Genomic DNA, 57755 nt, shown 5'->3' with positions numbered 1-57755 from the left:
TGAAAGAACACTGCTAAATCAGATTTGTTGTGGCATCTGACACGGCCCACTGGCAGCTATTCTGGAAATGTCGTCCCTCTCTGGAGAGTCGCTCATGTTTTACGACGCCATACGCCTCCGTAGAGATCAGCCCGGTTTACACATCAGCGTCGTGCGCCACTTACCCAAACCGCGATCGGCTCTGCTCTGTCCGAATACCCAGAGGTCTCTCTGCATGCGTGGCTCCAACAGCCATCGCGGCATCCGTCCACCCTCTCAGAGCGAGTCGTCCCAGTTCCGACCGAGTGCCCGGCCAGCCGCGTGTCACGTAAAGCGAATGGTGTGTACCTGCCTGCGGGGAGGCGCGGCCCTCCCGCGGGGCGCTGCTGCTGGATAAAACCACCGGGGCCGGCGGCTTACGATGGCACTCTCTGTGCAGCGGTGTGCGGCACTGGGAATGACCAACAGCCCCAGGTGAACGGCAGCACAGGTCACGCCCGCCAGGTCAGCACAGGTCACGCCTGCCAGGTCAGCACAGGTCACGCCGCCAGGTCAGCACAGGTCAAACTTGTGGGTTCAAATGACCGCTCTGAGCAGCTTTGTCTGGCTTATTTCATGGGATAATTAGGCATATGACTACACCTAGTACCGATATTTGTCAATGCCTGTATCATGTTGATCGCATAGGGTTGTCCTTCCCCCTGCTCCCCTCCAAGACACCGGGACTATGCTTCGAAGCTTCTGGTTAGTTTTGAAACGATGTCTCTCCTACTCTTAGCATACGAACTTCACATGAAGTTATGAGCCATAAAGTATGCTTAATGTCCGTTATTCCTCACAGGGGTCTGTGTGTGTAGATTCCGTTAAATCGTTTTACGGGGCTAACATGTGTGGTTCTAGATAACCACGTTACCAGCAAAGGATATGTCCCATGCCACACGATACGAAGCGAACCATCGCACGCATAACGACCCGGAATCGTTCCGATGTTTCTTTGGGTACTCTGAAGGCAGCAATGTCCTGCAGCTTCCGGCAATGGCGTTGAGCGTCCAGCGTTTCAAAAAATTTAATTGAGGCTCCTTAGCTCCCTCGGAGCATTTCTGTTCTCGAACAACATCATCAAGGATCGCAACTGCGACCCAAACGCGTCCGACAAAGCAGCCGGGCACGACTTACTGTATCGATCCCGCGCCAGCACGGCGATACCCGCAGTTCGGCCCGGAGCGAGACCATCCGATTGCCCGACGGTACCGGCCGCTGCAGGGGCGTTGCCAGGGCGGGGTAGCCGCGCTTCCGCGTTGCCAGGTGCCCGGCCCTCACGGCCGACGTGAGACCCTGCTGACGCGTTGAGCCGGGCGCCGTCGCTGGCTGCGGATCGCTGTGGCTTGCACAGGCTGGTGAGCAGGGATGTTTTGGGTGCCGGGTGTTCATTGTGAACAGGTCCATCACGTGTGCCTGAAGCTGGGCTCACTCCGGTGCACTGGGTGCATCGGAGGGCACTGACGCTCATTAGAGCGACGATGCACCGCTGCGGCCGGTCTGGCCGCAACGGAAGAGGCGCCGGGTTTCGCCTGAGGGATCCATGTCACCTTGTTGTTGGTGGGGGTGCTACGCAGACGGCCGCAGCTCCCCCACGACGGGTATCGCGAGATGGGCCGGTTTAGCGGCGCCAGGACTTTCCGTGAGGTGGGGCCGCTCTGACGGCGCCGCTGCCCACGTCGGTGAGCGCGCACGACGCCGGCCAGCTCGGCCGCCAGTGCAGTGACCGGCGGGACCGGCGCCGGCGGCAGCGATGCGGCGGACATGGCCAGGTACGGTCCCGGCGCGGTCCGCCTCGCGCCGGAGCGGGCCCGCCCGGCCACCGCGTGTGAGGAGGCGACGCCGGGCGGTGCGCCGTGGGTCGGCATTGCCCCGCCGTGAGTCGTGCAGTGAGCGAGTCGCGCCCGTCGCCGGCCTGAGCTCCCCACGGCGGCTGACTCCCCCCGCCGTGAGTCGCGCCCGTCGCCGGCCTGAGCTCCTCGCGGCGGCTGACTCCCCCCCCCCCCGTGCACCGCAGATCTACTGACCATGACCTGGGGTCTGGTACTGCTGACCGGCCTGGCGGCGCTGGCGACGCGGCTGACGCCCAGCGGCGCCGACGAGTGCAAACTCACGCCCGTGGTGCACGTGCTGCAATACCCCGGCTGCGTGGCCAAGCCGATTCCGTCGTACGCTTGCGTCGGCCACTGCACCAGCTATGTGCAGGTAGGATTGTCGGGGAAGGCTCCGGTTAGAGATTACCGGACTGTCGGAGGACTGAACACGGCGGCCTCACAACCTGAGGACTGATCCCAGCGGTCTGACAGCCCGAAGAATGAACGCAGTTGTCCGCTAAGTATGCTTGTTTTACAGGTTCCCCTACGATGACTTGAAGTAATGGGTGCCTAATTGGGTTAGTTTCTGGCACTTGCGACAGGTAAGGCCATTTCCGTGGAAATTCATGCGGCGGTGGTAGATTTCATTCCACAGAAAACTGTTGTAGCTGAAATAATAATTCCAAGGATTTTGCCAAGGATTGGTCGCAAACTTTCCCAACAGCTCCGGAACTTGCGGCCGGCGGAGTCGCCTGTGGCGTGTCATGGACATCGAGGGCTTGTAATCCTGAGACTAGCCAGCACCACCGCGGAGCTCGAGGGACTCGCGGGCATCGGACAGTAAACTGACATATTGTGTTGTTTTGTCCTCGAGTGTCCCGCTGTAGCCTGAGACGGATGGTACGTGCTGTCCCTTTCCTCAAGTGTCGGACAGTACAGACTACAGATGACTGCTACAGATGAAGTTTGATGCCACTGGCTTTGGCGTTGGACAGTAAACTCTGACAGGGTTGTTAACATGCTGAAGGGACCGTGCCACCCTTGTTAACACACGCCCGGGTGGCCGGCTAGATACCCTTCGCTCGGGTGGGGGTCAATTTGACCCCCCCGAAATCTCAAGAACTAAAAAAGTTAGAACACCAAATCTACAGGTTGTGTTGACCGGTACGTGAACTCACTTAGGTCAAAGTTTCAGGTTCCTAGGTCATGACCTTTGGGTCAAAAAAAGTCAAATGATGTCAAGTTCCAGGTAGGTCTTCAAAGTGCCCCCAGAACCTGGATAACTGTTTCTAAGCAAAGGCTCACATTCTCACTCAATGTCAGTGACCTTGTTTGACCTTTGAAGGTCAAAGTGACCAAAATCATACAAGATTGCTTTGAATTTTGCATTTGACTAAGCGACAAAGGTTACGCTAGACAGTATGTTCCTAAAACAATATGTTGACCTGGGTTATTTTAGGTCAATGGCCCATTCTGACCTCTAAGAAGTCCATGGAAGATGTATGATGCGGTTCCTGCTATCAATAAACTCGAAATGAGCACCAGAAACTATCCCATACAGCAAGTCCTAGAGTAACAAAGCAGGTCAATTTTGACCTTGGTGTAACCTTCATACGTGGCCTTAGGTCAATCTTATTTGCTCATTCAACTGTTTTGTTGCCTAAGAAAGCATCCCAGAGATGTATGGCTTTGTTTAACACTCCGTTGTTGGATCAGATTGAAGCATTCCCTAAAAATTGCCTTCGCTGAAACCATGGCCCGACTTTGACCCGCCGTAGGTCAGTGACCTTAGCAGGTACACCTAAATTATTTATGTAAGACGGTCCGCCGTTCAATTTTCTACAGCTACATAAAATTTAGCGCGGCTACGCCACGCCGTTCAGAAACCATTGTGGAAAAGCCTTCGGGAGGGGGGGAGGTCAATTTGACCCCACCCGAGCGCGTGTTAACAGGCGTCGGGCAATAAGCTGTATCCGGGGACCGTGTTGTCCCTGTCATCTGACGTCGGGCAGTGAGCTGCGCTGAAAGAACCGTGACATCCTCGTCAACAGGTGTCGGGCAGTAAGCTTTGGCAGACAGAGCGCTCCTGCATGTGCTGTCAGGAGAGTGGACAGCGCGAGGCGTCCGTCTCGCTGTTCTGTCCGCAAGCCAAACATGGCGACCCCAAGTTCCGCAAGGTGAGAGCCCGCTTGCTGGGCCGGGTGATGGCCACGTTCGGAGGCGACCTGCGCCGCAGTCTTACCTTCTCCGCAGTGTGGCAGATGTACGGGTCGCGTGCCTGTCTGATGCTCAAATGCTCAATATTTCTACTTAATCTCCTGATGGAGTATTTGTGGTACGCTACTGCGAATATTTTTGGGGGGTATGTCGCTAGCACGCAATGTAAACAACACACAGCAGTGGTCCACGTCACTGTATGCAGGCCTGAAATGACGGCATTCAAACAACGAGCACTTGACCAAGGATGCCTCCCAAGAGTGCGGAACGTGGACAACTGCTGTGTGTTGTTTACAGGGTGTGCTAGCGACATACCCAAAAGTAATACGCCATCAGGACATCGAGCCGAAATATTGAGCATTAAAATTAATGCCGTCGTTTTAGGCCTGCAGACTTTGAGCCTGCCTCGATTCTTCGGGCTAGATGGTCAGAAAACTATCGTAATGGAAAGGACGAAACTACGGTCTCAGGATGGATCACCTGACCGAAGGGTTCATTTCAGGGCGGATCATCCCGGTAAACCTTCCGTCGCGAGCGCTGGCTGGCAAAGCGTTGACCTCGTCGATCACCCCCTGTTAATTGGTTAATTCCAGGGCCGTAGGTGCAGGTGCTGACGCGTTATGTGGAGCATGGCTTTGGGGGCTCGGGCCCCTCCCCTTCCCCCAACCTCTGGGATAACTCAGCCGTAAGCTTATGACGTTACATGGAGGGAGCGACTCGACGTGCCTTTGGGCCATCAACCGGTCATCAAGGTCGTGTCCTCTTGCACCCCTCCTCCCGTCCCCTCACCCCTGACCTCTAACACAATCCCCAAATTATGACCTCCCACTAGCCACACCACGCCTGTGGCATCGCCCACAAACTTGACCTTCCATGCGGACCAGGCCCTTCGACCCTGCCTTTCGCCCCGAATCGTGAGCTTCTATACTGACCGGACCGCCCGCCTCAGTGACACCGTCCCCATGTCGTGATCATCCCCGCTGACTAGACCACTGACCCTAATGGCACCGTCCCAGATCGTGACCTCGATGACAGCGTCCCCACATCGTGACCTCTATGAAACCGTCCCCAGATCGTGACCTCTACTGCGCCGTCCCCAGATCGTGACCTCTACGGCGCCGTCCCCAGATCGTGACCTCCATGACGCCGTCCCCAAATCGTGACCTCTGTGACCCCATCCCCAGATCGTGACCTCTGTAGCGCCGTCCCCAGATCGTGACGAGAGCGCCGATCGAGTGCATGTGCCGGCCGTGCAGCCAGCAGGAGGACTCGCAGGCCATCCCGCAGGAGGTGGCCGGCTTCGTGTCCGGCGGCGTGCCGCTCGAGTCCATGCCCTTCGTGTGATGACGTCACTCCCGGACGCCGGGTGACGTCACGCGACCGGAACCGACCCGGGCGGCCGTGTCAGCGATGGCGGGCGACTGTCGGACGGCGGTGTGGGAGAGACGAAGCAGAGTAGCACAGCCGCAGATCGACATGTCGGCACGATCTCCAGCAGCGTGACAGAAAACCACGGGGGTTCTACTTAGGCCAGTGACGAGGCGACCAGTCATTAAACCTTCATCTTAAGACATCGCCGCAGTTGCCGCCTCATTGTGAATGCCATTGAAAAAGCTATATCAAGGCATACAGTTCTTCCCAGAGTCTTGCCTCAAGCAATCTCGCCATCGCTGAAATGGACGCCCAAACTTGCCCGAACTGAAACGCGAGATGGATTTCGCCAATCTGTGAACGCAGCGTGTATATATAATGCATTAGTTATGTTGAGCTGGAAGAGACAAAATGAACGCATATTCGTCCGAAGAAGACACAATAAAGGTCCCTACACCAACATACCCTGCATTTGGCAACGTGGAGCGTCTCCGAAATCATGGCGACAGGTTTCCGGATGCTTAACAACATTCGCCGGCCTCAAGTCGAAGTTAATGAATGAGTGCGACTCGAGTGCTCACAGACAACGGCGAGAGCATACGATGCTGAAAAATACGCATTTGAAACCTTGCGCAATAGTGAGCATAAAATGCCATAATTTCCTCTTTCCGATCTCATGACTTATGTTCGCTTTTAGTTCCGTGCAATCGGCTACTTCCATGCAGTGCTTCGTGGCTCATCATCGGCTCCAAGCCCGACTTAACATGAAACCGAATTCGCCACGAGCTTTTTCAGTCCATCTGATCGACGGACGTGCAGAGTCGCCCAATGTGCTGCGACGGACGTCGTCGTCGACGGACGACGGAATATTGCTCTTGGTGTCAGCACGGAGACCTGCAACATTACTTTGAACGCACGTCCGACTTGTCGGGCAAGAGTTGGCGCAAATGTGCTCTGGTTCGATCGTCCAGCCAGCATACTAACCCGATGCCCGCCAAGCTCATAATCCGTGAGGAGTTTCCACCGCGCTCCACGCGGTGTGCGGTGGAACCGAGTCCTGTGAGTGCACAAGTGCACTGTGGAACGGGGTCCTGTGAGTGCACAAGTACACTGGAACCGAGTCCAGTCCCACATGGAACTGAGAGCAGGCCGCTGATGCCTGGCAGAGTCAAGGCAGCGGCACACCCAGTCGCCGGTCGTCAGGTCAAAAGGCGTGAGAGCTCCGGCAACAGAGCGTCAGCTGACCACATCATTCAGCCCGCTTCTCCACATGAGCACAGGCCCCAGTTCACCCAACATTCGCTTTATTTCAAAATAGATATCACGAACGACGCACTTCGGCAGCGACAATCACGCTCGCGGCCCGGCTGTTTCTATGAAAACAAGCCGAAGTTCGGTGCTTGAGACGAACCCCACATCAAGCCGAACACACCAAGAACGCAACGTTTCGGGATCTCGCACTTCGTAAGCCGGCGCACAGCGATGACAATCTCGATGATTTTGCGTTGAAATTACGTCCAACGGGTCGCTGCCCACAAAACAAACGCACGCTCACCAAAGGTGTAGACCGGGGTCTGGGCAAAGCCAGGGCGTCATCACCCTCAAATAATGAGACGATGTAACCGTGGCTACGCAGACAGAGCTTCAACACCAGCCAGACACGCGGAGCCCACAGATGCGGGATATTGCTAACACGGCTGCAGTCAAGCGCATTCAGGGAGCCAACCGCAGCGGTGACCAACAAATTCGGAAGTCGGGCGCTCATGGATACCGCGCAGAAGGCGGGGTGGAACACCGTGCATAAAACTGGAGAAAAGGAGCAGCACAGTGCGGACGGCGCTTCCTAGGGACGGAGTGTTCGGAGTGCCACCGCCAGAATCATAACAAAGGAATCGCAAAAACTTATTTAGTCGTTTAACACGTATTCACCGTGCCAAGCACCATCGGATTGCCGCAGATAATTTGCATACCAGTCAACCACCAGAGTATGGACACCAGACAGGTCATCACGGCCGATACATCCCCATCCCTCACAGCTTACCCACGTAAGTCACGGCACCACCGTTCGTAACCGGCAACAGGTGCTCATCACGCCATGTGCGTTGGCAGTGCGGCACCCGGCTATACCCACACACGAGCAGGCGCCAACAGAACACCGTCCGTGCCGCAAAACCCCGCGCAACACCGCAACCCGCACGTTCCCAGCGCCGGCCGCAAGCGCGGCGACTGACCAGCGCCTCGATGACGCCAGACCCGGCACTTGAGTCCGCACGGCCGCCGTCCTCGGCCGCGCCGGCCCCGCACGCCGGTCCGCACCACAGCCGGCGTCGCGCCGGTCCGCCGGCCGGTTCGCGCACGCGCGGCAGCGGCGCGCGCGCGGCCGGCTCCAGCGACCGTCCGCGCGGCGCCGGCCTGTCCCTGACGTCACCGGCCTGCTGGCGGCCGGTGACGTCACGCAAGGGCCGCTCCGTGACGGCTGGCGCCGGCGGTGGACGTGTCCGCCGGGCATGCGTCAGCCGGTGAAGTCGAAGTAGTCGATCACCTCGGCGGCGGCCGCCTCCGGCTGCGCTGGCTTGGTGCTGGAATGGAGCCCCGTGTCAGGTCACAGCCACACTGGTGTCACTCGAGGCGAACCGTCTCTGCACGGCACTGCACGACCACGCGATGTCAACGGGGGTGGCAGACCCCACATCGGACGCTATGCGCTTCTCCTATCATACAAGGCTTAACCTGTCGTCAAACCAATCCCGCCTGCACGTTAAACACCCTCCCGCCGACTTCTACATCCGTCACCCCCACCCCTCCTACACACAACCGAGTCCACCCACATCGCCCTCCTCCCGCCGACTCACGGAGCAGCGGCAGCGGCGGTGGCGGTGGCGGCGGTGGCGGCGGCGGCGGTGGCAGGGTCGCGCCGGGCGGCCAGGCGGGGCGCCGGCGCGATCTTGCGCGGTCCCGCCTCGCGCTCCACCACCTGCAGCACGCTGAGCGTCGGCAGCCAGCAGCGGTCGCGGTGCGCCGTGGCCACCACGTTCCGCTTCGGCTCCTCGTCGTAGCTCTCCGACTGGCAGCCGAAGTGCTCGCAGTACTCGTGGATGAACTGGCGACGCTCGCGGTTCATCGGCGCGAACGCCACGCTGCGGCTCTTCTGCTTCGACTGCCGGCGGCGGCGACGCGTCACGCGTCGGGAAGCCGAGCGAGGAGCACGCGCGCACGAAACCAAACACTGCTGGCCGCGCGACAACAGTGCTCAAAGGCAAAATCGTCCATCGGCACAACACTACGGAACCACATCACGCGTAACGTCAGGAGAGCGCGCGCCACGTTCGGGCCCACGACCTCTGCGACGGCCCCGCCACCATCGGTCCCGTCTCTGACACAGAGCCCTGTGTACAGTCTCTAACATGGCACACCACAAGCTGCGCCCGTCCGAGCACCCCAGCCGCCGACGACACGGAAGTCATTCTCTCTTCTATGCTCTCTCCTAACTCGCCATGCCTTTCCGCCGGCTCACCTGCTGCGCCAGCTGGACCAGGTCGGTCAGCTGCTGGTGCACCTCCTCGGCCAGGCCCTTGGCGCGGCGCGCCATGTCCAGCATGGAGGGCGGGTAGGTGGGCGGGCCGGCCTTGCTCGACAGCTCCGGGTTGCGAATCTGCAGCGCCAGCGCCAGCCGCCGGTTCCGCTCCAGCACCGCGCATTCCGCGTTACACTGCAGACTGCTGGCGGCGGGAGCCGGCCGGGGGACGGGCGTCACGCGGCGCGAGGACGGCATCGCAGACACCCAGCGGTGGTTGCCAGGGGACGGCCGCGGGATAACAGACACTTAGCGGTGGTTACCAAGGGACAGCGGCGGGATAACAGACACTTAACGGTGGTTACCAAGGGACGGCGGCGGGATAACAGACACTTAACAGAGGTTGCCGGGGCACAGCAGCGGGACAAGAGACACTCGCCGGTGGTTACCAAGGGACCGCGGCGGGATAGCAGACACTTAGCAGAGGTTGCCGGGGCACAGCAGCGGGATAAGAGACACTCGCCGGTGGTTACCAAGGGACAGCCGCGAGATAACAGGCACTCGCCGGCGGTTACCACAGGATGGTGATGGGATAATAGGCACTTGCCGGTGGTTACCAAGGGACCGTGGCGGGATAACAGACACTTAGCAGAGGTTGCCGGGGCACAGCAGCGGGATAAGACACTCGCCGGTGGTTGCCAAGGGACCGCGGCGGGATAACAGACACTTAGCAGAGGTTGCCGGGGGACAGTGGCGGGATAAGAGACACTCGCCGATGGTTACCAAGGGACAGCCACGGGATAACAGGCACTCGCCGGTGGTTACCAAAGGACGGCGATGGGATAACAGACACTCGGCGGTGGTTCACGAAGAACAGTGACGGAATAACAGACGCTCGCCGATGGTTACCGCGGGACAGTAACGGCATAGCATAAGCTCGGCGCCACACTGCGGACTGACGAACAACGGCAGCACGCACGAGACGTCGGGAGGGGGGAGGGGGGGGGGGGGGTCGCCCGCTGCACAAACAGCAGACCGGCGCCGATCACACTGTCGCGGTGCGATCAGGTCACATCGTCCACGTCATCGTCATCGCTCCGGAGCCGGCGGAGGGCGTGACCTGTGACCGGCCCGGTGCGGGTCACAGCCGTGCTTTGTTTAGTGTCACCACATGTACCACCGAAGTACGCCTCCCTACAGCTGCGGCGCGCCGGCAGGTACGGCGGCGATCGCGCCCGCGTCCCGCCGGCCGGGCGCGGTCCACTCACGCCTTGGCCCTGGAGTTCTTGCCGGGCGCGGAGCCCGACATCAGCTCCGACACGTCGACGGTGGCGCCGCCCGCCTGGATGGCCGCCAGCTTGTACGCGATCAGCGACGTGTTGAGCGAGCGGTAGGCGCCCGTGTCGCTGCAGGCCAGCGTACGCGAGCGGTGGCCACACTCACAGCTGACCGGCACCTGCCGGGTCACGCGGTCACGGTCAGCGGCGACGGTCGGGGCGGCCGGCAGCCGGCGACTACCATCGACGCCGGCGGAGCGGAGCGCGAATGACCGCGGACGATGACGACAAAGACAGGCCCCGCAGCGTGGGGAGGCCGTCCAGACCCGCACCGGCCGGGCCGGCTGACAACGCACCATCAGCAGGGACGCCGGTCCGGCCGCGGGACCGGCCCGCGCTGGCACCGGCCGGGGACCGGGGCGGCAAGCGTGGCCGCCCAGGCTCCCAAGGCCGCAAACACGCAATATAATCACAAGGTGGAACGTAAAACAAAAACCCGTTCATCTATGAATTACGCTGTCAGATGGATCGGACCGGCCAGCCGGCACATCCCAAACAAAGCACCTCACTCTCACCAACTCCATTTGGTTTGGCGCCGGGCCCTCACCTTGGTCTTGCAGGGCGTCTTCGGACAGTCCCCGTCGTGGCAGGGCGCGGCGCAGGGGTGGCGACACTCGGGCCGCGGCGCGTCGCACGGCTGCCGGCAGCCGGACTCCACCTCCTGACAGGCGCCCGGGTGACACGGCTCCTGACCGGGGCGGCGGGGGCGGCGTCAGCACGCGGAGCACTCGGGTCGGGGGCCGCGATCAGCCGGGGGACAGTGCGGCGCCTGCCGGGCGCCACCAGATCTGGCAGGTTCGCTGATGCTCACTCCGATCGGCGGCAGCTGCGGGGCCGGGCTCGAAAACCGACGGGGGCGTTGTTGACCTCGTTACAGCGTGGGTGTGAATAACAAAGCACCGTCAGAGACAAACAGCGTCCCAGCCGGTTTGCTGCTTCCAATTGCTCAGACAAACGGCCGGAAGCCAAGCGACGGGGCTGACCTCTGGGAGCGGGGACACTCTCTGGCGCGGAGAGCTCGTGCCGTGAAAGCTTATGTGCGTAACTAGGCACGGATTCGATGTCCGGAAATGTGCCCATTGGTCCCCTGCTTAGTGCCATCGCCACAAAATTGGAGCCGAGGGCGGAGCCGCGCCGCCCAAACGAAGGTCAGCTTCAGAAGGACGTCGGCTACTCAGGGCCGAGAGGAGCATAACAAGCCAGCTTCCGCGGGGGTCCCGCTACCCAGTTCGCTCCCAAAGACCACACCCCCTGGGGACTGCGAACAGCAGCTGTGGCTCGCCGCGGCCCACAGGTGAACAGATCCGCGCGAGATAGATCACAACCGCTGGTGCCGCTTGGGGCGAGCAACTTCGGCGCCTCGCCCACGCCACATTCTGAGAACACGCCTCAGTTTATCTACGGCGAGCACAAATCGTCTGGCCTGCGCCATTTATGCCTCCTACGCTTTCACAACAAACGAAACAAGGTTAAGCTCAGTCGCGAAGCGATGTCCCGAGGCATTTGATAGCGTCTCGGGGGCTACGCACGAAACCCGCTGACGGAATTGCGCCTGCCGCCGGGGAAGGGCACGGGTCTGGTCGCCAGCACTCACCTTACACTTATGTCGGCCACAGGGCAGAGGGGCACCGCAGGGCCGGCCGCAGGAGACGGCCGTCTGGTGACACGGCACGCTGCCCCGCTCCTGCGACACGGACCGCCGGTTGTCAGGTGTCGGTGAGAGGACGGACAGTCGCTGATCAACACGGCGCCCTGGTGACCCGCGGCCGATCTGCGACGCCAGGGCGCCGAAAACGTCATCCAAACCGCGCCTCGAGCCGCCTCCAAGCCACTAGGTCCGGCCGACACATCCGAGTACCGGCGTCAGCCAAGGCACAGCACGTCAACGCGGCCCGGTCCGGTCGGGTGGCGACGTCGGACGTCCGACCTCCGCCCCACCTCGTGGCCGCAGTAGCACTTCTTCTTCATGAGCTGCGTGCAGGGCGGGCACTCTGGCTGGCTGTGGCAGTTGTGGTGGACCGGGTGGCCGCACGGGTGGTGCCGGGAGCACGGCTGGCTGCAGGGCGGCGGCGGCGTGCCGCACTGCACCGGCGGATACAGCATGCTGGCGCCGCACTCGCAGTACAGTTCCTCGAAACCTGGCCGACGCGCGGGGAGATGGGTCACCCGCCGTAGAGCCGAACGAACGCCGCGCCAACGGCTGCGGTGAAACAGCGAGCGACGAAACACACCGACACTTAGAGGTTAACACCAGGACGCAACTACTTCAGACACCTTAATCCCTGCTGCACGCGTACATCACCCACATGCTACTAAACCAACAGCAGCTGCATGAAACGTCACACGTTCAAACAAGCAGAGCCAGTTCACAACGGCAACTAACAACCAAGCCGCCCCACGCTCCGTCGGTCAACGCCTCCTCAGCGGCTGTCGGCCGCCTGCCGCGCGACCCTCGCCCCCGCGGCGTGCGTGCCTGCCCGCCGGCTGCGCTGGCGCGGTACTGACTGGCTCTCAGGCATGGCCGACACTGGCCCACGTGGCATGGCTCCTCGCAGGTGTGGTGGCCGCAGCTCAGCTTCCGGCCGCACACCAGCGGGCACGGATGGTCCAGCTGGATGCAGCACTCCTGGCCGCATCTGTGGCGGCCGCAGCTCCGCTTCTGCCGACGGTGCGCGCGCCACGCGCCGTCAGACGCTGCACCCGGCGCCGCACGCGGTGCACAACGCGGGTGTGATCGCCAGCAGAGCCCGCGGTGCGCGGAGTCGTGATATACTACTGTGATGTGCCAGAGGGTGTTTCCACGAGACGCGCCATACAGCGTCCACAAACAAAACGAGGACCACATTCCCGCGGACAAAGCCGCTGCTCCGCGGCACGTAACCCGAGCCTGCATACCCCGCCGGCCCGCGCCGCTCACCTTGGTGCAGCGCTTCTGGCAGCGGGCGTCGTCGGCGCGCGTGGTGAGCTCGGCGCAGGCCAGCTCGCGGTCCATGAAGCCGCAGCGGCAGCGGACGGGCGTCTGGCGCGGGCAGGGCGGGCAGGCGCCGGCGTGGCAGGCGGCGCGGCAGCGGTGCGGCTCGCCCGGCCGGCCGCAGCTCAGCTGGCGGCCGCACACGCCGCCGCACGTCGGCACCGGGTCCGTGCAGACGGCGCGCGCCGGAGCCGCCAGCTCCGACAGGGGCCGCGCGCCGCACGGACACCGCTCCACCTGCGGCCAGGGCGCGCCGGCTCAGGCCGGGCACGGCGGGGACCGGCCTGCACGGCCGCAGGCCGGTCGGATCGCGCGAAGCACGACCTAACCCGCCAATACCGTGCGGTCGCCATCTGACGGTAACCCAGCTCGATGCCTTGCACGTGGTTGAAGCGCCACTGGCCAATTTAAGAGACATTGCGACGCAACGTTTGGAGCAAGGTTCTTTGAGACAAGAAGTGGAACGTTACGAACGATGCACACTACGCAAACTGAGTAGGTACAGTGAAAGACTTCTACCTACAGGGAAGGTGTCTCAGGGAAGAACAGTCATCATCACAGCATTAGAACATCCCCATCACAAACAGCCCGGCATCGGAGGGAGGTGGCCCGCCCGCATCAGATCATTTTAACACCCGCGGCCAACTCGGCCCCACTGGCACGGTCGCCCCCGACGCAACTCTCGCCGCCCGCCAGTGCGCCGCCCACACAGAGCTCGAGCCAGGCCGTCCGGCGGCGGCACCGGCCGCGGCGGGCCGCCGTCCTCACCAGCGCCGGGCTCAGCAGACACGGGCCGCAGTCGCCCTCGTGGCACAGCTTGTCGCAGGGGTGGCGGCCGCAGGCGAGCTGGCGGCCGCACACCCCGCCGCAGCAGAACGGGCCGGCGGCGGCCGTGTCAGCCGAGCACACCTCCTCGCGTCGCACCTTCCCGCAGAAGCACACTGGCGGCAGGGCGGGCGAGGCTGTGACAGGCCCAGGCGGCGCGACGCGGCGGGGCGGAACGCACACATCGCGACGCGGAATGAGCGGACCGGTTGATGCAGAGCAACAGCGGGTGCAGCACAGACTTGTGTCGTAGAGTGTCCCCGCCAGGGGATGTCCATACCGACGAGCGCATTGCAGCGCCAACGAATCGGTAATGGAGATATGATGAATGATGAAACAAAAGAGACAAAGTTCATGACATGCTAAACACGCACATCCCAAATGTTGGACTCGCAGGGCGCAGAGCAACTCAAGACTTGGGTCACACATCTACACGCTGTTTAAACTATTGACGTGGGCAAGACTTGTGGGCTTCCCGCCTATCAATTTACCAGCTTGCTTCATGAGCCGCATCAAACTATTACGCCACATACAACATGCACGGCTCGACAGGATAGTAAGCCGTCCGAAAGTAAACCATTGAGCGGAAACGCCCTGCACGCCATCGCGGGCACCCCCCCCCCCCCCCGCCGCCCCCCCCCCCCTCAAGGCCGGGGCGGGAGGCACTCACCAAGCTCCAGCTGCACGTCACAGGCGTCGCAGTCGCCCACGTGGCACGGCCGCTCGCACGTGTGCACGCCGCAGTTGCGCAGCCGGCCGCACGTGTCCTCGCAGGTCAGGGCGGCGGCCAGCTCGCACCGGATGTCCACCGTCTTCTTGCCGCACGGACACGACCTGACGCGGCGCACGGACGTGAGCTCGCCGCACGGACAGGCCGGCGCGCAGCGGTCGGTGTCCAGCGGCCGCGAGCATGTCAGTGGCGCCGACCCGTTCCGATTGGCGTGCATGTTGTCAGACCGTCTGCACGGGCGCCTCTGAGCTCAAGATGCATGCAAAGCAGAGGCGATCATCGCACCGTATGTCAGTTGCACACCGAATTTTATATTCCACAAGTGATTACATCTCCAACCCGTGGGCCACACCGCTCCAGCGAGGAACTTTCTTACGCATCCTGAGTCGTCGCGTCGTATCCTCCTCCGTCGCAGCAGCGTCCTGACGTCCCGGCCCGACAGACAGTCTGCACCCCACCCGTCCCGACCCACCACGCTGAGCACAGCGGCCTCCCCGAGCCGGCGGCCGGACCGTCGGCTCCGGACCGGCCTCCTCACCGTTTGACGGAGGCGGCGCAGGGCGGGCAGGGGCCCGGGTGACAGAGCAGAGTGCAGCGGTGCGTGCAACCCGCGTCAGCCCGGCTGCGGCCGCACACCTGGAGCAGGGGGTGCCCTCACGTCAGGCACAGACCGGGCAGACGCGAATAAGGGTCCGACAGGCCGAAAAGACGCGAGGCAGGCCCGACACGCCGGGCAGACGTGGGGACGGACCCAACAAGTCGGGCACGCCCCGAGCAGACGTGGGGCGTTTGGGCGCGCAGACGCAGCACGGGGCACAAGCGGGGTGTGCATGAAAGGCGTGCCTGACATGGAAACATGGCTACAGTAAACCGTGCCTCACCGCATGACTACCGCAAGAACGGCTGTCGTGGCTAGGATGTGCCTGGAGCCACGAACCGGACATGGTTTGACCACGGCAACGGTTGGGATACACTCAAGCCGCACTCCAGGCATAACTGACACGTATAATACTGACAGGTAGGCGTGTGATGCCGCTGGTGGAAGCGAGGCGCGACACATACCACGTCACACGCGTGGAGGGAGCGATCGGCGGACATGTGCGCAGATCAGCTGGTCGGGTGTCACTGACCTCTCCGCAGGAGTGAGGCGTGTCCCGTCGGTTCCAGGGCGGGTCGCGCACCTTGCCGCAGAAGCACTTGTAGGCAGTGGGTGGCGCGGCTGTCACGTTCTGGCAGGCCGGGCACCGCCAGCCGCCCGACTCTGCCCACAGAGACGCCACCGGTCACCTCACTACATGAGGAGTTTCGGGCACTGATAACATGAGATTTGGGCCGCGTATACGGGCAGCATCGGTGGTATTGTGCCATCTCCACAAGGTGAAAACTACCATGCAGATCATGACCATCACAACAGGTGGACAACAACCAGCAGCAGCCACACTTGAGTGTGCAGAGCATAGTGTCATCTACATCGGGTGGGGGTAGAGCAAGGATGGTGCTGACCCACGCATCCGTCGACTCCCAGGGCCTGGCACGTCACCCACCGGCCTTGGACGACTTGGCCCAGCGGCGGATGCAGCCCATGTGGAAGACGTGGAAGCAGCTCTGGCAGTTCCAGACGGGGTCGGTCTGCTTGATGGGGTCCACGCAGACCAGACACTCGTAACGGCCGTGCGACAGCTGCTCCACCATGCGCTCCCGCTGGCCGAGGTCAGCCTCCGACGGCGAGGGCGCGCGGGCCACCACCGACTCCCCTGCCGGGCACCAGGGGGCGGTCAGACACGGACATCCAGGGGGGGGTCAGACACGGACACCAGGGGGCAGACACGACACCAGGGGGTCAGACACGGACACCAGGGGGCGCCAGACACGACACCAGGGGGCGGTCAGACACGGACACAGGGGGCGGCAGACACGGACACAGGGGGCGGTCAGACACACCAGGGGGCGGCAGAACACCCAGGGGGCGGTCAGACACGGACACAGGGGGCGGTCAGACAGGACACCAGGGGGCGGTCAGACAGGACACCAGGGGGCGGTCAGACACGGACACAGGGGGCGGTCAGACACGGAACAGGGGCGGCAGACACGGACACCAGGGGGCGGTCAGACACGGACACCAGGGGGTCAGACAGGACACAGGGGGCGGTCCAGACGGACACAGGGGGCGGCAGACAGGAACACCAGGGGCGGTCAGACAGGACACAGGGGCGGTCAGACACGGACACAGGGGGCGGTCAGACACGGACACCAGGGGGCGCAGACACGACACCAGGGGCGGTCAGACACGGACACCAGGGGGCGGCCAGACACACACCGGGGCGGCCAGACAGAACACCAGGGGCGGTCAGACACGGACACCAGGGGCAGTCAGACACGGATACCAGCGGACGGTCAAAAACGGACACCAGGGGGGGGGGGAGGGGGGGCGGCCTAACTCGAACACAGGACGGCCGATCTACGCGAAGCCTCCGCTGCGACGCGCCGCGAGCCGACTCAGTCACAAGAGCCTCGCCTCGCATGCCACAACTCTCAGTCAGGCGGCCGCACGTTCGACGCCAGGCCTCTCACCAGCGCGGCAGGAAGGGCCGCACCGACGCTCACCTTGCGCTGGGGCGGCGGCCGTTGTGGTCTGCCGGCCGGCCGTCGGCCGCCGCGCTGCCGCCGCACGGGCTCCACATAGTCGGCGTACGGCCGCTGCTGCCCCTCCCAGCCGGTCTCGTACACCTGCCGGCCGCCCCTGTAGCCGCCGTACTGCCGCGGGTCGTCTCCGTACTCGTACGCCGGCTTGTTGTCCCTGTACTCGCCGAACAGTCGGTTGTCGCGGTGGCCGTAGGCCGGCCGGGGGTCCTGGTGGCCGTTGTACTGGCGGTTGTCCCGATAGTCGCCGTGGCTGGGCTCACCGGGCGGCCCGCCGACCACCCCGGTCAGCTCCAGCAGCGGCGGCGGCGGCGTGCCGTTGAAGAAGGCCACCACCGGCGCGCTGAAGACGCCGCCAGCCGGCAGCAACGGTGGCGGCGGCGGCGGCGGCGCGCCGTACCCGGCCCGGCCGCGGCCCCGGGCGCGACCGGCGGCCGGCGCCGCGCCGAGCAGCCCCTGCCGCGGCCGCCACTGCGGGCGCGGCCGGGCGCCGCCGCGCGGCACGCCCTCGGCCGGCCGCTCCTCCTCCTCTAGCGGCGGTGGCTCGCGTCGGCCGCCGCCGCGCCGCGCGCCGCCTCGTCCTCGGCCCGGCCGGCCGCCACGCGTAAATGTGCGGCTTCGCACCGGCTCTTGGCTAAACATTATGTGATCCCTGGAGTGGAGAGGTGTGTCAGTGGGGTGGGGGGTGGGGGGGAGAGAGGGTCACTGACACCAGCAAGAAATATGCCGCCTCACAATAAACAGGCTATCCTCACATTCATCAAATTTATGTGGATTAGAAGAGCCATGATAATTTAAGGTACAACATTTTGAAAGCAACAAATTCATGCATATATTGAGAACATATGCAGACAGCATGATGATCAGTGCATAAAAACACAAACAAACAAGCACATGCCAAAAAGTTTTTCTCTGTGCTGGATGCTTATGCAACACTGATACCCTGACATAGCACTTGCATGCACCAAACTAAGGTCAGACTAAATGGTGCTGCATTTACAGATAAGCTTTGCTTTAGTGGTGTTCTGAAAGTATTTCTTTTGATGAAATTAATTTTACACCTTACAATTCCTTTAGGTTGTTGGATTAGACCTTCTGGTCACTCTTCACAACAACTCAGGTCTATGGGATGAAGAAGAATAGGTATAGGTGGGGCAGAACTACCAACACCCGGGCCCACGGCCAATATGTCATGATAGACCGCACAGGGACCCCTGATGAGGCCTGTGCTTGACCCTTGGATGGCCGCACCAGGGACCACCTGGCCCACTCTGACTGACGCATAGTCTACCACTGATGAATGGGTATCATAAGAATGTAAGACAAGGCAGATCATCATAAATCCTTGAGTGGTGACTGAACAAAATTCTTGAGGGCTCAAATTTGCAGAGCACATGCACTGAAATTGTGGCTGCACTGAGGCTGCTGTGCTTGATGCCTGATCAATGTTATGCAATGGTCTTTTTTTATTCTGGAAGAAGACTGAGAACTTTTTCATCTGACACATTAACCTAGTATGCTCAGTTATCATGAATATCTCCCCTGCCAGTGTGTAGAAATATCATGAAACACAGACTGATCACTCCATCAGACCCCAAACTTGACACAAATTATAGCACAATATCGGGGGAAAGGGCACTAATTGCTTGGTACATTTATTTGTTTACACCAAAAAGCGAAGTGATAATTTTCCTCAGATATCAACTCATACTCTCATACTATCACTTTTGGATGCATCCGCACTTGACTCGTATCTAACCGCTACCCTCAACACAACATCTGCGCACTACGAGCGTTCCTTACGTACCAAGGTGATGTACACCGCAAGCACTACTTGAGCCTTGTATTTGAGCGTCACTCCGACGACCCCTCCGCGGCACCTAGCTGCCCCCCGACACTCGGGCCATCTGCTATCTGCGCCAATATCGGTACCGCATTCACAGTTCTATTGCATGTGGTTGTTCAACAGTATTTTATACAGTCACACCATGGAAATCAGGTAAAGCATCTTCTTTTTAAGCGCTCCCCGTTTTGAATCACGTAGATATCCGTATCAGTTTTTGTTGCATTTGTGTCTCCGGCCGCATGCTACCGACTTAAAACATTATGTACATCCGATGCACAAATTAAGTGTTTAAATTATACATTCCGGCATCTGACGCATGACATATGGTACATGTCGTATACCAAAACAAATGGGCGACGGATGAAACTGCATTTTCTTTACACCTTTTGACGCTGAAAGCTTGCAGGCCTGGCCACAGTTTTTACAGGAGGTAGATAAAGATGCAACCCGCATCTGATGATATGTGCATCGTTATTCATTGAAACTTGCATTCACAGGCATCATTTCATCAAAACCAGTTAAGGCAGAACCAGGGCAGAACCGAGCAGAACCATGCTACTGTATAGTTCGTCATACTTCCATCGCGCCACATTTGGCCCAATGTGACTCATCTTTGCCTTGCGCTGGCTATTCCAGGTTTACTTTTGTTGTGGTTAATCGTGGTTAGTGTGGAGCCAACAAGGGGCTGGAGATATCGTGGTTGTAATGCATGTGTTTTAACGCGAGTATGTGCCTTAGATGATTGATGTAAGGAAGCCATTTAGGAAATAATGTGTCTAGCTGTTTCTGTGTCATCAGTGCAGTTCCTTTTCCAATTTTATGTTGCTTAGTTGTATTATATCCCTGGGTGGGAGCCGTGGGCGTGCGCGCAGGAACTCAGTTGTGAGAAGGGTTGTGTCCCTCCCACTTCTTGATGATTAGTCACATGAGCCATGTGATAATGCATGGAAATACGGACACTTAAAGTTTGGTTGTCCCTATGCTTACTGCCATGCTGGAAAATATCATGCTATGGTGAACATGTCTGGCATAGCAGCAACATCTCAGGCAATGATTTCAGTTACATTGTAAATGCAGGCACTTTAGAATTAAAAACACAGTATATCCAAGCACTCAAGAGCTTGGCAGACAGTGGCCACCAATTTCAGAGTGTTGCGAGCTGATGTTTTGGGGGATTTTGATGCCTCAAAGGCAATTTCAGGTAACCATAATCCAAAAATATTTGTCATGCCAAAAGCATTTGACAACTTGGAGATGTTGGACCTGGCCAGTTTGGCACAGGAAAGCACAAGCTTCAGAGCATCATTGTCACCAATTGTCTGGCACAGTGGATGAATTCTTTGCTGACCAGCTTCCTGTGGCCTTCTTACACTTGTTGCCTGCTATGTTCATGAGTGTTAGTCTTTCAGCCTGCTAGCTTGCAATGTGACTCAGGAACCAGGTAAAGTCACAAGCAGTCTGTAAATTATGGCTATTGAGGCACAGTGATAATAATAATAATAATGATTGGCACTTTACATCTTATAGATGACATAGGCCATTTAGAGGTCAATGCCTCTTTTAGGTATCTGAGATGCAGCAGTAGCATAGGAGGAGGCTAAATCCAAGACTGACCAGTCCAGAGCTGAGTGCCCTTGCCACTTTACCACCACCGCCTCCCCAAAAGCCTTTGGGCAGTCTGGGCTGGTTTCCAAAGTGCAGTCAGACATTATATATTTGTGATACTGTAGAAGTAGTACTTTGTGGAAAAAGGTATTGTTATGGTATTGACAGGGAGAGGAGAAGTTATGGTGATGTTAATAGCATGATTTGTTGATCCACTTGTTTCATTATAAGCTTTTTGTGATTCATATTTTTGTGTGCTTATTGTGTATTCAAATCATTTTTTATACATTGCTACCATGATTTGCATTTCTTAATGTCAGCTGATGGTGGGAGCAGTTTGTGTGTTGGTGTGGGGCTGTTGGGATATTGTGGGGGCTGTTGGGATATTGATAGGGCAGGACCCCATCAACAACAGCCCCCACGTTGGAGCTGTTGCATGCACCACATGACACTGGACCAGCAGTACACAACTCAGATCTCACCTGTGTGATAATGTATTTCCTTTGTAATCATTCATGGATCCTTATTCTGCAGTTATTAGGTGGCTGAGCATAATTGGTAGCTAAACAAACATGCCAGAAATGCAGGTAATTGGATAATATCCAAAACTAAACCAGAAACCTCTGTAATCTTTCTACCATTAAATAATGCTATTTTACATAACTGAGGTGCTTGATATTGATGTCATGGGTTCATAGAAGTGTTGTCTATAATTCAGGGGATCAGGTTTGAGCCCTAGGGCAGGACACATGATGTTGCAAAACTAACAGGAAAGGTCAGTTGGCAACTGCCTAAGTTGATCTATACAGATGAGTTAGCTCTCACATGAGACCAAAGTCAACTCAGACCTGCAGTGGCTATGCTGCAGCAATTTTTGGCATGTAAATACCTCCATGGTCATGTCTGCCCAGTGAGTATCCAAATCCCTGACCACACAATTGCATCTACCAGTTGCAATTGCTTCAAAAAGAGAAGGAAGAAGTCTGTTGTCAATTCACCAGTTTTTGTTACATAGAGATCAAAGATATTTCATCAGCAAGCCTGATATGTTGATGTGAGATGTTTTCGTTGGAGGTTTGGAGCACACTCGGCTTCTGAGCTATATGGCATTGCCTGCTTGTCATCCTGGCGGGAAGGACGGGCACCACAGGGAATCCCACCATGTGCCTTATTGACATGGCATGATTAGTGGCTTGCAAACTGAGCTACCCATATGCCATTTGGTGATGGATTGCTGGAGAATGGATGGTAAAACATGCAAACTCTAACCCATTATCATATTTCTTTGCAGGGTTCAGTGAATGAAATGGATTAAAAAGACAGCAGCAGTGAACATACATTTGTATTCTCTACCAGTGATGATGAAGCAGATGGACCTCCTGATAGACATCAATGAGTGCTTGAGAGATTCTCCAAAGTTTAGGTGAGGCTCAGCCTGGTGCTTGAAATGAATGCATGAAAATGAAGAATCATGCTTCACACATTGTATGATTAAAAATATGATTGACTTGATTTAACTCAGTAGTGCTCACATGTTCACATGCCTTGTTGTGCTGAATGGATAGGTTGAGAACAAAAGAAAGGAATCCAGTGTTGATATCTGCATTGATATTGACTAACTATACCTGGGCAGACATAATTGCTCTCTTGTCACATCACTGTGTATTCCTCCTTCCTCATACATTTGATATACTTGGTATGTTTCAGGCAAAGTTTACTTGAGAATGAAAAGAACATAGAACATCTTGAGGGTCGTCTAGAAAAAGCTGTCAAGAACTGTGGAATCATGGTGGAAAGTGGTCGCCAGTTTGCCACCTCTCAAAAGTAAGTGACCTTTTGCATTCTAACTGCACATGCAAATTTGAACAGCAAAAATATGGTTAATTAAAGGGATCTTACCACACACAGCTGTGATCCCAGTGCTGCTGCACTGCTTTTTTAGCCAAAGAAGTTTCATTCATGGTGGACACATTGAGAGCCCATAGTTGTACATAGCAGGTTCCAGGGAATAATTACTGGAACAGCTGCTGCAGTTATTTTGCTGCAAATAATGCAAGTTGTAATTTAGTTCAACTGCAATAACAAACCAATATATGGTTGTGTGCATTTGTGTACTGCCACAATGCACTGTGTGCATGAGGAGCAATGACTACAATCACAGATAAAAGTTAATAAGCCATGTCAGCTGGCCAGCTGGCCAACACACTCGAGCCAACACCCATCCTGTACCCCACAGCCATCTGCTGGTCTCGCTGTGGGATGTGGCCGGCCACTTCAAGGAGCCGGCCATATCAGCTAGCTTCCACCAGCTGCTGCACGCGCTGGCCGAGTTCCAGAAGTACCAGGGCCACCTGGTGGACCAGGCTGCGCGCATCATCAGCCGCAATCTGGGCACCATGCTCAAGACGTGAGTGCACGCCCCGGTCACGCGGCCCCGACAGGTCGCGAGGCGCCTGCGAAGTCGGGCGCCATCCCAATAACGGCGGTCGACTCTCCGTTCGTCCCAAATGTCCGTTTTGGGCGACGACCACGCGCGGTTGGGGGTACTTCTGTGGCGATGTGCTCGGCGCTGGCTGGGATCGGTGTCGTGTTCCAGTGCCGCCTCGCCCGGTTTGTGCTGCCCCGCTGGTTTTGGCTGAGCGCGTGGCGTCGCTGGGCCGCGAGCTGCCTCCCCCAGTCCCCTGCGGGGTCCGTCGTCCTGTGGAGAGGGGGGGGGGGGGGGGGAGGAAGAGGTTCGACGGCCGGCCGAGCGCTCCCGCATGTCCCGGCACGTCACGCTGACTCGCCTCCGGTCCGCCGGCAGGGACATCCGCCAGCTGAAAGAGACGCGCCAGAGCTTCGAGCACATCTCAGGCGACTTGGACACGGCGCTGACGCGGTACGCCCAGGCGCCCAAAGGACGCCCGCAGGAGGTCAGTAGGGGGCCGACTCCGGGTGGGCACTGGGTCGGTTCCAGGGGGCGCCACTGGTGCGGGTTCCAGCTGGTTGTCATGGTTGTTTGCTCCTTGAGGTCGGCTGTGTCTGTTTGTGTGATTTTTCTCAGGCTGATGTTTCTGACACTGAGATTCCAGCAATGAAGTGGACACAGGTTTTGGTCTCTGCAGATGTTTTAAATTCAGGAGTTTGAAAGAACTTTGGTGTGGCAGAATTGATACATTAATCACCGGTGTTGCTACGATTTCGTGATTTTAGTCATGTTTGTAACTGCATGGCCTCTGATCTACTAGACACTACCCACATGTCATCACGCTGTTCTCAAATCCCTCAAAATCTGCATTCCTTGGATAGATGGTGACACTGAAACTTTTTTAAAAGACTTGCAGATGACAGTACTGGTTGTTTCACTTGAAGCGTTTTTTGTAGCAGGGCAAGTGAGGATGCTTGCACGCTGCCAGTGTGATCTGGGAATTAGATATACAGGCTCCCGTCCCCACGCTCAGTGGCTAAACGCGTCATTTGCAAGATACCAACAGCCTGAGCAGGCGTGGGTCATTTTGGAAACTCGAGAAGTGTGTTCGTGTCCGCGGGGGGGGGGGGGGGGCTGTGGTGGAGACGTTTTGCCAGGCAGATGGGTAGCGATGATGAAAACAAGAATGTGCCGATGTTTAAGAGTCTATGATGAAAATATGAATAAGTGTCACTTTATACAAGTCTCAACCTCTTTAGCACAAAAGTTTCAAATGAAACGCCCTGCAATACCTTTTGTAAAATTAACAGTTTAAATGGAGCACCCTGCAGTATCGGGATACCAGGATGACAAATGGCGCTGTCTGCCTGTTCAGATCGCCCTTCCTTTTTCCCCACGCACGTTCAGGCGCAGTGTTACTGTAAGGGAAGTCTTGCATCGCTGTCCCGCTGACCTGTCCGTCCCCTGCCGTGCCGCAGCTGGAGGAGACGGCCAACCTGGTGCAGGCGCACCGCACCTGCTTCCGTCACACGGCTCTCGACTATCTGCGTGCCGTCTCGCTGCTCCAGTCCCGCAAACAGCACGAGGTGCTGGACACGGTCAGTGGCGGCGCCGGCAGCGTCCCAGTGGCCCTCGCGCCGTCGCGCTGCTTCAATCCCGCAAACAGCGCGAGGTGCTGGACACGGTCAGTGGCGGCACCGGCAGCACCCCGGCCGCCCTCGCACCGATAGCAGCGCACAGGGCGCGGCCCGTAACTGGTGCCAGTGGAGAATACGCGCCTCGTGCTGTGCTGAGGTGTTATATGGGCGTGCTTTGTCTTCGGTTGCGACCTCGTTGATGAAGTGCCCGCGGCCTGTTCATTCTCCACGCGCGCCGCTCGCGCGCAAATGATGATTGGCAGAAAAAGGCTCGTAATCTGTGTGCTCTGAGGTACTTGCGCGCAATGCGCGCGGTTGGGAGCGGCCGAAGCACACGCTGAAACATCACCACACCCATATGCGTAAGACGGACGGCATCGCCGCGGCCGCAAAGCTCGTATTATTTTTGTACCAGCATCTGGAATGCCCGGTTCACACTGATGGGTTTTTCCTGTAGACCACCGTTGGTACACCGTTGGCACACTGGTCTTAAATGAAATGGCTAAACTGCAATATCCAGTGCCACATCCGGTACCGTCACTCACGGCATCTGCGGCGGGCGACCCAGTAAGCTATGTTAATCCTAGCAGACCGGTCTGCACCGTGCATTCCCGTCGCGTGCATCGAATGAGGAGGGGGGGGGGGGGGGGGGGGGCGACAACTTTGCATGCGCAACACGAGCGCAGCACATGGACAGGGTCCCGATCGCTGATCCTTTCGGACGGAACCCCGGGAAAATAACTTTGAAGGAGGAAAATGAGACGTAGTCAAGGACAGCCGCTACAAATGACATTGTTTCCTGTACATGTTCGTATGCGTGCGCTGCTAAAGGTGAGAGCGCGTTTGTTTCCGTGGGCTGCTCATTACTGCCAGTATGAGCGTGGTGCTATAACCCTTTGTGTTTAAAGTCTCACAGGAGATTGTAGCCTCGTTCTTGACGAACTAATTCTGCTCGGTACTTGAGCGGTGGCAAGATCGTATTCCACGCACTTTTTCAATATAACGTATCGTGTAACTTAGAGCAGCTCCAACTGCAGCACTTTTTCCAACCATACATCTTCCGTTTGAACTCCTCGTAAACATGAAGCATCCCCCGTAAAGCCCCCCGTAAAGCCTGAATACGCGTTTCCAGCGCGTTCGTGACTGGCCGATCACGGTCCGTGACCGTTGGGTCGATTAATTGCTGTTTCGTGACATGTGGCAATGTCCGCCACCTGCGAGGCCACACCGCCGTGCGCGGCGCGCTCGCCACGCCCTGCCGTTGAGCGGCGCCCGCCGCCGCCGCCGCCGCCACGACGGCTGACCGCCGGCGGTGCCGACAGATGCGGAGCTATCTGCAGGCCCAGGTGACGTTCTCGCACCAGTGCCACGACCTCTGCCAGGACCTGGAGCCGCAGCTGAAGGAGATCAGCAGCCAGGTAAGTCCGGGCAGTCGGCTGGACTGGCGCCGTCAGCTGATGACGTGCTGGACGTCGCCTCGCTCCCGGCTGCGAGCGTGCCGAGCCAGCGATGCCCGCCACCGTGCTTGCGTCGCCAGCGGCTTTGGTCGTGCCCGTGGCAGACCGGACCCTGGCCGGGGGCAGCGGTGTTGTACGCTCGCGGCGGTGCCGCCCGTGCCCGGGTCGGGCTGAGCGGGGGTGTGTGGCGCGGTCGGCAGATAGACGGGCTGCGCGCCGGCACGGACGTGTTGGAGCATCAGCTGGAGGGCGTGCACTCGCACGTGACGCACGAAGACGTGCTGCAGTCGCAGCGGCCCAGCCCGGCCGACACAGGCGTCTTCATGGAGGGCTACCTCTTCAAGCGCACCACCAACGCCTTCAAGACGTGGAACCGGCGCTGGTTCACGCTGGAGAACCACCAGCTCAAGTACCGGCGGCGCACAGGTGAGCAGCGACAAGACAGCGGAGGCTGAGTGTACGGGGTCAGGGCGTTCAGGACGGTTGTTCTCTGGGAAACCGGTAAGACGACGAATACAGCGGGTGATAGCAACAGCGGCGATGGCCATCGAACATAGTTCGGCTGAACATGAAGCCGGGTCGCAGCATACCTCGTTTTTTGTTTTTGTTCTGTTTTGGATGAGGAGTCGGCCCACCTGGAGAACAGTCGGAGTGAGGCGTGTGGTTTGTCGCGAGCGCGGTCCACGCGCGCTCCGCGGCTGCGTGCTGGCACTCGGGCGGGTCGTGGCTCGATGACGGGCGGCGACGGCGGCCGGCAGGCGACGAGCTGACCATGATGGAGGAGGACCTGCGGCTGTGCACGGTCAAGCCGGTGCACGAGCTCGACCGGCGACACTGCTTCGAGGTCGTCTCCCCGCTCAAGAGCCACGTGATGCAGGCCGACTCCGAGCCCAGCTACAAGCTCTGGGTGGAGGCGCTCCAGGTCAGCCCGGACGAGACACGACTGCGCTGCTGATTGGTGTAGAGGGATGGCGGATTGAGCTCCTGAACGTGAGATGCCGTCAAGAGGGCGTCCGTTCAATCGCCGTGTGGATGGCGTGGCTTCTCCACCCTCACTGATCGCTTCTCTTGATGCGTGCGGCCGATATGGCCTTCACCGCACATCAAACGACACCGCATAGCGTGCAGCGCTGCCTGTATGACCCCGCCGCGTGGCACGAGCGGCGGCGGCGGCTGCGTGCGAGCGCCGCCTGACGCTGCGCCGCCGCCGCCCGTCGCCAGGCCGGCATCGGCGCCGCGTTCGACCGGCCGACGCTGCGCTCGCCGACGCGGCTGACCGACGGCGGCCCGGCCTCGTCGCCGGCGCCGGCGCCCGTTGTGACGCGCCGCGCCAACGTGCTGGAGCAGGTGCGCCGCGTGGCCGGCAACGAGCGGTGCTGCGACTGCGGCCGGGCTGAACCGACCTGGGCCAGCATCAACCTGGGCGTCACGCTCTGCATCGGTGAGCGCCCGCGCTCGGCTTCGAGGTGTTCCGACGGGGAGCTCCCTCCTTCCTGATCACGTGGGTCGGCGCGGCGTGGCCTTGTTCTCCTGGTCTCTCCCGCTTTGGCTGGTAGATGACGACGTTTTGCGTGTTTGGTTGGACGCAAACCCAGCGCGGGCGTGAGTGGTCGTGTTTGACCGTGCTTTCATTGGCTCATTGGCGCTCGCAACGCACTTCGTATGTGCGGTGGTGACCGCAGTACCGCCCCCCCCCCCCCCCCCTGGACGAGTCCCGTTTCGTGTCAGCCGCGGGCCTCTGACGGCCGGCACCGCCGCGCAGAGTGTTCGGGCATCCACCGCAGCCTGGGCGTGCAAGTGAGCAAGATCCGCTCGCTGACGCTGGACGCCTGGGAGCCGGAGATCTTGCGCGTGATGGCGGAGCTCGGCAACGCCGTCGTCAACGGCGTGTACGAGGCGTGCCCCGACCCGGCGTGGCAGCGGCCGGACGCCGACACCGAGAGGTCAGTCCCGACGACCTTGACCTGACCGAGGTCAGCGACGTCGACGGTGGGCGGGGCCAGACGCCGGGGGTCACTGGTGCCCCGGTCCCAACCGCGGACTAGGAGCGGGCGGACTCGGGAAGCCTGATCCTCCTGCGACGTCGCGTTGGCATACAACGAAGCGCTTCTGGGAGGGTGCACCGACACCAGTCCGGGGGGCGGAGCTGCTCTGTGAGCCTGGCTGTATCTCCAGCCCTCTCCCCGTGTGTCTGACCTGACGTGCTCCCGTCTTCCGGCCGCCCCGGTGACGTCCGCACCCCGCGGCAGGAGTGCGCGCGAGGCGTGGATCCGAGCCAAGTACGCCGAGTGCCGTTTCGTGCGTCGGCTGCCGGGTGCGCCGGGCTCGGCGGCGGCGGCGGCGGCGGCGCCTGTGGCGCGCCGCTGGAGCGTGCGCCGGCTGCGGCGACGGCCACGCAGCAGCGAGCGCCGGCCGCGCACCGTCTGCGTTGGCGGCCGGCCGCCGGCCGCCGGCGACGCGCCGGCCGCCTTCAGCGCGCTCATTATTGACGGCGGCGGCGGCGGCGGCGACGATGGCGGCGACGCAGCGGAGCAGGCGGGCCGGCGGCGACCGGCTGCTGGTGTTCGGCGACCAGCTGGCCGAGGCGCCACCCCCGCCGCCGGCTGACGGGCCCCCGCCTCTCGACGATAGCGACGAGTCGACGGCCGGCGAGGACGACGCGACGCTCGGTGAGTCGCTGGCCCGACGGCGGTGCGCATTGCGCGGGCCGCCCCGCTCGGCGGTGTTCACGGTCTAGTGACTTGCTGCCGGCGGGCTTCACGCAGAGTGTGGTGGTTGGCTTGGGTCGTGAGCGCCCTGCGTGTCTTGGTGCGCCCTGCGTGTCAGCTGACGTGCTGGTGTGCGGCACGTGCGAGGCGCGCTCCGCCATACATCGCGGCGAGAAGCCCGCGACTGCGCCGCTCGGGTCGCGCCACGCTCCCAGCCGGGGTGCGGCGCGCCCCGCGCCCCCGGCCCGCCTCACCGAGCCCGCGCGGCACCGCCGGCAGACCCGGAGGCCATGTGTGACCTGAATCCGGACATGCTGCTGTGGAAGGCGGCGGCGGCGCACAACCTGCCGGTCATCTGCAGCGCGCTGGCGCTGCGGGCCGACCCCTGCTGGCCCAACAGTGACCGCGCCGGCCGCACGCCCCTCCACGCGGCCGTCACCAGCGTGAGTCGCTGATGCTGTGCGGCTGGGCTTCCAGGCGGCCGCGTGCTACCACCTAATATGGCCCCCGGGGTTTGCTGCGTTCGCCTGTGTACGGAGGACCCGTGATGGGCTATGCTTTCTGGGGTATTGGGACTTTGGGACGACTGCCCTGTTTTGTGGCAAGGCCTGTCCGCCTCTGTGACAAATGCGCTGTGGTGTACAGCAGGTTTCTGTGACGAATGTGCTGTGCTGCGCTACAGACATCTGTTACATCTGTGCGCTGCTGTACGTTAAACCTCCGTGACGCCTGTGCTCTGCTGTCTGGCGGACCTTTGTGACACCTGTGCTCTGCTATGTGACAGACACATGTGACACCTGTGCTCTGCTGTACGTCAGATCTCTATGACACCTTTGCTCTGCTGCGCGGCAGACCTCTGTGACACCTGTGCTCTGCTGTGTGGTGGACCTCTGTGACACCTGTGCTCTGCTGTGTGGTGGACCTCTGTGACACCTGTGATCTGCTGTGCGGCAGGGCTGTGTAACAACTGTGCTCTGCTGCACGGCGGACCTCTGTGACACCTGTGCTCTGCTGTGCGGCGGACCTCTGTGACACCTGTGCTCTCCTGTGCGGCGGACCTCTGTGACACCTGTGCTTGCGGCGGTCCTCTGTGACACCTGTGCTCTGCTGTGCGGCTGTCCTCTGTGACACCTGTGCTCTGCTGTGCGGCGGACCTCTGGGACACCTGTGCTCTGCTGTGCGGCGGACCTCTGTGACGCCTGTGATCTGCTGTGCGGCGGACCTCCGTGACACCTGTGCTCTGCTGTGCGGCGGACCTCTGTGACACCTGTGCTGTGCTGTGCGGCGGACCTCTGTGATACCTGTGCTCTGCTGTGCGGCGGACCTCTGTGACGCCTGTGTTCTGCTGTGCGGCGGACCTTCGTGACACCTGTGCTCTGCTGTGCGGCGGACCTCCGTGACACCTGTGCTCTGCTGTGCGGCAGGGCTCTGTGATGGCGTGCCAGCACCTGCTGCTGAACGGCAGCCGGCCGGACCTGCAGGACGCCGATGGACTGACGCCGCTCCACCTGGCCGTGGCCAACGGTCAGTCGAGCCGACACCAGGCGGCGCCGCCGTCCCGCCCGGGCCGCCATAGGTGGCGCCGGTCCGGTCCCGGGTGGGGGTGCTCCGTCCCGGACATCGCTATGGTCCTCAAAGTGGGGTTGGAGATTTTTACTGCCTACTGGTAGCGACTGAATGACCTTGTCATTGCACTAGTTGCGCGGACACCGGTTATTAGTTTTGTTGGTTATGTATGTGCTGCTCGACGAAGTGATAACCTACACAAGCTGAGGATTCGATTGCCGTGATGAGATAAGCGGTAAAAGTGATCTCAGAAATCGGTTTTTCCGGTTTTCAAAGCAGAATTACAAGTGAAGAGTAATACAAATGCTGCTACCTCTGCCCTGGGCGAACTAAAACAGTTCACTGCTCCAGAATGTCTTGACATGAAGCCGATTACACTGCGATGGTGGCATGCTGCTCCCATCATCGTTCCACGGGGCCTCTGTCAAGAGCATGATACAACCTTGCCCGCACGGGTGCAGGACTGAACTTGGTGGGAACATTGCGTCATAATTAGGGAACTAAAAATACCTGTTTGGGAGCAAGCCTTTGAGCGGCTGACAAACTTCATGACATGTGGACCCGCCCCGACCTGACCTGACCTGACCTGACCTGACCTGACCTGACCTGACTCCGCCCCTGCCCCTGCCCCTGCCCCTGCCCCTGCCCCTGCCCCTGCCCCGTCCCTGATCTCCTTTGCCCTGCCCTGCTTTGTCGCCCTGCCGCCGGACCCCGTCCTGCCCTGCTCTGAAATAACATGATTCGACGTGACATGTCATGCCATGCCACATTATGTCATACCATGTCATGTCATATGCCATGCTGTACCACACCATACCATATCTATCATATAATGTCATAAATATTATAATATCATACCACACCATACCACACCATACCATGCCGTACCCTACCCATAAAAAACTTTTGGGACGCACAGCCACTGTCGCAGACAATTTGTGTTTCGCTGGAGAACGGTACCTTCTTGCGAAATTCATGTCATGCCAGCCAGTTGCGTTGCGAAATGAATGATCGACACTAACCGTTTCTGTGCTAAAGTGCATGAAGAAAATAACTGATGAACTGTTTGATTCACCATTTCCGTATCAATATGGATCGGTTCGACGCGCATTCAGCCATATTTGTTCCATGTTTCGATGTTCCACACCGCAAACAACAGGCCTAGCCGGGTTACAAGGCCACGCTTGGCGTTTGCAATTCGCAATATGCCGTTTAAACTTTTGTTTCAACGGCATAGTCACGTTTGTTTTAACGGCAGTCAACAGCTTTGTTTGATTGTCTTGTTTTGCCGTACCAGTTTACCTCTGTCTCAATTTGGAAGACTATGGCGACATAGCAAGACAAATGTCATCAATTTATTACCCGTTTCGATGAGGACATCATCAGTAAACCAGTTACTTCATCACCAGATTTCGATGCTTTAATTTGATGTTGTGCTTGTATTGGGGAGTCCGCCTGCCGGTACCCTGGCGATTGCGCAATCTCGGAGAGGCACCTCACCCGGCCCCGTCTTCGCGGACGCCGCAGGCAGGCAGGCGCGCGCGCCGGCGGCGTGCGTATCATTCAGGGGCCCCCGCGTCCTTGGTTGGTGACTGCCGTAGTTTAATTCGTAGTAGTGGACGCGCCAGCCTCGCTTTAAAAACAGCCGGCAGTTGTCCGTCGTCAGGCGAACTGTGCTGCGTCGTACAGCGGCCCGGGGGGCCGGCTCGGCGCCCCCGCTTGCCCTCCCGGCCGGCCGGCGCGTGTGTGGGCGGCACCCCGGGCCGGCCCCGCGCCGCCGCCCCGGCTGCGCCCCCTCCCCGGCCCCGCCGGCGCCCCCGCCCCCATCCGGGCCCCGGGCACGGTGTCCGGCGCCGCCGCCTGCTTATTTCACGCTGTCACCGACTTCCAAACACTGGCTGATGTCGTCTAATGAACCCCGGCGCGCGCGAACGCGATGTGCGCCGCCGACCGGCGGGAGGCGGCGGGGCGAGGGCGGCGCGGGCCGGCGCGGACCGGCGCGGGCCGGCGCGGACCAGCGGCACCGCGGCGGGACTCTTCCGGTCGTGCCAGCGATCAGCACGCGGAAGTGTGCCTGCTCTGACGAGACCTCGGCTGGCGCAAGTGGGCTGGTGTTTGGGTGTTTCGGGCGCTCTGACTGCACGGTCGCACAGCGCTCAGTCCCACGCAAGTAAGCCCTGGCGTCCGTGGATCTGTAGAACTCATAACATCTGTTGGGGATTTTCTGCGGAACATACAACGTTTGTGTCATGGGTCAAAGCTGTTGGCGAATGCAATGCAATATGCGAAAAATACGGCAGTCGCGCCAATTCCGACAGTCACACGCGATGTATTGCGACTTGGCGGGTAAATGATGAAGTGGTTTTCCTTGAGGTGTCATACTTTCGGCCACCTAGGCGGGACTCTCAAATTTGATACATGTCCCATCTTGAAATGTTCTGTTTACGTAAATCACTGATTGCCGTCCCCGCGCCGGCTCAAAGCTTACATCGGCCGTTAATGTGAAGTTGTGTACATTTGGTCGCTATCCAGCGTGGTAAGACGTCTTTGAAAAGGAGGGCATCCGGGTTCCAGTATGAACAGGTTAAAGATCACGCTTTGAAGTTTGTCTTGTGATTGATTGTTATGTGTTTTGAAACAAACTGCCTACCCCGAGTACGGCAGAGAGATAAACTGAGCTGGAGGTCTAATTATAATACATATTCGCTGCGATGCACGCCAAAGATTTGTTGGTGTGAGTATTCCAAAACGCGATTTTTGATCTACCAAACGTAATAGGATAAGCAGACTCCACCATGTTTTCTCAGTTACATTTTCACGCTATTTCTGTAAGACTTTCCATGTTACAGTAGCGGTTAATGCGAATAGGCGACATATACATGCTAGCGCTGCCTATGCTGGTTTTTTCACGAAAGGTGTGCACACTTTATGCTTTCATGTACCTGAGATGCCTGACCCCATCCCTCATCCGTCCCCCCCCCCCCCCCCCCCCCCACCAACGGCCAGCAGCGTCCCGAGAGCGGCCTCTAAGGTTTGAGCGCGCCCGGGGCGAGCCTGCGCACCGAGCAGCGCGCAGCGCCGCCGCGGCCCGCCCGCAGACGCGTCACTGTCCTGAGGGGTGGCCGCGCTTGTGCCGACGCCGAGGCCAACGCCGGCCGGATAAACGAACAGCGCCGCCGTGCGAGCTCCCTGTTTACTACGACATTCCTGAGCCGCCGTCACGACGTGACCCTCGCCGTGGTGGGTGGCCGCCTTGGGGCCGGCGTGGGCGGCTCCGCCCGCCCGCCCGCTGCTGACCGCCGCTCGTGCTCCCGTTCCAGACAACATGGGCCAGGTGTGTGTTCTGCTGAAGCACAAGGCGAACCAGCGGATCCGGGACGGCCGGGGGCGCGACCCGCTGGGGATCGCCGTCGAGAACGCCAACGCCGACATCGTCACGCTGTGAGTGGAGACGGCGGCGCCCGCGCCAGTCGCCGCCGCTCGCTGGCGCCGTCCTCGCCGGTCTGCTCCGTGCACGTCTGTCTGTGGTATATGTGTGCGAGTATTTCTGGCGCACACCCGTCCCTCGCCCGCGACAGTCCGCCCCTGAAAACCAAAGTGCCGAAAAGATCGACACGCACCAGTCTCGCCCCACGCCGGTCTCAACCACACGCTGGTCTTCACCACACCAGTCCCGCCCATGCGCCAATCTCTCACAGCAGTCCCACCCACACACCAATCTCCCACAGCAGTCCCCCCCCCCACACACACACCGATCTCCCACACCAGTCCCCCACACACACACACCGATTTCCCACACCAGTCCCACACACACACACACACACCAATCTCCCAAAGCAGTCCCACATCCACACACCGATCTCCCACACCAGTCCCCCCCACACACACACCGATCTCCCAAAGAGGTCCCACATCCACACACCAATCTCCCACAGCAGTCCCACCCACACACCAATCTCCCACAGCAGTCCCACCCACACACCAATCTCCAACAGCAGTCCCACACACACACACACACACACACACACACACACACAAACACACACACACACACCACACACACACGCACGCGCGCACGCACGCACGCACGCACGCACGCACGCACGCACGCACACACGCACGCACGCACGCACCACTCACGCACGCACGCACACACCGATCTCCCACAGTAGTCCCACCCACACACACCGATCTCCCAAAGCAGTCCCATCCACACACCAACCAATCTCCCACAGCAGGCCCATCCACACACCAATCTCCCACAGCAGTCCCACCCACACACCAATCTCCCACAGCAGTCCCACCCACACACCAATCTCCCCAGCAGTCCCACCCACACACCAATCTCCCAGCAGTCCCACCCACACACCAATCTCCCACAGCAGTCCCCCACCCCCACACGCACACCGATCTCCCACAGCAGTCCCACCCACACACCAATCTCCCACGCAGTCCCACCCACACACCAATCTCCCACAGCATCCCCCCCCCCACGCACACCGATCTCCCACACAGCCCACCCCCACACACCAATCTCCCCAGCAGTCCCACCCCAACCAATCTCCCACAGCAGTCCCCCCCCCACACGCACACCGATCTCCCACAGCATCCCACCCACACCCACCACATCTCCCACAGCAGTCCCACCCACACACCAATCTCCCACAGCAGTCCCCCCCCCCACACGCACAACCGACCGATCTCCCACAGCAGTCCCACCCACACACCAGTATCTCTCCTTCCGCCCACCCAGCTCTCCTCCTCGCCGGTGTGTCCCACACACCCGTCTCTGCTCCACGCAAGTGCTTCCCGCACACCAGTGTCGCCCCACGCCATGGCAACGGCGGCTGGCTTGACACCTCCTCAGAGTGCGTCACGCCCCGCCGCGGCCGCCGTCCGTTTCCCCCGATGCGCCGTGCGCGCCCGGCGTCGCCCGGGCCGCTCCGGGCGCCGCTGGCGGGGCGCATCGGCCCGCGTCTCGCCGCCATTCACGGCTCCGACCTCGCCGACACCGCGCCACCCTCTACAACTGTGGCTGCCGGGTGTTATACAAGGCGAGCTGGGTGTTTTGAGTTGGGCGGTGGCGGGATCAAAGGTCGTGCTATTGGAGTAGGCCCGTTTGACGGTGGACCATGCCCCCGTCGGTGAGCCGTCCCCGAGTCTGCAGTGATTCTGACCCTCGCGCGGGCGTGGGTCAGACAGTGCGGCACCGACAAGGCCAGCACGTGACGCTCGGCCAGAATCTGCCCGCGGCCCGGGCGCGGGTGCGACGGTCACGTGGTCAGCGGCTCGCCTGACTTGTGCGTGCAGATGCACGTGACCGGGTGCCCTTTGGTTCAGCTAACGTGGCCAGCTCTCGTGCTCTCGTGGATCTGCTGTCGTGTGGGTCAGTGGGCCAGTCGATTTTTTCCAGCTCGCGTGAATCAGCTGAGCTCTCCTGTTGTCCGGGGTCAGCTGACCTCTCCTGTTGTCCGGGGTCAGCCGACTTTTCCTGTTGTCCGGGATCAGCTGACCTCTCCTGTTGTCCGGGATTGGCTGACCTCTCCTGTTGTCCGGGATCAGCTGACCTCTCCTGTTGTCCGGGATTGGCTGACCTCTCCTGTTGCCGGTGTCAGCCGACCTCTTCTGTTCTCCGCGGTCAGCTGTCTCGGCATGTCCGCTGGTTCAGCTGGCTTGTCTTTGCCTTTGGCTCAGCTAACCTGTTCCACCCGCTGAGATGTGTCCGGCTGGTTCGCAGAGCCCCCGGCTCAGCTATCTTGACCTGCTCTCTGATTCACCGGACTTATTTGCTATTTTACTCTTCATCAGCTGACTTGTAATCTCTAATTCAACTGACCTGTTTCTGCCATCTGCCTTCCTTCCCCACTGACTTGGCCTGCCCTCTGGCTCAGTCGGACCGGCGCTAGGCTGCAATACAGCGCGACACGGCCTACGTTAACACAACAAGACGGGTCCCGTCCCGTTGGTGTTCAGCTGACATGGCACGCCGACGCAGCTGCCTCGTCCAGGGGACCGGTTCCAGTCTCTGACTCGGCTACGGTCGCGTGCACTGTGGCTCATCTGACCGCCCGGTGTATGCACCAGGGGCCGGCTGTGAGTGCAGCGCGCACTGACGCCAGCGCTCTGGAAATTTCCGCTGCTAATGGCTGCATTGCCCGGTGTCGCGCGGTGTCGGGCACTGCGGCGTGTCTTATGACACCGTCAGGAGGGTTCGGGGTTCAGTGAGACTGCCCCCTCCCCCCCCCTCGCGGACACGTGCTGCGCCGTGCCGTGGGTGACACGAGGGGCGCAGCGGGCGGGCGAGATGTCGCTGCACGGGGTCCCGGCAGCGGCGAGCGGCGCTCACACCGTCCGCCGCCCTGCTGATCTGTGCCATCTCGCGCCCGTGCCTGCGGGTCGCCTGTCGCCGGTTGCTCCGTTGTTGCACGCCTCCTGCTGCTCCCGGCCGTGTTGCCGGATGCTGTCCCACGCCTGCGTGCCGGCGCCGGGCCGTCTGTTCGGCTGGCGGCTGGGGAGGAGGGGGGGGGGGGTGGGGGGGACTGACGTCAGCGGCGCAGGTGAACGCTCTCGGCCTCAGACGCGTGTTGCGTCAGAGGCGGCCGGCTGCTCGCGCGGGGCCCGTCGGCACGGCGGCGCGGCCCACACGCCTCCTCCAGGCCTGGGACGCGACGGTGGGGCGGTCAGGCGCCGGGCGACGCCGACGGTATCAGCTCGGTTATCACCGCCGTGCAGATCACTTCCTGCAGTACGGCTGGATTCGACTGGATACTCGAGGCTCATCCCCATCACGCAGATTTGGTGTACGTTTGAGGGCATCCAGCACCGTGTGGCACCAGGCTTTCGTCGCAGCCAAATGTCCGATCCTACGGTTTAGCCAGTGTATCTATGACATGTCCCACATGTCTTTGCGCTTGTCAGTTCGACTCACCGTGTGACGCATGTGTTTCCCACCCAAGGTCCTTTTTGACGCCAGTGAAGATTATTGCTCGCTATTTTTGTCGTTCGCTCCCCTTTTGACAGCTATTCGCAACTGTCCGAGTTTTCTTGCCTCAAAGAAATTGGGACCCAGTTTGTCCGACTAGCCATCTTCGGGCAAATAAAACAACATGCATGTGATCACCTGTGCCATGGAGACTTCGCCTCATTGCACCGTAGCACGATGGCATTAATACGATTCCATGCGTCATGGACATATATGTAGTGCTGTGATGGGAGTGAATAACCGGTGTTGGTCCCGCTATCGACTATCGATTTCCAATGGGTCATGTTGGAGTAACTCAAACCTTGGCAACATTGTACAGTGAGAAACGATCGGATGGCAAAAAGACGGCCATATAAGGTGCCATATGAAGTGCCAAAGTGCCATATGAAAAAGAAGATTGCTCGGCCCTTTGCGTGCCAGGGAAGCAAGTCAACGGCTGGTACGACGGCCATGCCTCGACCCGGCAGGCGCCGGGGTATGAAGCTCAATCTTATGTCGATTAGACATCTTTTTTATCGGTCGACATGATAGCCCTCGACCATTATCTGTCTATATTTGTGCCGTCTAACATGATTTGTTGGTGATTTGGGCAGTGGACGATGTCTGTAAGCTGGTTAAATCTCCCGAAGCCCGTATTTATTGACATTTTTTGTGGTCGGCTATTGTCGGGACGTGATTACACTTTCCTTTCCAGGTAACACAATTATCGGGACGTCAAGCAGGCATGTGGCCCCTTGTGCTTCTATTTCGGGAACGCAGTTGATGTATTGTTTTGTGTTGTCTCAGGCAATCCTTGATTACACGCGTTATTGGCATCCACCCTGGTCTTCTCACAAGGAGTGGTGCAAGGAGTTCCACGCCAGCTCCAGCGGAGGGGCGCCGACGCATGGGCACGCGGGAGAAAGTGGTGCCCCTCAGGTGGAGAGCGGCCTAATGACGGGCCAGTGAACGCTGCCCGCCGCTCGGCATCACGCCTCCGGTAGGCGGCCGTCTGCTCGTGATCGACCGCCTTTTCGTCACGCTCTAGAGTATGCCACGCCTCGTGACGACGGCGCCGGCCGGGGACGGCTGCGGTGCCCGGGCGGGTGCCCCGCGCCTCCGCCGCCGGTCTGAGAGCGACGCACGCCGCGTGCGCGCGGCGCAATGCCGTCGGCGGCGGCGGCGCCGTGTAAACACGCAGCCGCCACCGCCACCGGAGGCGGGGCGGCCCTGGCGCGGCGGCGCGCGCGTGTGGGCGGCGCGGCGACGAGCGGACGTCGCCGGCGCCGGCGTCACCAGGGGCGTCCCGCCGCCGGGCCGGGCCCGCACGGCACGATTGGGGTCAGCTGGCGGCCGGGCCACAACGCTGCGCTGAGCCTTTCGCAGAAGCAGCGCCGCTGACGTGCGTCAGCTGTCGTCAGCGTTCTGAGCCAGCCGCCGAGGCCGGCCTGGTCGCCGCGCGGTGTTTGTCGCGTGACGAGGGCGTCATAGCCCGGCAACCAGCGGCGCAGAACGCGTCTGCGAGGGCACCGGAGCTCTTGCGTCAGCTGGCCGCCCTGCTGCGTCGTCATACTCGGTTCGCTTAGTTTCCAGTCGTCAATGCTCGCTCGGAGAGAGGCGGGGTGTTTTGAAATGTGAGCCGGTGATGCAGGGAATATCTGCAGAATGATGCTAGCAGCGTGAATGGCATCGGCCCGTGATTGCCGGAGCGCGGGGCTTCTGCTGGAACGACGGCGTTCCCCAGCGGTGCGCGACTGGGCGTGGCGGGGACGAATCCCCCGGCCCCGGTGGCTGAGCCTCCACCGCCGTGGCGCCGGTGGCGGCTGGTCTGCCCTGTTGGCGTGCTGCAGGCTGAACGGCGCTCTGCTCACAGTGGAAGGCCTCCCCGACATTCTCGACCGACGACTGGTCTCTGGGGCGGAGCGGCTGCCGAGGAACGTCAGAATCGGTGCGGGGCGTGCTCTGTCTGGCCAGTTGTTCGTCTTCGTATAACTACGTTGCATTTCGAGAGCAGGTCGTTTTCTTCTGTTGACATGATAGCTAAATGCACATCGTAACGCGCTGTTTTAGCGCATTAGCCTCGACTACTGGTGAGTCGTCTGCGTTATGTAATGGGGTGCTTCTAAAAATGTAACCAGTCTTCGGGGCCCGAGGAAGAACCTACGGAATCGATGATTTTGTGGGCTTCATTTGCGATCGGCATGATTATAACGAAGTAAACAATCTTTTGAATGAGGGTCAGGAAGTTAATGTGGGCGCCTGGGTTGGTGGTCATTTGAGCTTGATGATCATGATGAGCTTGGTCATGATGCAAATGATACCAAAACGTTATCAAGTGAAGCCAGACGTCCTTGCGACCAGTGCAAACATGTATAAGGAACTCATTGGAATGTCTTCATGAAATCCTGGCACCCCTGGGGTGTTTTGTCGCACGTCACTGGCTGTTTGTCGTCTAGCTCACAACTGTGCCTTCACAGTCAGCTGCCCGATTGCTCCGAGTCGGACAGTAATCGGAAGCGCTGGCATTTTGATGAAGGAAAGCCGCTTTGTTGACCGGGACAGAAGGTCAACAACGGCCCAGCGCCAGGGCCGTTATTGCCGGGCATTACCGAAGGCTGTGTTAAAATCCGAAGTCGTTAGGGGAGAGCGGGCCACTAGAGTCACCAGGGGTTTGAGGCCGGGAGAGCACAAACTGAACTGGAGAAAAATGTGCATGGCCGGAAAAGCACGAACCACCCCTCCCTCTCTGGATTCCGTAAGAGCCGTGCTTATTAAGCCGCACTAAGCAGTACCTCCCCCGTGCTTATTGGATTTCGCTCTCAGGTGGAGGGGGGGGGGAGAGGAGTCAATCAATCAGTGCTATATTCTTGGAAGCTCCACAATGGGCTGTTCTGTTAAAGTGTCATTTTTTAGCAAACGCTCTCACAAGCGTGCACACGCGCAAACGCACACATACACGGATTGTGACAACGACACAAGACCACGCGACGCACTGTCACGCGCCAGCATGCTGGAGCGATGGCGAAGCTCTCCAGGCTGAGGCGTTCGGGCCCGCCGCTTCCCGCACCGCCGCAGGAAACCTGCTCCACGTGGAAGTAGTCCGGAAGGCAAAGCTGCGATGGGCTATCTCCGTACGCACCTTCGGCAGCGCCGAAAGCTGTAGTCCTCTCGCGACGCATATTGAGGGAGTACGTCGGAGGCAGGGACGAACTTGGACGTTGACGTAAGCGGGCTGTCGGTCATCAGGGCACCGACTGTAAACGTGCATGGTTTTAGCGTTGTCAAATGTCACGAGTCACGCTAACATGACGACTAACCAGAGAAGCACTGGGGCATGTGTTTGGCACGTGTAGCGTTTATTTGGCCAGTTTGCTCAATAGGCATCAACGGGGAATGGCGCAGCTTTGCAGTGTAAAGCTTCTGGTTTCGCGGTTAATTCTCGGGTGGACAGAGGGGGGGGGGGGGGAACACTCCTGACCACCTGTTGATGGGTGGTTGCGCATACTTAAAAAGATGATAATAAGGATCAACGAAACGTGACTTTTAACGATCCATTCTTGTCATGCGCCTCTCCTCGCCTTGCTGGGAAGAACTGGCTCTCTAGATTAGGAGGCTCGACCAAATTAATTTTGCTTTTTAAGGACATTATACGTCGCCCGGTGGCATACCCAGAGAACAGTCCAAGATTCAAATGATGCAATACCTTGCCCAGGGAAAAGCTAACCGATCGCACCAGATTGTTGGGCTCACGACTTGCGCTCGAGTGTTCTCTGTGCGTGATCTGCCACACACCATGGTAGATATCCGGGCCAACACGACTGTCCGGTCTTTTCGGGGTCAGGTCGTTTGACCGCATGGTGCGTGACCCGCACTGCTGAGCTGTAGGCTCGGTTTCGCTTCCCGCTTTGCACCTCTTTCGAAGTTTGCCAATTAAGTTGTGTCCGTGTTGGTTGGCTGCGACGGCTGCATTGCGTTTATGCTGTAACATTGCCGGCAAACCACGCTCGATCAAACATCCCGCGTGCAAAGTCAAGAGATAGGTACACTGTTTAAAGACATAGCGGCCTGTTGCTAAAGATTGCACGGAGCTGCGGTCCTCGGTTGCAAAGATAGCTGGCAACCGTGACGGTTGAGCCGGACCAGGCCCATCAGGTCGAGACTATTCCGGCAGCTGATTTAAGTCTCACTCGACCCCGCCCCCCTCGCTCGTAAACTGATCGTGCATTTGGACGAGGGCGACGACGGCGTCCGAATGCCTTTTGCGCCCTTTTGTATATGTAATGTCATAACCGGAATGGGCGTGGCAGCCGAGGCGGCCTGCGATTGGTCAGATTCGCCGCGCTTTGAGTTCTCAGTCGGCGGATCGCTGGCGACGCTGAAGGGCCGCGCGCTCTTTGCGACACCCGTCACTTCCTCGGGGCGGCGGCACTGGTCTGACCACGTCACACGGAGCTGGCGCGCGAGACGACCGTGGATACCCGCGCACTGTAAATCCCCAAACCAGTCACCATCATCAGCAGCATCGTCACCAGCGGCGCGGGCATGACGGAGCGTCAGAGTTGAGCGGGGCTCGACAGAGCACGCGCCAGGCCGGTCGGGTTGTTGCTGCGCTGGCCAGTGTGGTATGCTCGCGCTGGCGGCAGTAGCGCGCCACTAATGCCTCCTAATGGCCCATTAACACAATTTTATGTACTTTTACGGCGCGGAATCGACAAAAACAGCAATTGCGCAGGATGGCGCGCGCCGGAATTACACGTTTCCTTGACATCCTATGGATTCTGGTCATCGTTTTTATGAGGCGGCTCTGCGTACAGCCGCCGCCGACTGCTGGTTAAGTGGGTGGGGTGTATTGGGCGCAGGCATCACGCAGGCTGACACGCCTGTTCGGCGGAGCTTTAACGAGGAGCCTTTGTCTTAAACTTGCTATTTATTGCTTGCGCGACGCCCTTCGTGGCGCGGAACGAGTGAGGTAAAACCAGGCATGAGAGCTACCATCTTGCAAATGACAACAAAACATGAGCGAATGGAACCCGTCGCCTTGTACAACCCGCGCTAGTGTGTATTTACGACTGAATTGGGATGTCGTATGTCGATATCGATATCGATATCGATATCAGGCGTTCATCCCACACATGCGGAGGAGGAGGTTCAAGGCGATTCGTCTGTAGGTGGGCATGCAGCAAAGATGCAACAGGATAAAGATGGACTGATGTCTAACGTTCCCTTTCAAATTTTCAGATCGCAGTGGTTGGAGTGTGCGCTCTGTTGGTTGTTTGTAGATTCACCCACAGCGATCAATTCGACATGCGTTTTTCGGGGCTTTCACGGCACTAAGGTTCGAAAGAATCAATGATTTTTTCCGTGTCACGTTCGGAAACAAGATCATCCAGTAAGACACACAGCAAACGCATAGTTCAGGGAAGGACAGCAATAATCGGGTCGGTAGTCGTGATGAGAATGTTGGAGACGAACTCCAAGCTTACTAACGGGGTGCGAAATGACTACTGCGGTCGGCACGCTCTAACATGGGAGCAAACAGCACGATCGCGAACGCGCTCGTTGCCGATTGCAATGTACGTTGAGTGCATGTAAGTTGTGCGTCGTGCATGTGGCATTGGAAAACCCTGGCACAAGCTGAAAAGATAATGGGATAATGAGTATGGAAGTATGATGTATGAAGTTGCGAGTATGAGTATGAATTGGCATATTGAGGTGCTGAAGTGAAAGGTGCGAAATGAGGTGGACAGCATTGGCAAGGGGCCGCCAAATTCTGTTGTGGTTCTATTCACCCCGCATTTGTAGCTCGTAAATGTTATAGTCTCCGTGGTCACAGAGGTCGTGACCACCGAGCCACGTCAGACCTCGTGACGCGCGCTAGTTGGTGCCCAGGCTTCGCGGTAAATCACGTGTAACGTGATGCTGCGTCGCTTCTGTGACGCACGTGATACGAAACTGGGGCTGTAAACGAAACCGTGAACTCCCATTGCTGGTGGATATTCCACCAGTGCAGCAGCGGCGAGGGTCCTGGAACAGCACGGGTCTGTTCCATGAGAGTGCCTTTTCGTCGGGCGCGGGGGGCGGGACATCGCGTCATTGTCATAAACCATGAGTAATTGTTTGACGGGAGTGTGTCATCAGACTGGGATAGCGGCAAACGCCCATCCCAAGGGAGGGGAGCGAGCACCCAGCGCGTGATTCCCACCAGCTGCCACCCTCTTTGCCGGCCTGCGGCTTCTGCGGGCCCTGCTGAGAGTGTGCGCCAGTTGACCTCGGGTGCCACATGCGTGACATGATGCCCTGGATGTCACCACACCTGCTCGCGACGTTTCAGAATGTTCGTTTGAACGTGTCACAGAATATGACCTTGGCATAACCTACCTGACGGTATGGCGGCGGATAGATCGCGTGACCCTTCCTGAGACTGTGTGACCCCGCCCAGCAGCGCTGGCTGACTGCGTGACCCCCACCCCAGACTTTGTGACTCCACCCAGCAGCGCTGGCTCAAGCCGCATGACCCCCACCTCAGACTGTGACCTCACGTCAGGCTGTGTGACCCCACCTCAGACTGTGTGACCCCACCCAGCAGCGCTGGCTGACCGCGTGACCCCCACATCGGACTGTGTGACCCCACCCAGCAGCGCCGGCTCAGACCTCGTGATCCCCACCTCAGACTGCGTGACCTCACGTCAGACTGTATGACCCCATCTCAGACTGTGTGACCCCACCCAGCAGTGCCGGCTCAGACCGCGTGACCCCCACCTCAGACTGTGACCTCAGGTCAGACTGTGTGACCCCACCTCAGACTGTGTGACCCCAGCCGGCGGCGCTGTTTCAGACTGCGCGTCGGCCTGCTGAACGAGGAGATGCGCGACGCGGACGTGGGCAACGGCGACGACGATACGTTCCACCAGGTGGTCAAGGACTTCTCGCGCATGGCGCACGACGCGCCGGAGAAACTGAGTCGTCGCTCGGGCCACGAGCAGGGCGAGCCGCAGCCGTAGCCGGCCGGGCCGACCGGCTCGGCCCTCCTGTGATCCCGCACCAAATGGCGGCGCTCCGGGCGCCGCGCTGAAGAGATCTGCCCGCTGCTACGGCGTCGACCGGCGGCTGTGTTGTGTAGAGTAGCCCGGCCCTGGCCGGCTCCAGGAGACCGCGTGAGAGGTGGCTAGGCCGCCTCACGGCGAGCGGCTCGTGGGACGGCCACTGACCCTCATGTCCCGGTTTGCGGTCTGCTGAACCGTCTCAGGGCCGGTCCGTAGGGTAAAGAGCAGGCCTATTTATATAGCACCGGTTGCTGGTATATATGCCGGCACGTACACTAATCGTGCCTTTCTATAATGCTTCAGCGATATAAGTATATGTATAACGCTGGATGGGATTATGAGCTTGGTGCTCCGATTCGTGTGGGTTGTTTTTTTGGCGGGGGGAGGGTGCTGCAAAGGTAATATGTGGCAAGACTACGCACCATATCGCGCCGGCTGGCGTACCTGTTGTGAGACAAGAGATAATGGCGACCTAGCATAGCTCACTCCGCAAGCTTGTGCCTGACTATGTTCCTCGGTTATATATCGTTTGGTCTCACGCACGGACTAGCGCTCCGCTGTCGACGCTGAGCAGCCGCCTGCTGCCCTCCAAATGCTCTCGGACGTGGTTGCCTGTCGCACGGTTCGGCGGCGCGTTGCTTCGTCTTACGCCTTGACGCGAATGTTCTCAACCGAATGCTTGTGCGCTGCCCGCGCGCGCGCGCGCCTTCCGCCTTTGCCCCGCCCCTGCTGAGCTGTGTCGACTGCGCGCGGCCAGGTTGTGACTGTGTACGTGGAACGGTACTTAGGTGTGGCCGGTGTTTTTTTTTTTTAGCCCGGCTGGACCAATGAGCCGGCGTCCAGCGCCCAAGTGTCAATGCGCATCCCCGCGGACCATGACTTCCCATATGCATGTAACCCAGGTCAATATACGCGTGAAATGATGGCGGTTTTCGCTTTTTAGGGAGCTGGTGCGTGGTTCTGCCTGGTGACGCGCGGGAAGACAGCAATGGCTGTGCGTGATGCCTGCGTGTTTATTTACCTGCCTCCACCCTCCGGAACGCCCACCTACCTCTGCCAACTAGTGTTCCGCCCTGCTCCAGTCCGATCAGCAACCGCCTGAAACCGAATCAGATGGCCGGCATTTACGCAAGTTACGTCACGAGTTCGCTCAAAACAACACGTTCATTGAGCTCATGTTTTAGGTCACTCTTTGACACCAGGCGACCGCTGCTTGCTGTTTGAAAACAGACCCCCCCCCCCCCCCTTTCCCCCGGCCCTGAATGGGACGCAGCGACGAGACAGACAGTCAAGCGCCAGGGTGTCACCCGACAGGGCCTCCGGGCGGCGCTGCGCCACGTGCGCCCGCGCCTCCCATTGCCGGCGATCAGCCAGCGCCGGCCCAGCCGGGCGCGGCGCGCGCCAATGGGCGGCGGCCGTCGCCGCGCGCGCGCCGCACACACACGTCTGTCGCCGGCTATATAAACGGCTGCACGTGGCTGCTCGGCAGGCGAGACGCGAGCAGCGTGACCACGCGGCCCGGCAGTCGACTAACTGGTGATACCTCCGAGACCGGCCACAGATGGAGGACGGCGACAGACGACAGGGCGGCGCGCTCGGTGCCTGCCTGCTGACCACGCTGCTGCTGCTGCTGCTGGCGTCGGCCACCTCGGCCCTCAGCCTGCAGGTGAGAGGCGAGCCTCCCGCCGGCGCGCTCCCAGCGAGATGACGCAGCAGATCCACCGCGGGGCGCGCTGCGTGCGGAGGTGGACCCCGGCCCGGCTGCCGGTCCCCGATGGCCCGGCGAGCCGCGGCAGACATTGCCGCAGCCCGCTCGTGACCCCGCCCGTGGCTCGTGTGCTGCTCACGCGCTGGGTGGAGGCCTGAGGGGACCCAGCGTGCCTGCCGGGCTGGGACGGGTGTCCGCCGCTGGGCCCTGGCTGAAGCCAAACAACAGGATTGGGCGTGGACTGAGACGAACTCAGAGCTCACACCTTACTGGTGTATTTTTGAACTACCGATTTATGTCGGCACAACTTGGGAAGCGCTTGATCTTACTTGATTAGTTTTTCTTACTTGGATTTAGCAACTGCATTTTGATATTGCATGACGTGCTCAGGAAGTAAAAAATGCATGCTTGACTGAGAGATCACCGTTCAAAATTGTTGGCCCTGGCGTAAAAAAATTGAACGTGAAATGAAGGAATCTGAAAATGAAATAAACATTGAAAATAATATGCGTAACAGGTTAGCTTACATAACGTTTCGTTCTGCTACGTAGGCTGTATTGGTTCGCGTTGGCTGAGAATTTGCCCATCAGGCACCGTTTTCGTCGCATTCATGAACGCCCGTCCCACTGGTAGGCAACGTCTGTAAACTTGCGCTGTTAACCCAGTTCGCTATGTTGCTTCACACTCCATCTCGAAGGTTTTCTTACAAACGAACATGTATGAAAACAGCTAAGTTATTACATGATGGAATGTGCGCCTTTTCTGACACCTTTTTATAATGAGGGTCTTTGTGTGCTTTGTCTTTATCATACGTCGAGGTCATTGATGTTACCGTGGTTTTAGCTTTACTACCCTCCTATGACTTGTACTTTTACAGGTTAGGTTGATACAGGTTATGCTTATGCAGAGAGCTTGTGGTACCCTAAACCTCTGTACAACGCGACTCTCCTCCCGTTTAAACATTTCGTCCGCTCTGACCCGTTGTCCTCTCTGAACCCGTGTGCGTTCAACTGCGTGCGTTCAACTCCGGGTATGTCCTAGTCCTGTGACCACTTTGACCTTGTGACCTTCCTGCCCTGCGTTCATTCTGCCAATGTACTGCGACCCCGTGTCTGCCCTGATTCCGTGTCCATTTTGCACCCGTTTCCACTCCGACGCGATGTCCACTCTGAATCCGTGTCCACCCTGACCCCGGTGCCCACCCTGCCGCTGTGTCCACCCAGCCCCGTATCCCCTCTGACCCCATGTCCACCCTGCCCCCGTGTCCACCCAGCCCCCGGTGTCCCCTGTGACCGCGCGTCTACCCTGACCCCGTGTCCCACCCAGACCCCGTGTCCCCTGTGACCGCGCGTCTAACCCTGACCCCGTGTCCACCCTGACCCCGTGTCCACTCTGACCCCGTGTCCACCCTGCTGCTGTGTCCACCCAGCCCCCGTATCCCGTCTGACCCCGTGTCCACCCTGCCCCCGTATCCACCCAGCCCCCGTGTCCCCTGTGACCGCGCGTCTACCCTGACCCCGTGTCCACCCAGCCCCCGTGTCCCCTGTGACCGCGCGTCTACCCTGACCCCGTGTCCACCCAGCCCCCGTGTCCCCTGTGACCGCGCGTCTACCCTGACCCCGTGTCCACCCAGCCCCCGTGTCCCCTGTGACCGCGCGTCTACCCTGACCCCGTGTCCACCCAGCCTCCACGTCCCCTCTGACCCCGTGTCCCCCTGACCTCGTGTTCGCCCTGACCCGCGTCTCTGCCGCTGCAGCGGGCGGTGCGCGAGGCCGGCGGCTCTGGTTGGGAGGATCTGCAGGAGTGCGGCATCGACAGCATCTGCGCCTTCAGCGTCTATGACCGCGACACGCTGGCCACCAAGCACTTCTACCCCCGGTGAGTCCGGCTCCTGGGTGAGGCGCAGCCCGGCGCCGGTCGGCAGACCCGCGGCCGCTGCTGGCGGCTGAGGTCCCGAAGGGGAGGGGGGGGGGTCTTGGCACCGCATGGCCCAGCGGTGCTGACATGGACGTTTGGGTGCACGGCGCGTTGCTGTATGTGAACCATGTGCGTCCCTGATTTCCCCCCATAATACATCCCTGAGGGCAAATGCTACTTGTTCGGACGGTTATGTGGTGTTGCTGGTGTACTTCCAGCATCGCAGTTGGTACCCACATTACGCGTGATTATCGATGCACGCCATTGTTCTAACTATCCGGGTACGCTTTCCTTACAGGTGCCGATGTCCACCGAACGCACCATGTGTGGAGTTCTACGACAACATTGCCACTGGGGTCATCAACTGCAAATGTACTGTTATTGCATGAGCCGACCTGAAGTGGGAGAGGGGTCTGCGGCAGTGGCATCCACCCGCTGGACAAGACACCACGGCTTCGATAAAAACTAACCAGCTACCTCGGCCCGCTTCCGTAGCAAAGCATATCAGTGTTGTGGATCAACTGTGACCGTCGCATTCCAAGCACATTTCGGACATGAAGCAAAAAAAGAATGCGACGAATCACTGCATTGTACCTGTTAACTGCTCCAAGGTGCTATTTATTTTCAGCTTCATCATGATTGGAGCGTCTGACTGATGTTTAGGTGATCCGTTCCTCACGGTAGCCAGATCACTTTGTTGTTGTTTGACACTGCGTCACCATCATCACTGTAGATTAGTTATGATTTAAGTGCGTCAGCTTCTCGCATATGTGCCGCCCTCTGTTACGTCCCAGAAATGGCGGATCCGAGCCATGGTAACTGCTCATTGTTCAGTATTAGTGCTCGACGGAGGCGACTCGGCTCGACCATTGTTTCTTAATAAAACAACTTTCTAACCCGTGAGTGCGTGTATCTGTACGCATTTCAATCTTAGGACGACATGGGATGGTCCCCATGATATACAACCTCTCCCGATTGTTCAGCATAAGTGGTAGACGGTAGACGGGGCGGGTGGTCTTGGTTCCTTTTGTCTGAATGGGAAACGCTGACCTTGAGGTGTCAATACTTGTCGCACTTCATGGTGCTATAAAGGTTATCACCAGAACACTGAATGTATTCGAATCATATTTTTCAAAGCGCTGCTCAACCAAATGCCCCACAGTCGACACCAAACCAACATATCAACATCCTGACAAACCCCAACACGCCTCAGCTCCATCCAACGAGGCAGGAACACACCTCACGCCAATCTGTAGCAGTCGGCATATTTCGGGCCCGTTATACACAGACTGAATGCGCCAAGCCTATATAAGACTTCCAAATATAATTATAGGTTTTAGGGCCCATCGACTCGTTGCGGCTGGTGAATTTTCTGATGCAATCCAGCATAAGCGCGTGACCTGTAGAAATTGTTCGTTTCAGGCCAGCCCAATCTAACGATGATTGCAGAATCAGAGAAATGATATGATACAGAGATTAACACTCTTTCACCGGGCTGTATTATTGTATGGTGAATATGGCTTTAAGATTAAGTGAATTGCTCATTGAAAAGTTGCAAAGCTTCCAGAAACAGCTGGTTAATGTAGCGCTATCTCCAGCCACAAAGAATGCATCTGGCAGTACGTGATAAACGGCATATGTTACCGCGTATAACGTGCCATAGCATCGAACGGTACCTACCACTGCGTAGTGTGCAAATCACAGCAACCACAACAATAATAAAGAAGCCTCATGAGAAGAATGGCCTGATAAATCACCATGTATCGAAATACCGAGCATCTATGCATGCATCGAATAACGATGCGCCTATGTTCGGGTTGTGACGGAAACATCTGTTGATCCCCTGTCCTTGTGTTGCTTCCTATATCTCTACACATGTCGGTCCAAAAACATGAATATCTTCATAATGCCGTACACAATTATCCAGCTGGCTCGCCGACAACCCAGCCATGTACTGTCAGAATGTGTTGCTCTAAGCTCCCGCATCCGTTTTGCGCAGGTGACCGTCAGTGAAGTTTTTATCTCTTCTTCCGATTTACTTTCCTTCCGACCCGACTCGCTCATATTCCTCAGTTGCCCGAGAACCCTATCGGATGACCAATTCCAAATGCGTAAGGTGCACTGATTGCGTTTAGAGCATGGCTCGCTGAGCGACGAGGCCTTTGATGCATTGGATATGGGCCAGGGTGAATGTTCAGGAAATAGCATATGCAGAACTCAAATACAAAGAACAGCTCTGCTGGTTGTCATGCTCGTTCCCCTCTTTATCGAATCGCCAAGTCTGTTCCCAAGTGAACCAAACAAAGACTAAACATACTCGCAACACAAGAGGCAATCATGTCCATGCCATCCATGGCAGAATGGGCGGTGCGAGGATCGTGTTTTTAGCGTCCCACCTCACTAAGGCCCCACGCCTGGTGGTGATGGGTGCTGCAGAAACCATCCCGACCGTGGGGAATTCTGTACAGTGGAACTTCGGGGTGGCTGTCCCTGTCAGTGATGTCGCTGAATTCGGCTGGATGTGAGGTGCTGGCTGCACTCATAGCCCGAAAGCCGACCTGGTTGGGATTTGAGCCCGCACCCACTACCTTCTTGGAGACGATCTCGGGGAACCTGTTTTGATTTGAGCCCGCACCGATGGTCTTCCTGCACACGATCTTGGGGAACCTGTTTTGATTTGAGCCCGCACCGATGATCTTCTCGTAGACGATCTCGAGGAACCTGTTTTGATTTGAGCCCGCACCCAAAGTCTTCTTACACACGATCTCGGGGAACCCGTTCGATTAGTGGATGAATCGGACTCGTACTTGGACTTACTTTTTTGAAGAAAAAGACTGGGATTCAGTGATCCTAAAACCGGATTTTGAAGCAAACGCAGTTAAATCCAAGGCTTTAACTATGGTTAAAGATTACATTTTATAGCAATCACATGTTCCGCAAGATATGGTTTCAATGTGGTATTTAGAAGATGGGGACACATCCCGTTCATCCCGTTCGCATTTGTTGATATTGGGGCGCGGGGGGCTCGCTGTTCGGACTTCTTTTAACTCTTCTCCATCCCCATGTAATATCCCGTAGCGTGATTTTCACCATCTCCTACCCAGTGATATGTGACATGTCCTTGAGCCCCACCAGCTGTTCGAGCTATTACGCCATAACGTGTCAGATGCTGCGTGGTAACCAGACTTTTGACTATGTTGTGGAGCACGGTGTTTTTGTGCTCCATCAGCGCGTCTGTGGCAAGGGATGGAAAATGAAGACAAAAACAATGTTTTTTACGATATCCGAAAATTCCATTGTGGGAGAATCCGGCGAGTGCATATATGGAGGCCAATGAGAAATTGTTCACGCTCAAAAATATTGATCGGGGCAATTCTGAAGCGTTTAATCGAGGCGTCAGAATTGCCGCGTTCAATATTTTTGAGATTGTCTTATTCCATATAATTTCTTTTTGGTGTTGCTCACGTTGTCGCGATCTGCCTAGGAAAACAAAAGACTTCCCGCTTTTTTCTACCGGGCCATAATCACCAAGGTGAAATACTGCTGCCTAGGTCTGAGCATCTTCATGCAAACCCGCTCTGAAGCGAATCGCGATCGCTCGGTCAATAACCAGCAGTTCAAGGTGGACGGAACGAAATTAAATACGGAAGCGTCGAAGATTAGCCAGGGAAGGTTCAACAACGCAGAGCTCGTGATGGGCAAAGCTGCAGGTCTAGTTCAAAAGCCTAAGTTCTGGCCTGAAAAGCCTAAAAAAGCTTTAAAAGCCGAAAAAGCCTAGCCTAAATTCACCGGCGATGTCGGCGCCTTCCAGACGTGATGTTTACCTACGGTGATGTTTTTGTCATTGCCTGTCATTGAGACTTAACGACACACTCAGCTGCTGAGACCATATGGCGTCGCCTGCCTTTCACCCTGGTAAGAACGGCGGTCTCCTTTGGATCACACCCCGTGCCTCTGGTATCCCAGACGCGTAATGGTTAGCGCACTGACGCGCTTACCACTGCACTATCGGCACCAGCGATGTTTTTGTAAGCAATCATCGCACTCTAGTGCAGTTTTCAGCAATGAGGAAAGTAATCCTTCCAGAGTTGTGCTGTCCAGTTTTTACGCCAAATAGTTAGTTTTATGCTAGTTACGCCAGCTAGTTTTTTTTTAGGCACCAGTGCGGGAGCCAATTGATCAGGAGCGACTTAGCCACAACTTTCTCTTGTGTCTACGGTGCAAGTGGAACATGATGTGTGCTACCTTCCGCATCAAATTGGCGTGGGATAAAGCAAATTTTGTTTTCAGCAGCGAGTGCCAATGCACTGCATGAAACAAAGCTCATTTTTAGCCGGACGCACAACACGGACGGGCGCGCAAATTGTCATGCCATTGGCATATATGTAAGTTCTGCTGTTCTTGTGGCTCACCCCCTGGCTCACTGATGCACACGGTACGTTCAAAGTCACTTCTGTATTTGACACTCGTCACGGATACTCCACACAGTCCGCCCCGCCGGGCGTTAGTCCTCGCGCCGGCGGCTCTCCGAGTCTTCCCTTTGCCACTCTGTCCTCTCCTGACGCTGCAGCCGCGTCCCTGGTACGGGGCGCCGGGGCAGGAGAAGGGAACGCGAGCGTCTATAAGAGGCGCTCGCCAAACTACGCAAACATTCACTGACTAGCACATAAATATTCTCTGACGTCTTACATATATAATGCTCCCACCTTTGTAGCGATGCGCGACAAAACCGTGTTCCCATTGGATACCGATGCCAGTCTCAGGGCGGGCGAAACGTAGATATATTTTGGCATCTAGAGAGCAGACAACCTTCGGATACGTAGGGAGACCAGATGCGCAAAGGCCAAGCCGTTGAAAAAATACTGCAAAGCTCGAGCCACGAGCAACGATTAAAAGGTGACGTCCCACATTTTTTACGGAGTCTCGGACTGAAATTGTCATATTGAAGCTCATTCGGTGCAGTTCATAGCCCTGCCCTTCTCCCTAAGCCCCTTTGGTTTCTAAGCTATACATCCGCGAAGATGGGGAGACTATTTCGGGAGAATACTTTAAGATCACCTTGGCAGCCATGATGTTATAGTAACGTCATTCAAATCCTGCCATTCCATAAGCCATGCAGCGTTCAAAGCCAAGGCAAATATAGTGGTCGAGTCGTTAATATCTGTGCTCGCGAGCACGATTTCCAGATGAAACGGCTGTCCGTTGGCTCTCAATCATTGTTGCTCAAGGTACGATGATGTAATCAGACAGTGGCGCACCGTGGAGCATAGTTACTAAACAGATAATTGTTTTGTCTAGAGCGGTCTTTTCCACTTAAAAGTATACAAATAGTTATATGTGAGCTTGTTTCATCATATCTACTACTTGCAGCAAGATCTTCAATCGTGGAACGTTCCCTCGAACATCATACACAAGCGCGCTGAGGACCGCGAGCTGACGTAAGCATTGAAAGCTTACAAAAACTAATGAGGACACCCTGTGCATCTGTGAGATGCGAATCAGTGTTATGTGGCTGGAGGCGATGCTATACTGACGCTGATGGCACGGCTCTGCGTGCGGCAAAGAAAACAGGAACCACGACCACATGTCTTTTCAGTGAATTGAGTGGGCGGAACAGAACCATTATCTCCGGGTGATTTTTGTGTGTAAAGCAGCTTCGAAATGTTAAGTGAAATTCACCCCGTGCCTTTCAGACACATACCAACGTTACAACACGGCCAGCGGCGCTACAAACGCCAACGACGCCACCGCTTCGCGCAGTGAAGCTACCGGGAATCTGTTCACCGATAAGGAAAATGCTAAAACCAAATTGAGACCGTAAGTCTGCCTGTCTGTGCGCATTTTCTTAGCCAGAGGCACAGCGCAGACGGCGACACGGATACTGAGAAATTCGGCGGGTTCAATATTGGCGACTATTACGTCGGTCACAGCGCACGCGAAAGAGGGCGAGGCTTCTGCATTTAGCAGGAACACTCGTCACTCGTGCGGGAGAACCCAACCGCGCACAGGCCTGGAACAGCTCGTGAGCTCAGGACGATGATTTAAGGGGTCTTATGCCGATTTAGGGAGGGAATAATGATGGCGTCCTTCCATGGCTCAGGAAGGACGTGGGGGCAGGCCACAGACCATTTAAGACAGTCCAAATCCGTGGAGTTTTAGCATAAAAAGGGTACATTATAGTCCCCTGTGCTGTGGGAAAGAAAGCAATTAGGATGTAAGCAAAACTGAGCCTGTGCATGATACAGGAAGTCCGCTTTCCAGACGAACCAGATTGAGGCGTACCTTCAACAAGAGTATTTTTGATAACGGGCGCTGTTGAAATAATTTGATAATTCATACGCAAAACAGGCAGCGACGAATGCGAGCGTTTTCCAGACAGTGCTCGAAGCAGTACCGTGCTAGTGCTTGCACCAATACCCGTAGTAGTGCTCGCACCAGTACCCGTAGTTTGCTCAGGGGAGTACCAGCCCAGTAAGCAAAACAAGGTACAGAAGACCGAGGCTTGCATCACGCACCATGATTCCCTCCCCGTCACGGGTAGGGAATTTCCCCTGGAAAACCTCGCCACGCTGTATTAGTCGCCGCCCCTTCATCCGGACGTTGGCAGTGCCCGACCCGCGTCTGCGCTCTCTGCAAGGCAGCCGGTCGCTTTGGCGGTGATGCCACTGCCTGAGCCGCTGCCGTCACCTCCCGGAGCCGGCCCGGCTGTTCATGGTCGGTGTTCGTCTGATTGCTGTCTGCGAACTCGACGGAGAAGAAGACGTGGCTGAGCCCCTGCTCCCAGAGGAAAGCGATGACCATGCATGTGCGCCCATTCGGCATTATCTGAGCTCGGGAATGTTCCCCGCGACGTGAGTAGCCCCACCATCATGCCTGACGTCAAGTCCACTCTTCGTGCCATCGGCAGCTGGGAGTACAGCATTGCGTAAGATCTTAGTAACGCCCGCTTTCGAAACCGCCCCTCGCTAAATAGCCTGAAGTACTGAGGTGCAGTCACTGCGTTCAGGAATGTCCAGCTCTTTATGCTTTGTGCCATGAGTCTCCCTTGTTCGAAGTCCGCTCTGGGAGAGCTCATGTGCCGCGCCTTAGGCCTTCACGCACTCCAAATGGCGCTAGCCCATCCCAGTCAGCACCAGCTCAAACAGCTGTTTTCTCATTTCTTCTTCGCCCTTGATCTTGAAGCCCACCTGGCAGCCCTGTATGATGGATTTGATGTCTGTGCATCTCTCAAGAAGCTCCCACGACCATTCGTAGAAAGTTTTACTTCTTGCCCCAACGCTGTCGATACCTTTCATGTCGCCGTGACCTGTAACCTATTCCTTCGCCGTCACGTCGTGACATTATGCACGCTTCTTGTTTCCTGTCTGACGAGCGTGCCTGCACGCTGGAGGCCGCTCTCCTCTCTGTGTGTGTTCGCTGGCGTGCCGATGACGGCCCCCGTTACCGCACAAGTGGACCATGCCCCAGGTTTTGTCGCTCTCTCCTCCAGTGACGTCCCACAAAAGCTGGCATCGTCCTGGAGGTCGGTCGGATCTAAAACAAAAACGAGAGCCCCATTGCTGAGGATGGTGTGGTTGAGTTGCGACATGAGTTGGAAGGTGCCAACCCTGGGGGGGGGGGGGGGGGGGAGGACTGTACCAGCTTTTACCATCGCTAGGTCGTGGCTGAACCTCTGCTTTCGAAGTACCGGCACATCCTCCCGAGAAATGTTTTGCTCTCGTGACCAGTTCACCCACTTCGCGCTCAACATCTCCGATCGCCAACTCGCTGCTCGTCAACGCGACTCCCAGGTCAATATCTCCGATCGCCAACTCGCTGCTCGTCAACGTGCCTCCCAGCTCAACATCTCCGATCGCCGACTCGCTGCTCGTCAACGTGCCTCCCAGCTCAACGTCTCCGATCGCCAACTCACTGGTCGTCAGCAGGCCCACCGGCTCAACATCTCCGATCGCCAACTCACTGGTCGTCAACATGCCTTCCAGCTCCAAAATCATCGGTATGATTTCGCATGCAATGCCCGGACTCCTGGACACTGCGCTCTGTTGAACTGTCCCATGATGATTTGATGTATCTCGCTGGTGATCAAGATACGTGATCTCACGTGCGTGACTGGTGTCTGGTCACCTGCGTTGACTAAAAGTGACGCTTTGCACCTAAGTTCACCGCCTCTTACCTGCGTCCCAAGTGGCACAAGCTCCGTTCGGGCGAATGTTACCGTTCGTCTGCTACATCCTCCGAACTCTCTGCCCACTCACTTCGGGCTCGGATGAGGCCTCCGATGAGCATGTCGACGCTTCTGTCGCACACACGGATCCGTCCGCTCATTTCCACATTCCTCACGAGATGTCAGGAACCGCTACTTTGCCCCCCCCCCCCCCTGGGGGGTCCACTTTCCCCTCGGTGTGCCCCCATCCACTGCCACGTCCCTATATTGTCTCGTACGTCCCGGCCGCCCACCGTGCCGTTCCGATGTTTTTCGTTCTGTTTTTTTTTTAATTATTAAAATCCTTTCGACCAGAAATGATCATTTCAGGGGTATGGGATGAAGGAAATGGCTTACGTGGGGCGGACCTGCATGTGCCTGGGGGCCAACCGCCGGGCTTTAACCCGCACTTGCGCACTGGGTATCCCGTCGAGGTCCTCCTTCCCACGGGGCTCCCGGCCCGCTCGTGGCCGACGCATGCAGCCTGTCCCGGACAAGCGGGGTGTCGCGAGGATGCAGGGCGAAGCGACACAGAGGATAAGAGCGACGGATGTGTGCCGTTTCGATGATTTCGCCGCTCACCTTCGTTAGGTATCTCCCAGTACGGTTCTGTCTGTCCACGCTCGCGATGCCGATGTTTGCTTTCGCGCGTTTTAGAATGCCGCTCCATACTGTACTCTGACGTTAACTATTTCGCTGACGTTCTGTAGTGTAGGAAACCTTGTCGCATTACGCAAAAAGGACAAAAATGCGATCACGCGAGTTCGGCGGGGAGTTTGCGTAGAATGTACTGCCACCTCGCGGCAGCTAAGTGCCTTAGTGTTTGATGGTGGCGCCGCGCGTAGATGGATAACGAGCGGTTGGTCTCGCCCCCTTCGTTGCGTTTTAACATACTTGTCACGCACGTCCTGATCGCGAACGACACAACTCAACTTTCTGAAAGACGCTTCCACGTTGGGAAGACTCATAGCCGCGAACCCGCGGCTTGATGTTCCTGAATGGGTAAATGAGATACTGGCCATTCATGTCTCGAGCGGGCACGCACCTAACCGGATGGAGGTTCGTTCTGATATGCGGCAACCTCCGCTGCAGCGTCGCAAGTGATCCGCATGTTCACATTGGGTAACTGTGCCTGCTCCTCCCCCCTCTCCCCCCACCCACTTGAGATCGATCGAGATGGAATGGGAAAAGGATAGTCAAGTTGGGTACTGGTAAGGGTGCATCAAGTGAGACGGTTACAAACATATAAGTAGGCATATT

At 58.2% G+C, this 57755-nt stretch overlaps 5 protein-coding genes across 7 annotated transcripts in view; 4 read left to right on the top strand and 1 right to left on the bottom strand.

The window, feature by feature from the left end:
- Positions 1-424: 424 nt before the first annotated feature.
- LOC119099301 (Cuticle-tanning hormone bursicon) lies at positions 425-5882 on the top strand. Of its 3 annotated transcripts, none has more exons than XM_037222426.1 (4): positions 425-507; positions 2036-2223; positions 3884-4009; positions 5262-5882. In XM_037222426.1, exons 2-4 carry the CDS (start codon positions 2047-2049, stop codon positions 5391-5393), a joined length of 435 nt encoding a protein of 144 aa, XP_037078321.1. In that variant the 5' UTR covers positions 425-507; positions 2036-2046; the 3' UTR covers positions 5394-5882. The 3 variants fall into 3 exon arrangements, with proteins under 3 accessions (XP_037078321.1, XP_037078322.1, XP_037078320.1); XM_037222427.1 differs by having other exon boundaries at positions 455-483; XM_037222425.1 differs by lacking the exon at positions 425-507 and adding an exon at positions 1766-1790.
- A 2050-nt stretch (positions 5883-7932) lies between these two features.
- Positions 7933-17319, bottom strand: LOC119098266 (protein shuttle craft). The gene is made up of 16 exons (XM_037221188.1): positions 17313-17319; positions 16342-16551; positions 15928-16058; positions 15336-15433; positions 14738-14901; positions 14011-14183; positions 13447-13479; positions 13189-13278; positions 12777-12930; positions 12210-12409; positions 11866-11955; positions 10819-10959; positions 10203-10390; positions 8935-9139; positions 8360-8577; positions 7933-7999 (listed from the first exon to the last, which is right to left on the bottom strand). Exons 1-16 carry the CDS (start codon positions 17317-17319, stop codon positions 7933-7935), a joined length of 2169 nt encoding a protein of 722 aa, XP_037077083.1.
- Positions 17320-19950: 2631 nt separating this feature from the next.
- On the top strand, positions 19951-45017 carry LOC119098265 (arf-GAP with coiled-coil, ANK repeat and PH domain-containing protein 3). The gene is made up of 17 exons (XM_037221187.1): positions 19951-20030; positions 22180-22311; positions 22596-22712; positions 23125-23295; positions 23692-23800; positions 24774-24893; positions 26255-26350; positions 26590-26815; positions 27148-27311; positions 27611-27830; positions 28152-28332; positions 28639-28717; positions 28980-29058; positions 29377-29540; positions 30522-30621; positions 33984-34104; positions 44460-45017. Exons 2-17 carry the CDS (start codon positions 22190-22192, stop codon positions 44623-44625), a joined length of 2235 nt encoding a protein of 744 aa, XP_037077082.1. The 5' UTR covers positions 19951-20030; positions 22180-22189; the 3' UTR covers positions 44626-45017.
- A 1151-nt stretch (positions 45018-46168) lies between these two features.
- On the top strand, positions 46169-49220 carry LOC119099090 (uncharacterized). The gene is made up of 3 exons (XM_037222152.1): positions 46169-46333; positions 48132-48253; positions 48591-49220. Exons 1-3 carry the CDS (start codon positions 46229-46231, stop codon positions 48679-48681), a joined length of 318 nt encoding a protein of 105 aa, XP_037078047.1. The 5' UTR covers positions 46169-46228; the 3' UTR covers positions 48682-49220.
- A 5941-nt stretch (positions 49221-55161) lies between these two features.
- LOC119098264 (protein MTSS 2-like) overlaps positions 55162-57755 on the top strand; it is a 22800-nt gene continuing 20206 nt past the window's right edge. The window contains exons 1-2 of the mRNA XM_037221186.1: positions 55162-55217; positions 56083-56209. Coding sequence (XP_037077081.1) covers positions 55162-55217; positions 56083-56209 — 183 coding nt within the window. The remainder of the gene's footprint in view (positions 55218-56082; positions 56210-57755) is intronic.

The sequence above is a fragment of the Pollicipes pollicipes genome, unplaced genomic scaffold (genome assembly GCF_011947565.3).
Source record: "Pollicipes pollicipes isolate AB1234 unplaced genomic scaffold, Ppol_2.1 Scaffold_4740;HRSCAF=5597_pilon_pilon_pilon, whole genome shotgun sequence".
NCBI lineage: Eukaryota > Metazoa > Arthropoda > Thecostraca > Pollicipedomorpha > Pollicipedidae > Pollicipes > Pollicipes pollicipes.
This window is presented reverse-complemented; position numbering and strand designations above follow the sequence as displayed.

Coding starts and splice junctions, on each gene's coding strand:
- LOC119098266 (XM_037221188.1), bottom strand. Junction 16,059..16,341: donor GGCCAAGTCGTCCAAGGCCG/GTGGGTGACGTG, acceptor CTCTGTGGGCAG/AGTCGGGCGGCTGGCGGTGC. Junction 12,410..12,776: donor TCGGCCATGCCTGAGAGCCA/GTCAGTACCGCG, acceptor CGCGTCGGCCAG/GTTTCGAGGAACTGTACTGC.
- LOC119099301 (XM_037222425.1), top strand. Junction 2,224..3,883: donor ACTGCACCAGCTATGTGCAG/GTAGGATTGTCG, acceptor CCTCGTCAACAG/GTGTCGGGCAGTAAGCTTTG. Junction 4,010..5,261: donor GCGACCCCAAGTTCCGCAAG/GTGAGAGCCCGC, acceptor CGCCGTCCCCAG/ATCGTGACGAGAGCGCCGAT.
- LOC119098265 (XM_037221187.1), top strand. CDS start 22,190: ATGAAATGGATTAAAAAGACAGCAGCAGTGAACATACATTTGTATTCT. Junction 22,312..22,595: donor AGAGATTCTCCAAAGTTTAG/GTGAGGCTCAGC, acceptor GGTATGTTTCAG/GCAAAGTTTACTTGAGAATG. Junction 24,894..26,254: donor AGCACGAGGTGCTGGACACG/GTCAGTGGCGGC, acceptor CGGTGCCGACAG/ATGCGGAGCTATCTGCAGGC.
- LOC119099090 (XM_037222152.1), top strand. CDS start 46,229: ATGGAGGACGGCGACAGACGACAGGGCGGCGCGCTCGGTGCCTGCCTG. Junction 46,334..48,131: donor CCTCGGCCCTCAGCCTGCAG/GTGAGAGGCGAG, acceptor CTGCCGCTGCAG/CGGGCGGTGCGCGAGGCCGG. Junction 48,254..48,590: donor ACCAAGCACTTCTACCCCCG/GTGAGTCCGGCT, acceptor CTTTCCTTACAG/GTGCCGATGTCCACCGAACG.